Here is a 70,358-nt window from a genome sequence, read left to right as displayed (position 1 = left end):
AAAAAAAAAAAGACTGTATTCCCCTGGACAGGTGTCTTTCCTCTCTCTGTCACCAGGCTTCTATTACTCTGATTACACAACATCACAATGGTGCGTCTGCCTTCCCCGGACTTCAAGGCTCCTGACGGGAGGGAGCTGTTGCTTATTCATTTTGGGAACTAAACATTTTACAAAGTGGTCTATAGAGGTCTTGCATCAGAATCACCCATGAAGCTGGTTAAATACCGATTCCCCAGGCCCCACCCTTGGATTGCTGAACCAGTTTGCCGGGGAGTGAACTCTCCCAGGTAATTCTTACGCATATGAACATCTGAGAATAAAATTACAGTATCCAACAAATATTTGATGAATAAAGACATGAGGAAAAGTACTGAGATCCCTACTTCTGAAAATCTGGTCTACATCCTTCATTTATCTGGGGTTATGTTTTGGCTGGAGAGAGGTCCGGGGAATTTGGCTCAGCCTTGGATCAAAGTGACCTAGTGGGAAACAGCCCTGCATTATTCTCTAATCAGGTCATGCGAAGTACCTATTGTCCTGTCCAAATGCCAAATGAAGTTTAGGGTCATTCAAAGCCCTGAAGATGGTTGGCTGTGATAAGAACTAGCAAATTCTTGCTCAAGTGAGAACTGGTATTACAGGCATGTTCTACATTTTTAACTCACCACAGCCACGTTCTTAAGCTTTAGTGGTTTACAAGTACCTTCTAAGGAGTCTCACTGTCTTATTTGCTGTGCTTCTCACCAGTATCAATAACTCTAGTGTCAATTAGTAGCCCTCTCCTGTTGACATTGGGTGGACGATGAATGAACCCTAAGGGCTTTTAAGACTTTAGGCGAGACTGACTCGTGAAGGTAGGCAAGTCTTCTTTGGGCCACAAGGTCTCTAAAATGTTCCTTTTAAATTTCATCAGTAGATTTTGAGCTCTGGCAACATGATCTTGAGATCTGTCCTAAAGCACCCTATCAGGCCTCATGAGGACTCATATGCATCATCTAAATGACCCCGTGCCTACACAAAGTATCCTCCATAAATCTTTGTTGGATTTGTTATTTACCAAATAGTTAAACATCTCCGAAGGTACATAGAACCAAAGTGTAGAAACACACCGATACCGTTAGGTACTGAAATACAAACAAGCATACCCGAAACATGGAAGTGAAATGAAAAGCATCCAGAGTGACTGGAAATTGGTGGTCCTTTGTGGAGGAACTGAGACCTGGGGGTAGCACCCAAGAAAAAAAGGCAAGATATAGGTTGACAGTTAAGCCATCTCCTGGGTTGTTCATACGATATCACACCTGGGCCGAGCCTTAGAAGCTAATTTGTTTATATTACTTCTTCTTTAATATTTCCATTATCTCTTTATTACACAAGTAACATACACTCATTGCTGAAGGCTGAAAAAATAAGTAATTTAAAAAGGTGACATAACCAATGTTACATTGTAGTATATACTGTTTTAAATGTTTTCTTGTGTATGTGTAGTGTGATATTATAATACATTAATTTCCTCTTGTTGCTGTCACAAATTACCACAGACTTAACGGCTTAAGTGAAAACACATTCATTATCTCATCGTTCTCTAGGTTAGAAGCCCAACACCAGTCTTATTGGGCTAGAGACAGCATGCTTGTAGAGCTGCATTCTTCGGGAGGCTTTATGTGAGAATCTGTTTCCTAACTTTTTACAGCTTCTGGAGGCCTCCCACATGCCTTGGCTCGTGTCCTCTCCCTCCACCTTCAAAGCCAGCAATATTGAATCTCCATGACCACTCTTTTCTAGTCCCATCTCCCTTGACTGCAGCTGGGATGTTTCTTCTCTGATTTGCAGGGTCCGTGGGATTAGATTGGACTCTTATGGATAATGTAGAAGCTCATCTCAAGGTCACTGACAATAACATCTGTAAAATCCCTTTTGCCGTGTAAAGTAACATATTTACAGGCTCCTAGAATTAAGACATGGATGTGTTTGGAGCCATTATTCTACCTACAGTGTATAGAACTAAAACAAGCAAAGTGCATGGAAGTTAAGTGAGTTACCAGGGGTCACAAAGCTGGTAATTATCGGATCTATTAAACTCTTTCAGAGTGCAAGACTCTGATGCAGTTAGAGTCTCAGCTAATGGATATTAGTGATGAAAGGTGGAGGGAAGAACTACAAAGAATTTGAATGAATGTAGGACCAAGCTTCTCAGGGGCTGGCACCTCATTCTCAGTCTATAGGTGCCATGATCTTGTTGATTTCTCTCAAATCAACATGACACCACGCTGACATCAACAAAGCCACTGCCTGTTTCTGCTGCCACTCTTCGCATTTCTTGGATCCTTTCTAGCTCCCTCCAATGGACTTCCTTTACTGCTTTGCTTCCTAGTTTCTACTGACTCATCATGGCTTCTGCCCACTGCCTCCTTTCCATGGGTCTCTTGGTTTCTGTACCCTTCTGTCACTTGTAGCTTTCTGTCTGCGTGTCACCTTCAAGTTCCTTAAAAGAAAGGATCCGAAAGAGCCTGTTGGTCACTACAGGGCACAGGATACCTCTGTCCGAGAGGGGGTTCCCACTGGGTTATCTCGTTGGCCGCCAGCCAGTTTAGGGGTGGCTGTCTTCAGAAATAACAAACACTTCCTGGTTGCATCAGCCAGAGTCAGAAGGTCAATTACCACAATCTGCATGCAAGGAATCACGTAGGTTACCTGCCGCCGAATAGAGCCACAAGCAAGCAGTGCAAAGAGATTCTTCTCCAAATGCTAAAATGTCCTCCCAGTGAACCCCTCCATCCCTCCATCATACACCGCAATTGAACCATATCTTGGAACTGCAACTAGAATAATCTAGCTGAATGAAAGAGTGTAAGCCAGGGAAAAACGAGAGGAGGAGAGTGGTGTCCAGAACTATTATCGAAGACGAACATTTTGAAAAGGTTTAGGTAACTACTTTCAGTCCTTAAAGGCTCTAATTGCCGATCTTGAACAAAGAGGCCACACGGGCTTCTGAAAGTTCTAAAATTATATCATTTTTCTCAGTTACTGGGACCTCAAGTTGCTCCCACAAATCACACGGGGTCTTATGAAATAAGGCTTTGGAAAGGGGACGCTGCTGTTTCTGAATTTTGTACCCATTTGTTTCTCCGGCTACGCTTGCTCTGAAAGGGGAAAAGTGGTCTCAATAACCTGGAAAGAATGAGCCTGAACAAGTTTCAGGAGGAGAAAAGCTCTCTTGGGCATGCCGAACCCTGCCGCCACCACCCACCCCCTTCCTAACGGAAGAATGTTGCTCTAGAAGTTTCATCTGATATTCCCCACAAAAATGTGTGCTGTGGTCACAGCTCAGCGATGCCAACACAAATCTCAAACACAGCCACCTCCTGACTGAGAATACAATCTGGGTTGTTTTGGGTCTGGACCACGGTGACCGGGGACAAAAGTTGATTTCAAATTTCAATTCATTACATGGGAGGAAAAGGCCATCTGGCAGACAGGGTCTTAGCATAAATGCTTTTTCCCTGGTGTCGGAGTATTGAGGTGTTACCATATAACATGGCAACCAGGGTTTTTTCTATGTGGTATGGTATTTTTCTCCTCTTCTTGTGCTTTTAGAGAGAATGCCGATGGCATGTCGTTGTCTTAACTTTCCGCACCCTATAATAATACATTGAATTCATTCATTTTTTTTTTTTTTTACTCTGAAATACAGAACATTCTTTAGGCAGTCAATCAAAACATCGTTTCTGAGCTGCTACCACTCTGTTGGAGCTGGGAAGAAACTAGTGGGTGAAAACGTAGGTAGCATATTGTGTATATTGAATACTTTGGCTACAAATAACACAAACATAGAATTTATAAAGGTTTGGGCAACAAGTTATTCGTTGCCTCACCAAACAAGAAGTCTGGAAGTAGAGGCTAGTTAATTCAGTAGATCGATAAAAGCCTCATGTCAGCTTTGTTCCCAGGTTTTTGGTCCCCTTGTGATTACAAGTGTCTGCAGTAGCTCTAAGCAGTGTATTCTCAACCACGTCCAAATGCAAATAAAAAAATAAATAAAGCCAAAATAAAGACACTCCCACTTTGAGTCTCTGCCTCTTTTTGAGGATGATCCTTTTCCTAGAAGGCCGATCTTCCCTCCCCCCCATTCCCCAGCAGAAATACCTTCAAGTCTTAAGAGGCAGAATCGTGTCTAAGCCAATCAACACCAAGGCAAAAGAAATGGTCAAAATTACCCTAGACCAGCAAAACCTGGTTAGGAAGGGACTCAGTCTTTCCTGAAGCACACAGCAGCCCGCAGCCCCAAATGCAATCTTTGTCAGCAGGAGGAAGGGATTAGTTATGGGAAACCAGCAGGTCTGCCTCCGTGTGGGACTTCAGATGACCCAGAAGGACCGGCAAAACACTCTCCATGTACGCATTTTTCGCATGGAGTCTAAAAGAACCACGTTTCAGTATCTGCGTTGCTACGGAGTAGTTGCAAGATCTCGGGTTAGTTGAAGCTCTCGGAGCCTCAATTTCTGCATATGTAAAATGGGAAACCATCCGTATCTCACTGGGTTGATGTGAGCATCAAATATATTAGCATCAAATATATTAGGATATGCAGAGGATCTAGCACCATGGCTGGCCCATAGGAATCCCTTCCTCAAAGCTCCTAGGCTGCCTGCAGTCTAAATTGCTGGGTGATTGTTGGCTTGTATTCTGATCGATAAGCACTGTGATCTGAGTGTGTACAGAGGCTTTCACGCCTGCTAGGAACCACTGAGGTTCTTGCTACATGCAACGGGCCCTTTCCATTTTGCTCTCTTTCTGCCCCATTGTTCCTCTTGACAGTTCCCTTTGTTTGTGAACTCTTGTTTTTCCTGCATTCTGTGACAACTTTCCCTTTGGTTTTGCCTCTTATCTCTCTAGCTGTTCCTTCCCCTGCTGCCTTACAGGGTCCTCTTTGCTGCCTGCCCCAGAACGGTGTTCTCCTCCTCTGTTGCGATCTCACCTGTCAGAGGCAAGACTTCATCCTTTCCTATATTTTCCATTTCTACTTGTATATTCATGGCACATATTAGATGTTCAGTACATATTTCTTTAATCTGTTATTCAATCATTTGTTCAACAAGTATAGAGTGAATGCATACTATATGCCGGGCACTGTTCTTTTGGCTGGAGATAAAGCAACAAATAAAACAGATCAATCCCTGCCTTTATGAATTTACATTCTAGTAAACAGACAATGAATAAACAAATAAACATCTCCTATGTTAGATGGAGTGAGTGCTGGGGAGAACGTCATGCTGGGTAAGTAGAATGGGGTAGATCTGAAGTCAGGACAACGTCCTTTAGGGTAACTAAGAATGCCTCTCTGATAACACATTTACACAGAGACCTCATAGGAGTGGGTGACCCAACCATGAACCTTGGCAGAAGAAACAAAGAGCACAAATGCCCCGGGGTGGGATTGTGCTTGGAATTTTCAAGAAATCCTCATATAGTCAGAATGAAGTGGTCCCCAGGGAAAGAGAAAGACCCAGGGGGTGGCAGGGGAAGGTCAGGGAGGTCTTTATGGTTGGTGTTAGGTCTTTGGAAGTCAAGGCTGGTTTCTAAGATAGAAGCGTTATAATCCGACTTACGCTCTTAGAGGCTCACTCTGACTGCTGTGTTGAGAAGAGACCTAGGAAGCCAGAGTAAAGGCAGGGAGTTCTGTTAAGAGGCAACTGTTAGGAGGCATCTCAAGACCAGAGATGATGAGGGCTTGGCTGTAGATGACAGCAATGCAGTGGCGAGAAATGGATGAATTTTGGTTCCACTCTGAGGTGAGGCTAATAGGATTTCCTGTTGGATGTGGGGAGAGAAGGAAAGAAATCAAGGTTAGACCCATAGATTTTGGGTCTGGCAAGAAGAAGGAGTTATTATTTTCAGAAATGAGGAAGACGGGGGGATGGAGATGAAGCGTTAGACTGGAAGCTTGTAGTGCAGCTGTTGACAAAGTTCAGATATACAAATATGGAGGTCCAGGGAGAGCTCTGGGCTGGTGACAGAACCTGGGGAGTCATCAGCATGTAGAGGATATTTAAGCACTGGTGCTGGATGAGATCACCATGGAAGAAAAAGGAAGAAAACTGAGGCCTGAGCATTGGACACACCAATGTGAAGTATGGAGAGAGGAGGTCGGGGGGAGGAGGGAAACCAACAAAGGAGACTGAGAAAGGGTGGCCCAAGAAGCGAGGACCACCACCAGTGTGCGGTGTCCTGGAAGGTGAGTGAAGAGTGTCCAGGGGGAGGGGACAAGGGTGTCAGCTGCTGTTAGCAGAAGTGTAATGGGGACTGAGAACTACCCGACGGATTTGGTGATGTGGAAGTCATCAGTGACCTTGACAAAGCAGTTTTGGTTGGGTTGTGAGTGCAAAAGAGAACAGGAAGAGAAGTTGGAGGCAGTTATGTAGACCATTCCTTCAAGGGGCTCTGCTGTAAAGCGAAAGAATGGGGTGAGATTGGAAGGAGGGACCAGAGTCAAGGGAGGCTCCTTTTATTTTTAAGATAGGAGCTTTGATACACTTGAATGATCATCAAAACTCTAATAGGGAAAATTTTATGACACAGGAAAGAAGGGAGTGAACTGTTGGAACGAGGTCTTTGAGAAGGATAAAGGGATGGGAACTAGGGTACAGGAGAAGAAGCTGGCTTCCACCAGGGGGTTAGCTCAGCTGCTCCACAGTATTACCGCCTCGACAATTGTTGTTGTTGTTGTTGTTAAGTAAGTTGTATGCAGAGCTTGAACTCATGACCCTGAGATCAAGAGTCACGTGCCTTACTGACTAAGCCAGCCAGGTGCCCCTTGGCATTAATTTTGATTGGCCAGGCAGCCAGTATGGGCCTTGAACTGACACTAGCCCCTCATGCAAGCACATACCCTAGATAGCAGCCCTCAGAGTCACAAGTGAATGCAAGTTCCTGCTATGACTTCCCCAGTAGCCCTTGTGATCGAGTCTCCCCCACCTCCCAGGGCCCTCCTCTTGTGAGCTCCTTAGATGAGCCCCCCCGGAACTTACAAAACCCTATTCAGTTTGGTCTGAACTGGCCAATCTCTCCTCTGCTTGACAACCCCAAAGCACTCCATCCCAGACCCCAGGTTCTGTCACTCTCTCCGCCTTGACCTCCCTGCCATGTGCTTCCCTCAAGACCAATGAGTCATAAATCTCTCCACTTCATTGTCTCCCGTGGTCTTTTATTGAACCTTGGCTCACCATCCTGCACCCTGTGTTCCACAGTAACTAATGTTAATTTGGCAAAGTCATACAGAACAGCTTCTCATGAAGACTGGAAAACTACTGGTATGGGGTGTGAGTGGATGCGGGACCCCTCTGACTGCTTCTGTTTGTTTGCTCTGTGGAATAGGAAATAAGGTCATCAACAAGACTGAAGTCTAGAAGGGAGGTGTTGGATGTTTAAAGAGAAAGGGTAGGGTGTGGGATAGTCATCTTGAAAAATGAATGACTTGGGGGATGTGGTAGGATCACTGGTCAGTAAACCCTTATGAATCAACATTTTCGGCTATTGTGTGTTGGCTCCTGATATCCCTCCTGAGTTCCAAACTCCTATATCCACCCACTTTTTGGCATGTATCCCCTGTCTTCTCATGGGAAAATTAAACCTTTTAATTTTAATTCCCATTAAACCATGGGAATAATAAAACCTTTGACTAGCTCATAAACTGGTGTAGGACAATATATATTTTTTATTTCCCAAGACTGAAAACACTGGAGGAGAACCGTGGCTTTTGGAGGAATATTATTTGTTGAGTTTAGACTTTGGACATCAGTCAAGATATCTGTGAGAGATCCCAGTGGGAGTGGTGAGTAGTTTAGCTGATGAACATCCGTTTACTGACTACCTGGATTGATATTATTGAGGTATGTGGATAGCCCAGTGTGCACCTGATTCACCTGAGGATCTTATTAAAATGCAGATAGTGATTTAGTTGGTCTAATGCTAGGCTTCAGATTCTGTAGTTCTAAAAAAACCTCCCAGATGATACCAATGATACCAGTCCACAAACCTCGCTTTGAGGTTTAAAGGTGAGGAGACAGAGGGGTGCCCGGGTGGCTCAGTCAGTTAAGCGTCCAACTTTGGCTCAGGTCATGATCTTACAGTTGTGGGTTCAGGCCCAATGTTGGGCTCTGTGCTGACAGCTCAGAGCCTGAAGCCTGCTTCAGATTGTGTCTCCCTCTCTCTCTGCCCCTCCCCCACTCGCACTCTGTCTCTCTCTCTCTCTCTCAAAAATAAAGAAACGTTAAAAACAATTTAAAGGTTAAGAGACAGAAACCCGTGCAGATCATGTCAATCTAATGTGTTAAATGCTATAATAATAAGGGAGCTGTATGAACATAGGTTAGCAAATAGATTAAGGCAAAACCATGGAGATTGTTCACTTGCAAACCAAGGAGAGTGTTCTTCATCCTAAGAAGGATGTAGACCATGGAAAGATTTGAACATCAGGGTGACAACGCTTGAGCATTTGTCATTTGAGTATCGGGGGTGCAAGATGCTTATTGGAAGTCAACCATATGTCAACTACCATCCAGGCAACAGACATAAGGAATGAACAGCGAATGGGGCAGCCAGGGTCTTGTCTTCAGGGAGCTTACATCCCGGAGAGGTTAGACAGGTAGTAGTAAGAAAACAAATGAATAAGGGAATTTTAGATTGTAGAAGTGTTGTAAGTAATAATAATAATAATAAGGGTTAATGTGATGGAGCCTCAGGGGACTGCTCTCGTGGGAAGTAGTTGCTAAGCGGGCAGAACTAACCACGCAGTGGAACCCGTTCTGCAGGCATCTGGGGGAAGAGCATTCTGGGCAGAACGAACAGCACGATGGTGGCCTTGAGGCAGGGGCGAACAGTGAGGCAGGAGAATCTACCAGATCAGCGTGACTAGAGCCTAGTAAGCAGGGGGAAATCGTGGGAGATGGGGTCAGAAAGATGAACAGGGGCATGTGGGGGCTATAAAAGATGTGCCGAAGAGTTCGCGTTTCATTTTAAACATGGGAGTACAAGATAACTCTTGCTACTGTGTGAAGATGGGGTTGTTGAGTATGCCCATGGGTCAGGGGCAGCGTGGATCCCTGGGGCATGCTCAGAACTGTGCTTTAGAAAGAGGACTTACTTAGCAACATGTAAAGTAGCTCAGAGAGGAAAGAGCAGCTCTTCCGAGATGTCTGCAATTGACATAAGGAGAGTGTGAACAGGGGAAGTCAAACTCACGCTTCCAAATGAGGCTACAGGAAGTGAGATAAGAAATTCAAATAATACCCAACTCTCATAAGCCAGGCTCAGAGGCTACAACTTTCTCACTAGTAATATCCTCATTTTTTTTATTATTTCATTTCATTTCATTTATTAGAGAGAGAGAGAAAGTGCACGAGCGGGGGGAGAGGACAGAGGGAGACAGAGAGAGAATGTTTTTTTGAATTAAAAATTACTTTATTCAGTATTTACTCACAAAGTGAGAACTGAGGAAAGCTCCTGTTGTGTTTCTGAAAACCGCGGGGATGAACCCATGATTCAGGAACACTGGCCAATCGCACTACAGTTACCACTGCGGATTTCAGCTTAGCTAGGGAATTTTGTTTTTAGATTTTATTTTTTTCAAGTAATCAACAGACAGAGAATTTTAAGCAGACTCCGTGCTCAGTGAGGAGCCCCATGAGAGGCTCCATCCCAGGACTCTGGGACCATGACCTGAGCCAAAATCAAGAGTCGGATGCTTAACCAACTAAGCTACCCAGGATCCCCCACTTTCGAAAATTTTGAATACCCTCATTTAATCCTCTCCACAACCCCACAATGCTGGCTGCCAAAATCAGGTTCCAGGGTTTCAACCCAGACCTCCTGAAAGGGAGATCCAAGGGCATCCGGTTGTCAATACACAAATGCTTCGGGTGATTTTAAATTCAACGGCAGTTGGAATCACCATGTGAGGCTGCATTTTTCCACTCAAAGGAATGGAAACAGCTCTCCCTAAGCCTTTGTAGCTTTCTTTAAACTCTGCTCATTAGTTGACAGCCCAAGGAGTGACATTTCAGGAATTCCAGGATGAATCCTTCTGGAAAATGCCCACCAGCCAGGGTAGGGAGCCTGCTAAGGGAGCCTCTCTGCTCCCTTCTGGGGTTGGTGTGAAATGTTGCCGGGGATTTTAAAGTAAAGGCAAATCTTGGGGTAGTGTTTAAGCTGCAGTCCACATCTGCATTTTAATGTAAATGGGTTTCAGATCCTTCTTGGGAGAAAATTGGGGCTGGGAAAGGATGGACGGTGGTTCTGGGCCCAGAGTTGCAGGGTAAAAGGCTTGAGGGACTAGAACAGGGAAGGGGAAAGGGGAAGGAGGCAGAATCGGGGCACTGAACTTGACTTCCTTTCCCCCCACCCCGACGGCTGAGAGCCCACCCCCTTCCTGAGCAGAGGGCTCCTAAAATGCTGAGTGAAGAAGAAGCAGGATATGGTTTTATAACTTTGCATTATCTGTGCTTGATTAGATTCTAACGTGATCTGTGCATCTGGTTGGTTGATTTAAAATACGCATTTAAAAAAATGGGGGGAAACTCTGATCTGCATTTTAACTGCTTTCCCTCCTGGCTGCTGGGCTCTGTCGTGCCCATGAGACCAGAAAAGATTTTGTGTGCACAGCGGAGCTACAAGGTAAAACAGGGATGGCTCACTGGCATTCAATTTCAGAGAAACAGGGAGATGACAGAAACAGGAAAGGAAGGAAAGCCATCACTTAGTGAGTGCCAACTGTGTGCCCAGGGCTGTGTGGATGCTTCTCGTGAACGTCATCTCGGGGGCTCTTCATTTTCCTCGGGCTCTCCTTGCATCTCCAGTATTGGAGATCAGCCCCAATGGTGACCACACCTGCTGCTGAGCCATTTGCATGACGATTAGTAATAACGAATATCTATCAAGCACCTAACACATGCCAAGCATTTTACAGGAATCCCCCCTTGAATACTCTCAAGAGATGGGTCTCCCTTGCCGCCTCCTTTTCAGATAAAGTGACTGAACCCTGGAGATGCTAAGGGATTTGTCCGGAATCAACAGGGCACAATCCAAACCCATGTTTGGTCATTCAAACATGGCTGCATGTGTAGCCATTATGTGCTACTGCCTTTTACTTAGAGAGGAAAGGCGCAAAATTACACCTTGCTCTGGGTGTAATTTCCTTCTAAGTTTAGGTTTGAGGTCTTCAGCCTCCTTACTTTTTGCCCCCTTTTTCTCCCTAATGGCTTCCCCTCTTCATTTTAGGTTTCCACAGCCTACATATAATGTTCACACCTCACTATGGCTACCAACTTTTTCCTGAAAAGATTACCCAATATCGTTCACTCATTCATGCAAATACTAGCTGTGCCTTCTAGACATAAATACATTTGGAAACTTTCTTTAACTATAAAGAGTTGTTGTTTTTTTTTTTTTTCCTGAGGAGTTTCAGCTATCATCTCAGAGAAAAAGAGTGTATTGTCTCTTTTTATTAAGTATTCTTTTTTAAGCTTATTTATTTATTTACTTGAGAGAGTACAGGAGGGGCAGAGAGAAAGGGAAAGACGGCCGGAGTACAAGAGGGGCAGAGAGGGTGGGAGAGATAGAATCTCAGGCAGGCTCTGTGCTGACAGCACAGAGCCAGAAGCAGGGCTTGAGCTCATGAAACGGTGAGATCATGACCTGAGCCGAAAGCAAGAGTCAGATGCTTCACCGACTGAGCCCCCCAGGCGCCCCTCTGCTTGTCTCTTAACTGTGGTTTGGAGATGTCTCGGACTGGCGACTGAAAAACCTGGGTGTGAGGACTTATTCTCAAGGCCTTTCTGCTTACCTGGAGAGGGTGAGCCCTGGCTCACCAGATACCAGAAGTGAGTTCTCTGAGCGATGTGAGGTTTTAGGAACAGGTGTCCTGGCCTCGTTAGCTGCGTGGAGCTGTAATTCTGAGACCTTGAGCCTACTGCGACTGAGCACTCACTTCTTCACTGATCAGGTAAGCACGGTCACTTGAATTGGCACCGGAGACACCCTGATAATCAAGGCTGACATCTTTCCTGTGTCCACAGCATTCACAGTGCAGAGTAGGAGACAGACATTGGGAAGAGGCTTCAAGAAAAATGCGCAAATTTCATCTCCTATTGGTCCCTTTCCTTTCTCTTCTTTCCTTATTCCACTGACATTATAATTTCTCTCCCGTCCCCTTGCCTCAAGGTTCCCAGATGCTGTGCATCTAGAACTTCCCTTCTTCTCTTGTGCCAATATCCTGTCTTGGACCTCCCTCTCTCACTTCTGCCTAGTGGGTGATGATCATGTTTGGCCCAGCTCACTGCCAACCAGGAAATCCACGGCTCCTGGCCCATTTTTGTCTGCCATGAGCTTTTTGTTTTTTCCAGACACATAGAATTAAGAACAGCTATAAGAACAGGAACTAGTTGATGGTCAAGTTCATATTACCCATCAATTAATTCATGTGTTCATTCAGTAAACATTACATAGCTTGTATCTTCCAGGGATTGAGATGCAGGAAGGGAAAACACATGGCTTCTGCACAGTAAAAAGACTATAAATTTCCAAAGGTAGGGGGCCCCATCTATCTTCTGCATGCCTCCGTCTCTGGTATTTAACTCCTTCACACCAGCTGGAGACTCAATAAGTCTCTAGACTTGAGCTAGAGACTCAAATATTTGTGAAATAAAAGAATAAATTCACATTTTTATGGAAATGATGGAAATACAAACTATAGTAAAATGGATGACCACCCATTCAATAAATATTGATTGAACATTTTCTAACTGCTAAGTACTATGTCAAGCAAGACAGATGCAGTCCTTCCCTTAGGGACCCTACAGTTAAAAATCCACCCAAATAAGTATTAGAGTTGTTTTAACTGATGTGAAGAAGTTCAGGGTTTAGAGAGCAGAAACCAGGTAGGTTTGCCTGGCTCACGTGAAAGCCCTGCAGCCCAATAAAGCTCAAATTGCTTCTGAAAAACCAAAAGATTGACGTGGTTGAAACACTCTGAGTTGGGGGGAAGGGGGGGGAGTGGGAAGAAATGAGACTAGGAAAGAAAGCAGATATTGGATTCTCAGAGCCCGGAGGGCAAGTTAAGAATTCAGGGTTTATCTCAAGAACATTGAGAAGATTTTCCATGATTTTAAGTGGGAGAAAGGTATGGTGAATTTTAATTTTTAGAAAATTACTGTGCTTTGAGGATAAAGAATGGGGGGGGCATGAAGAGTGGAGAGTAAATAGACTAATTAGAATGCTATTGCAGTAATATAGGTATGAGAGGATATCCACTTGAACTAGGAAGGTGATTTTGGATACAGAAAAGAATGGATGGAGGTGGGGGGTGCCTGGGTGGCCCAGTCAGTTAAGCATCCAACTTTTGATTTCAGTTCAGGTCATGATCTCACAGTTTGTGAGTCGGAGCCCTATGTCAGGCTCCACCAAATGGAGCCTGCTTGGAATTCTCTGCCCCTCCCCTGCTTGTACAATTGCACGTGCTCTCTCTCTCGAAAATAAATAAACTTAAAAACGAAAGTGGATAGATCCAAAATATATCTTGGATGCAGAATCAGTAGGTCATGATTATGAGATTGCAGATGGGGTGGTTATGACAGTAAGGATGATGGTCAAACATACCTTTTATGTTCCCTGCCTGAGCCAACCCATAAATGCTGGTATTATTTTCTGAGATTGAAAATATGGGAGGAGAGCCATGCACGTTAGAGGAACATTATTAGTTAAGTTTTGGATGCTATCACTTTGAGATACCTGTGAGAGATCCAAGTGGAAATGTTGAATAATTTAACTGATACATGTTGTATGACTTCCTGGCCGAACATTATTCCTCTAGTAATTACGAGGTGTCCATGTGACCCAATCATAATGCCTTGACCCCAAGGCCACATAACTGATTTGTGGAAAAGCCATGCCAACTTCACTACACCAGTCAAATTCCTTCTCTTAATCTGAGTGGGCAGAAGAGAGACTTTTACATTCTGGTTTTAGAGCTGTGAGGCTAAGTTCAGGGCTGTTGATGAATATGGCCCCTCTGTGGGAATTATGTTGGCTTAAAAAAATAAAGATAATATGCAAACAGAGAAGAGTAGAGGAGAAAGGATCCTGAGGATACCGGAATCTTCTTGCTTCTGCCCCTGGTTTGGTTACATGAGTTAAAAATCTCATATCTGTCATATCTATTTTTTAACCAATCTCTCTCTTCCTCTGCCTCTCTTTCTCTATGTTTTCCTTTGTCTGTCTGTTTTTGTTTTTTGTTTTAATTTTTTTAACGTTTATTATTGAGAGACAGAGAGACACAGAACATGAGCAGGGGAGGGCCCGAGAGATGGAGAGACACAGAATCCAGAGCAGGCTCCGGGCTCTGAGCTGTCAGCACAGAGCCTGATGCGGGGCTCGAACTCACAAACCGCGAGATCATGACCTGAGCCGAAGTCGGACGCTTAACCGCTTAACTGACTGAGCCACCCAGGCACCCCATGCCTTTTTTTGTTTTATCTTAGCTAGTTTTTGGTGGGATTTTATTGCTTATAAATCATGACAATGCTAGCTATCTAAGTAGGCAGCTGGATTCACAATCTACAACCCAGTGAAAGAAATCACTTGTAGATATATTGTTGAGAGTTGTTGTTGATATAGATACAGCATCTGAAGACAGGAAGTGGACAAGATCACCAAAACAGATAGGAAAGGAAGAGAAGAATACTGATATCTAAGCTCTGAGGAACTCTAACACAAAAGATCCAGGAGAGAAGGGTAAACTCGCAAGGAGATTGAGAGAAATGCCTTAAGTCCTTAGAGGAAAACCAGTAGTGTGGTGTCCCAGAAGCCAAGGGTGTTCCAAGGACATGGTGGTCAACTATGTAGAATGCTCAAGATAGAAAAGTATGACAAAAACTGAAAATCAGCCAGGGGCAGCATAGAAGTCATTGGTGCATTAACCAGAAATAACCTCAGTGAAGCAGAGACAGAGGTCAGGAGCCAGTTGGAGTGACCAAAGACTACATGGAGATGAGGAAGTTAAACCAGACTATGGAAACCATTCATGGAAAACAGTAGTCGTAAAGGAGATAGAGAGGATGGCCCTGGAGAGGGAGATCAGAAAGGGACATGGTTTAGTATTATTTTTTAAGATGAGAGAGACTAAAGCAAAATTATATTTAAAGATCTATTAGAGCACAGATAACTCTACCTGGATGAGTGGAGAAAGGCCTTCCCCAAGGAGATGGCTTTGAGCTGGATCTTGAGTAAAACTTTTCCAAAGGAAGAAGGCATTGCATGCAAAAGGAAGATTGTAAGCAAACAAGCAATGGTGTGTTTGGAGAATGGTCAGTAGCTCAGTGCATGGAAAATGTAGACCCTGGATTCTGTTAGGAAGAAAGGAAAACCCACCCAAGACCTTTCTCTACGTTTTGTCTTTGTTCTCAATTTCATTTTAAAAATAATAGGTTAAGCCATATTATCTTTAAAGTCTGTTCCCATATTAAAATCCGTAGTGAATGGGGATCTGTCTTCAGTGTTTTGTTAGATTGATAATAATGTCCCCCCAAATGAATATTGCACCAGAGATCTTTCCTGTCCTTATATTTTACATTGTGTGGTGAGGGGCTTCCAGAAGGAGGCTCAACTAAAGTGGCCCACTTAGAAAAAAAAATAATCCTAAAATATCTTTGAATTTATTTTTTAACATTTATTCTTTTTTTTTTTTTAATTTTTTTTCAACGTTTATTTATTTTTGGGACAGAGAGAGACAGAACATGAACAGGGGAGGGGCAGAGAGAGAGGGAGACACAGAATCGGAAACAGGCTCCAGGTTCTGAGCCATCAGCCCAGAGCCCGACGCGGGGCTCGAACTCACGGACCACGAGATCGTGACCTGGCTGAAGTCGGACGCTTAACCGACTGCGCCACCCAGGCGCCCCTACATTTATTCATTTTTTGAGAGACAAAGAGAGAGAGACAGGGTGAAAGTGGGGGGGTGGGCAGAGAGAGAGAGGGAGACACAGAATCCAAAGCAGGCTCCAGGTTCCGAGCTGTCAGCACAGAGCCGGAGGCGAGGCTCAAACCCACATACTGTGAGATCATGACCTGAGCCGCAGTCAGATGCTTAACCAACTGAGCCACCCAGGCGCCCCTCCTGAAATATCTTTGAAGTCCACTATGTTTTACCTTAAAAGTTTATGCGCATCCTATTCCTTAATATGGTTGACATGGTTTTATTATTAAAGTGTTTTATTATTATTCATTAATGCTCAAAGAAGATGGGCCAGCTTCACCCTTTAGGTTTAAATATTTGCAGATAGTTACTTCTATAAACTCTGAGCAAAGATGAAAGTCCCTAGCTGCCTCCTATTTCCTGCTCCTTTTTCCCTTGCCCATTCACTGGCACCTTCACAGAGGTGGGGGTGGGAGGGGTGGGAGGGGGCGGCGGGGGGGGGAGGGGAGCTGAGCACCAGCTCTCTACACAAGTGAAATATAGTGGAAACTGAGGCAGAGAAGAAGGGCTCTTTAAGAGTAATTTAGCTGAATTAATTGATCTTTATAAATGCCCTGGTCCAGGGGGACTCAAGTGATTGCTTTATGAGCCTTAGCCTCTTAGCTACTCACATATCATATTATTCACATCCGCTTGGCCATAAGAATTTTCTTTACAAAAGAGTACAAAATATAAAAGCCACATGAAATTGCCTGAAAGGAAACACATTCACACACACACACACACACACACACACACACACATTAATTGGATTCTTGGCAAATGAGTGCAAAAATGTCCCAGAACTGATGATACAAGTTATATTTAGATAACTTTGCCCTAAAATATGTTGGTGCCTCTGTGAATGAGTTCATCACACGTGCTACAGACCCCTTTGGCCTGATCCTTTACAAAATATCTTTATTTTTCCTTTTTATTACGTGCTCAATCGAAAGTTCTTTGTTTTCTGCTTCTATCTTCATGCATGCCATCCTTCCTATGGGCCTTTTATGCATATGCCCCACTTGCGTAGCCTGAATGTGTGAATGGAAATTTAAGTTCTGTCCACCATTCATGTAGTATTTTAGTTGATCGCTTGATCTCGGTTTTAGCCCATGAGCTCACCCTTAGGACTCATCAGATTTCCTATATACTGCAAACCTTTGCTCATTCTCCAAAGACCAAGTTGAAGACAAGCACTTTATATGGCATTGCAAAGGAAAGCTAAAGCCACTGATGGTTACAGAGATCTGACTTTGTGATAAGAGACCTGCCAATGATTAGAAGACCTCACCTAGTTGGCCTTAAAATGGAATTAGCCCAGATGGTGACAAGAGGAATTAAGGCACAGCATGGTCCCAGAGCAAACACAATACCTGTCCTTTGGATGCTCTTAATCTCAGAGGCAAATGAGGGAAGTAAGGCTTTCTGAGGCCTGCCATACATTCCTCAGTGATTATAGTACCAAATACTCATGATTCAAAGTGACTGGTTATCAGATACTAGAAACATCTTCTATTTCGCTAAAGGATTTAAAAGCGTGCTTGAGGGCCCCATGTTATTGAAATGAATGAGTTTTAAAGTCATTTATACACATTTTTGAGGCTGCATCTACAGAGTTTTCAATAATGCTGGCCATATATATCATTGGAAGGAAAAGCAAATTTATTTCTAGAAAGCACAGCCTGGATACAGGTATATTTCCTTAGTGTATGCTGTTTACTTTGCTCACAGAATCTCTACCACATATATATATCCTGGACCCATTTTCGGAACTCTATGCAAACAGGCAGACTTACAATGCTCACTTCTTTGTTTCTAGTAGCCTAGGATTTGGCGTAAGAGTTAAAGTAGATTCTTGGTGTATGTACTGCTGTTAGGGGCTGGGATAATCCAGAGCCCGTCTGTACTCGCGAGATGAGATCTTGTCCCATAAATTATTTCCTATAAAACTCTCTGATGACAGAAATGATCAATTTCTGGGCTTCGGGTATAAGCTTGAATCTCTGGTAACACGCACAAACTCTGATTGAAACTTTCTTTATACTGTTATCATTTGTTTAGGCCTTAATGGCAATGAAGATTCTGAAAGATTGTGATGCAGAGTGGAGAAGAGAGCTCAGGTTACCCGGACGCTCTCAGTGATAATGAAGAAAGATTCTCTGAAGGAAAAAATGAATAAATCCTGACTTTTGCTTAATTCCGTAGTCGTGCGTGGGATGGCCTTGCCCTCAGGATGACACTAGGGTAGCTTCTTCAAAGAGGATGAGTTTTCAAACTTTGAGTATTTTTTAAAAAAATTTAATGTCGGGGCGCCTGGGTGGCGCAGTCGGTTAAGCGTCCGACTTCAGCCAGGTCATGATCTCGCGGTCCGTGAGTTCGAGCCCCGCGTCGGGCTCTGGGCTGATGGCTCGGAGCCTGGAGCCTGTTTCCGATTCTGTGTCTCCCTCTCTCTCTCTGCCCCTCCCCCGTTCATGCTCTGTCTCTCTCTGTCCCAAAAATAAATAAACGTTGAAAAAAAAAAATTAAAAAAAAATTTTTTTAATGTCTATATGTTTATTTTGAGAAAGAGAGAGAGACCGAGAGAAAGAGAGAGAGAGAGAGAGAGAGAGAGCAAGTGGGGGAGGGACAGAGAGGGAGAACCTTTGAGTATTTTTTTTGCGTAAATAGGAATGGAATCCATGGTGTCACAGAATCCAAGAGCAGCTCCCATTTCTGGAGGCCCCTTCTTGCGGGCATGCGCCCATGGATGTCAATGTGGGCAAATCAACATGACTTCCATTCATCTGTGTCTCTCACACATCCTCCGTGGCTGACTTTCCTGCTGCTGCTTACAGATTGGACTCTTGAGGCGAGTGATACAAACGCTTGCAGCCAGAGTTTTCTTTCCTTCTGATGTCCTTGTCTGGTCTTGCTCTCAGGTTAATAACGGCTTTATACAAGGAGTTGGAAAGTGGGCTCTCGTCTTATGAAGAAAGTTTATGAAGGATGGGTATTTCTTCTTTGAACATTTAGGATGCACCACTGAAGCCATCGGACTTGGGCTTTTTCTTGGGAAGTTTCTTTGACTATGTGTGTAGAGAAGAAAGTAGTTTGTGGGTTGTCTGATGACCGTTGTCTGATTGGGACCGTTGTCTGAAAGTAGTTTGTGGGTTGTCTGATTGCCTAGAGGCTGTGAGGGAACAAAAGTCTTCTTTGCAGGACGATGAAAATATTCTAAAATTAGATTGTGGTGACGGTTGCACAAATGTGTGAATATACTAACGACACTGAGTTGTCCACTGTGAGTGAGCTATTCGGTATGTAAATTTTGGTGACGTTGTTTAAAACATATGATTCTGTTCATCTCCCAACAGTTTGTCTTTTCTGTATACTACTGATTTCTGCTTTCTGTCCTTACTTTTAATTTCTTTGGGTCAGCTCTTCTTTTACTAGCGTATTAAGTTGCCTCCCTCTGGCCCCTTGGGGCTGGCTGACCAAACGAGTCTTATGCTGCAGGTTTGGAGCTCACATGCCTTAAAGATCATGGCCTCGAGGATTAAGGTTGTTGGCCAGTCTGGTCCTACAACCAGCAGATAGCGTCTTTCGGATCCTGGAGATGAGGCTGTTTCTACATGCTACCATTCAAGGAGGCAAAATTCCCAGGAGACAATTAGCAGAGATTTTTTTTTTTTTCTCAGCTTTTTTTCTTTTATCAGGGGGTTTTCCACCCACTCTCCAGCTCGATTCCTATTGCCACATTGTATAGAATAATTTTAGTTACCACAACCTCAGATGAGCTAAACTGCCAGATATTGGCACCAACTTGCTGCCCCAGAAGCAAGCCCAGATCTTTGTGCTGTGTGCACGAAATTGTCTTGCTTTTCTGGCCCATGTGCCTGTCCATGTAGATGCTTATCGTGTTTTGATATATTGTTTTACTTATTTATTTATGCTGTGCCTATCACTGTTCTTGTTTGAAGAGGGGGATGGCCATACAAAGCATGTACTTACTGAACTAATCTTGACGCCTCCTTAGGGTGATTCTTGCTTAAATACAATCTCCCAATTGCTTTAAAAATAACTGAAGGCCAACTGAAGTAAACCCTTTCTTTGTGTTTTCTTAAACTTCAGAGCAGCGTTGTCCAATAGAAATAAAACACAAGCCACATATACACTTTTAAATTTTCTAGTAGTTACACTAAAAATATAAAAAGAAACAGGCTGGGTGCCTTGGTGGCTCTGTGGGTTAGGTGACCGACTCTCGATCTTGGCTCAGGTTATGATTTCGGCTCAGGTCATGATCTCATGGTTTGTGAAATTGAGCCTCACATCCAGCTCTGTGCTGACAGTTGAAGTCTGCTTGAGACTCTCTCTCTCTGCCCCTCTTTCTTTGCTCCTCCCCATTTGCACTCTTGTTCACTGTCTCTCTCTCAAAATAAATAAATAAACTTAAAATTTTTAAAGGAAATAGGTCACGTTAATTCTCATAATATATTTTATTTAACCCAATACAGATCTTTCTCAACTTATGATGGGGTTATATCCTGATAAACGCATGTAAGTTGAAAATGTCACAAGTTGAAAATTCATTCAATACAACTAACCTATGGAACATGATAACTCAGCTTAGCCTACCTCAAACGTGCTCAGAACACTTACATAGCCTACAGTTGGACAAAGCCATCTAACACAAAGTCTCATTTATAATAAAGTGGCTATCTCATGTAACTTATTGAATACTATCCTGAAAGTGAAAAACTGAATGGCTGAACGGGTGCAGACTGGTTGTCAGTGTATTAGTCGTTTAGTCTCCTGATGGGGTGATCAGGGTATCGGTTGTTTACACACCTGGGAGGGGTGGCAGATGCCCATGACACATTATCATACCGAGTATCACTAGCCCGGGAAAAGGTCACAATTGAAAATGCAAAGTAGAGTTTCTATCAGATGTGCATCACGTTTGCACAATCATAAGTCAAAAACCATACAATTGAACCATCGGGGATCATCTGTATGGCCAGCACGCTATCATTTCCACGTAAGATCAATACAAAAACCATTAATAAGATATTTTTAGTCTTCTTTCATACTAAGCCTTTGATACCTAGTGTGTATTTTATACTTACAGCACATCTCAATTCAGAGTAGCCACTTGTCAAGTGCTCGATAGCCATATGCGGATGGTGGCTCCATATTGGATGGTAAAGACTCACAGCGAGTATGAAATGATAGTAAATTGAATCAGTACCACTACTGCTTTGGACTTTTTGGGGCCTTTTTGTTCTAAGAATTTCATTGAGCAATTAAAACGCACAAAGCCAAATGTAGATGGCCTCAAAGGCTGTACGTTCCTCTATTATACCTGTCCTTTGTGCTAGCATATTTGTATTTTTTTTCAACGTTTTTTAATTTATTTTTGGGACAGAGAGAGACAGAGCATGAACGGGGGAGGGGCAGAGAGAGAGGGAGACACAGAATCGGAAGCAGGCTCCAGGCTCTGAGCCATCAGCCCAGAGCCCGACGCGGGGCTCGAACTCACGGACCGCGAGATCGCGACCTGGCTGAAGTCGGACGCTTAACCGACTGCGCCACCCAGGCGCCCCATGTGCTAGCATATTTGGAGGACTTTCCTTATTTTCTCTTTTTGAATTGAGGGAAGAGAGCAAAAAGCCTTATGGGTACAGATTTCCAGTAGAAACAAGACTCTTTATGTATCAATCTTGGAAAAGTGTTTTCTGAAAAATCAAAGTTTTGGTGTTTTCGAGTTTACATGAAATGAGAATATATAAGGCTTGAAATACTTGTTGCACTAATTACCTATAAATTAGTTAAGGAGTTAAACTCCATTTACTGCCAAAAGACATTCGAAGGTGCTGGAAAGATTAGGAAGACATCAGAAGTGTCAAATATGATGGAGTTTTATGGGTTATACGAATTTTTTTTGGTTGAGATTAATTTTCAATTCCCCCGTGACAAAGGGTATTTGGTTTTACTGAATGTTGTAGTAATGGTTTTGATAGGCTATTTACAGCCTGACACCCCAAGCATCTAAGGCAGATAGGTAGATCTGTTTATTTTTTTTTCTTTTTTTTTTTATTTATATATGAAATTTATTGTCAAATTGGTTTCCATACAACACCCAGTGCTCATCCCAAAAGGTGCCCTCCTCAATACCCATCACCCACCCTCTCCTCCCTCCCACCCCCCATCAACCCTTAGTTTGTTCTCAGTTCTCAACAGTCTCTTATGCTTTGGCTCTCTCCCACTAGGTAGATCTGTTTAAATGCAAGAACTCCTTGTCCTCCATGTGGGTCTTAGCAACCCTTGCTACTTCCGGGGAAAATAATCCTCTCAAAGTATATTGTTACGTTATTAAATCACTTGTCTCCTAAAGCATGAGACCACCTTCTCTCAAGATCTCTAAATAAATCACATTACTTTATCAAACTGCTTATTTACACAGCTTAGAAACACTGATAGTTCATCAACCTCCTGATTTTATGGCCAATCTTCAGACATGCTAATCTGTCACATCTTTTGAAACCCCTTCCTTCATGGGTAATAGTTTTCCCCAGGAATTCCCAATCATGTCATATTTAATGAAAACAATACCAGTAATCACATTGGTACGTAGCCCTTTCCTCTTGGGAATCTCCAAATGGTTTCCAGATTGGTGGGGGTCAGTTTTCAAAAGCCCCTTGTAAAAAAAAAAAAGAGGGGGAGGGGATTAGTTCTCTATCAAGGTGGAGGGGGGAGTAAGGCTCCCAACGAGATTGAATCATTACCCGTGTCATTCAGTCCATCTGTGCTGTATCGTTTCCTTTCGGACCCCATGTTCCAATAAGCTGAAGTGCACCTATTTGGCAGGGACCCCTCTTATGCTGGCCGGGGAACCATCATGCTGTCATCGCAGCTGGATATGACAGGTTCCAGGAGTTTAGAAATTGTTCTTGACATGGTGGGAAGTATGTTCATGTCCTCGCATCAGGAATGCGTCATTTCCTACATAGGTGGAGCTGCCCTATTCCCAGCCCTTTCTACCCGGTTACCACGGTTTATTTTCCCCTATGGCGCTTCCCACCACATAACATGTTAGGTATTTGTCAACCTTTGCCTTTCCCTACCAGCATGTAACCTCCATGAGATCCCCAGCTTTGTCACTTTCGTTCACAAGTGTGTTTACTGCCCAGGCACTTAGTAGGAGCTCAGTCGACGGTCAGTGAATAAAAGAACAAATGTACGTGCAAGAACTTCAAAATGGCACGTGCACTTCCTTTCAAATGGCTAAATGGAGTCAGAGATGCCTAGAATAACATCACGGCGTTGCAGTCTATTGGCTGTGAGATCTTGAGAGAGCTGCTTGAGCCCTCTGGTTTCTTGGGGCCGAAATAGAGTAGTAAGGACCTTGCAGGTTGGTTGAAGACTAGATGTAAAATGCTCAGCTGAGCATAGGGCCTGGCTGGCAGTGAGAATTCAGCCAAGAGTGGCTATTTGAATTTTGAAAAAAAGGCATTATTGTTCCAGTGGTTTTTTTACCCGGAGGGTTGTTAGATCTCAGAACCCTAACTTTAACCATGGAGGTTACGCCTCAGGGCTAGGTTCTATTCCTTCAAGGGTCCAGGACAAAGACTTGGGCATAGTTACGGGTCCCGGGGGGCTCTAGGGCAGCAGGAACATGCTTTGCAGGGTTTTCCAGCAAATCTAAATACAGTCTTCAAGGATACCCTGTTCTACACACAGGGGCTGCAAGCCAGCTTCATATTCCAGCCCAGCAGGGACCGTTTCTGAGAAGGGGAGGGGGCTCAGGATGCCCCACAGCAGGTGGCTTTCAACTAACTGAAGGGGAAATTTGGTTTAGGCCCCTCTGGCTGGGGGTTATCAAGTTGTCTTTGCTGAATAGTGTCTTGCCCTTATTTGGGCAAGGAGGGAAGTGGGGGGCGGCTAGTGGGGGGGGCGCTCATTCCTACACCCTGATTACCAGTTCCTTCCCAGCCCTAGTGTGGCAAGAGCAGTTAGAGTGACAACAGCTGACTCACCCAGCGCAACCCGTCACCTTCTGGGGAAAAAGAGATACCGGCATTCTTCTCTGGAGGCCCTCCTGAAGGACACATACCTCTGAAAGCAAGTGAGTGTTAAGTGCACAATCTTATCTGCTCCTCCAAGCACAGAAAGAATATCTTACCAGCCATTTAAAATAAGTGGCCCTGCAGAAATGCAACATTACTCGGATAAGCATTCCCGGCACCTCCAGGGGTGGGGGAGGAGAGCCCTTCCAAAGAGTTAATAATATAATGTAACAAAAGATAGGAAAAGCCATTTTCAAGTTGTTTGCACTTTTACGCATTGTTATCGTCACTCAGACAACATTTTTCACGTTAAGAAAAGGCAGGGAAAAGGATTTCAGAGACAGAGCTTGCAAATAGAGATTTCTATTAAAGTATGTATGTGCGTGCGTGGGTCTGCTTGCACACACGTGCACACACACTGACTTCTCGCGGGACTCCTGCACAGTGGTCACGTGGGAGCACTGACCCTACAGACTTCCCCAGGACCCTACAGCTCCTGCCACAGCTGACCCCCACCCAGGAATGCTAGGAATGTCCTCCCTCACCTTCCCTGCCCCCCACTCGCCCGGCTAGCCCACCTCCCCAAATCCTGTTCAGTCATCTGGGCTCCAGCCCCAGCGCCTGGAGAATACTCCCCTACAGATTTCACTGCGGTCCACATTCTGCTTTCTCTAAACATCTGTGACATGTTGTGCTAGCCCGTTCTTATACTCGGAAGTTTGTTCTTGTAGCTGGACGAGTGGAATAAACAATCGTGTGGTTCTTGCACAGAAGGGTCATAAATCCTCATACCCCCTCTTCTCCTAATGGAAAGTCTCTGAGATGCCTCCCCAGGACAGGGATGGGACCTAACACACTGCAGCAGCATTTCAAAGCTTCTGCAGTGCTTCCTATAGCGCCTCCGTGATTAGATGGTCCTGACTGAGCCTGGGTGTCTTAAGCAGGGACCAGGGGCCCAGAGGGCAGAGGGGAGAGAGTGGGGCACTGGGGTGGGAGGGGCGGATAACACTGGACACCATTCAGTACATTGATGTAAGGCTCCAACTGCTTAACATAAAATTATACCGTGTTAGCATGGAATGGATTGTGCCGTATTCAGAAAACATACGGACTCCTGAGTATTGAAATAGATCACACGATTTTAAAAAGTAATGGTTATTTTTGGAAGAATGTGTGTGTGTGTGTGTGTGTGTGTGTGTGTGTGTGTCTGCACGTGCACATTTGCAATGGATTCCAGAGTTATCTGTGGGATAATCAGCAAAGCCCTCCTTCTGCAGCTTACGCTGCTTCAAAGCCCCTGCTGGATCCCATTCAGTCAAAACACTCATTGAGCACCTACTCTGTGCCAAGGAGTGTTCTACGTAAGTCAATCAGTTCCCGCCATCCGGGAGGTGACAGCCTTCCAGGAAGTGAGAGAAGATGAGGCTAGGGAGCACGGGGTGTGGGGCGGGGGGTGGGGCTGATACCTCCAGCTTAGATGAATAAGATGATTGCAACATTGCTGTGGAAGCTAATTATAGAAAAATTCATCTCTCCTGGGTTAGAAACAATTTCCTATAACTATTTTGTTGAGAAATCTAATCTCATGAGGATTTTTTTGTGCGTCCCTTTCCTGACTTGTTTTTGTGGGGGGTGTGTGTGTGTGTGTGTTCAACTGTCACTGGGATTATCATACACAGAGCCTGCTCAGGAGAAACTTGGTATCCCCCGAGTCCCATGTCACCGAGTCCCATGTCACTTTTGCTCTTTCTCAAACCCTTTTAGTGCCCAGACGCCCCTGCACAGCCCTCCTACCCACAACACACGCACACACACACACAGGCTCATACACTCACACCCTTTGTGGTAGGAGGTCCCCAAAATGCCATGACCTGCTGACCAGGCACCTTCCATCACATTACATGACTGTGGGGAGAATGGACACCGAGAGGCGGTTTCTCTGTCCTAAGACATTTTATGGCAAAGAGCAGCCTCCTGGGGGGTTCTGGGATCTGTTCTCATTCCCATTCCTGCCTTTCCATCAAAATCACCTATGAACGTAATAATCCTTAGGACTCACTTGAAAAAGTACATGGGAAGTCAAGGTTTTTTTAAATTTCCTTTTTCTAAAGGTTAAAATGAAAACAGGGAAGAACAGAGCATTACTCTCCTGGGCCCAGGAGGGATGGGGCCTGGGTGTCCCAGGCCCGGTCAGGTTGTCTGTATGTGGTTCCCTCGCCACAGCGCTCCACGATTTATCCGGTGTATCCGTGCCCACCTTTCTCAACCACATGGTCAAGTCAATCCGGAAGTGATGCCAGGTGCCCTCCTCACTCGGCAGGCTTCTCTCCCCACCCCACCCCCCACCAGCTTCTGGTACTCCAGCCATTCCCTCTTCTGAAAATGCTCTGTGTCTCCCCATCTCCTGGTGTCACTCACCTTTGTCCCCTTACCTGCGAGGGGGAGCCTTTCCCGTCAACCCTCCACCAGCTGCATGGGTCCCACCCCTTCTCGAAAGCATTGCTAAAATTCCATCTCCTGTAGCCCGCCCTAAGCACCTAAGCCAGGAATGCTCGCTTCTCAGCCAGGAAAGGAATCACTGTCCTCCTGTGGTACTGCTCTCAATTCATGTATTTGACAAATAACTGTTGAACACCCAGCATGCCCCCACACAAACACTGCTCGGTATGAGAGAGACAGCGATGACCGAACCCAGAGAACAAGCTTTCGGTCCTGTGGTTGGTTGGTTCCCAGACTAGTTGTGGGGTCTTTCTTTCCTTCGTTTTTAATTTTTTTTTTTTAATGTTTATTTATTCTTGAGACAGAGCATGAGCAGGGGAGGGGCAGAGAGGGAGACACAGAATCCAAAGCAGGCTCCAGGCACTGAGCTATCAGCACAGAGCCCAACTCAGGGCTCGAACTCACAAGCCATGAGATCATGCCCTGAGCTGAAGTCTGATGCTTAACAGACTGAGCCTCCAAGGCGCCCGGTTGTGGGTTCTTTCTAGGGCAAAACTGGGTTTAATGGTTCCTTCTATCCTCGTGGGTTCTTTCTAGGCAGGACTGGGTCTAACGGTTCCTTCTATCTTCCAGAATCCAGTCAGAATTCAATTGAATGTACTGAACTGATTAATGAATTCATTCATTCTTTTGGACCGTGCCGTACAGAGTTGGGATCGACACTGTAAATAACCCCCCTAAATATCTGAGGCCGAATGTGGAAAGAAGAGGCATACATTCCATTCTTATTAAAAACATCGAGTATGGGGCGCATGGGTGGCGCAGTCGGTTGAGCGTCCGACTTCAGCCAGGTCACGATCTCGCGGTCCGTGAGTTCGAGCCCCGCGTCGGGCTCTGGGCTGACGGCTCAGAGCCTGGAGCCTGTTTCCGATTCTGTGTCTCCCTCTCTCTCTGCCCCTCCCCCGTTCATGCTCTGTCTCTCTCTGTCCCAAAAATAAATAAACGTTGAAAAAAAATTAAAAAAAAAACAAAAAACAAAAAACATCGAGCGGTTGTTTTCTGTATCGAACGTGGAATTCTGGTTTTATCAAACACGTCTCGGAGAAACACCCCAGCCCCCAAAGCAGACAGCAGTTGTAAACATCTCCTCTTCCCGCTGAAGCTTCCGTGGAACGGAAGCTAAGCCCCGAGGGTCTTTGTGTGTTTAGACCCGCTGCGTGATGCCTGGTGCCCGACCGGGAGTTAGCTCAACCCACAAACCACCAGCAAAGGGGCTGAAAAAAGACAGGACCCAGGGGTTGGGAACACAGTTGCTCAATGGCCCAGAATCTGGATCTTGGAAGCCAAATTACGGTCAGCCGCATTGTTTAATTATTGACCTTGTTCTCTGGCACACAGGGTCTTATGTGTAGACTCTATCTTTTGCTTTTTGTAACCAGTCTCCTCCATCCCAGCAACACAGTTTATTCCAGAGCATGGCAAATGGCACGTATACTGGCTTTTTTTTTTTTTTTTTTTGGCTTAAAACATGGTCAAGACTCTTGATGATGTAAGAGAACAACAAATGAAATCAGCTATTTCCTTCCTGATTACTACACTGCTTTAAAGGAATGCTGAGGTTTTGTTTGCAAAAAGATACATTGATGATTATGCAACCAGTGAGATCTCCATTTCTACCTTATTTTGTTTAGCGCAGACTCGGTTAAACTTCTCAGCCCTCATATAACCTTCTCTAATCTTGGTGGCTTACTTGACAATCTGGTGAACTTTTATCACATCCTGAGGCTGGATGTGCATTTTAAGGTATTGGGGAATGATGAGTTTTGTTCTGAGGTGAAGGAGGCAACATGGCAGAGGTCTTCCGTCTTAAATTAGCACAGATCATAGGCTTCTGGGAGGACCATGACGTCAGGTGACCGCAGTGATGGGGCAATAGCAGCCCAGGAATCACAGGACAGCTGGGGAGGACATGGCACACTTCTCCTCAATCCAGCTGAGACTGTTAATGCCCACACTGGGGAAGAGTTGCATCCCCCTTCTGTAGCACTGAGCTGGGCAGGCCAATGGGTTTCTGGAGTAGCTTCTGTTTGCATGGCTGTGTAATAAGAGGCGGTCTTAGCTAGGTCTGCTCTTACACTGTGTGACGGACCATTATCTGGGCCCTGCTAACTGATCACACACTGGATTGACTAAAGCACAGTCTTGTGGTTTATTTTGATCAAGTCCATGGGCTTTGGGGTGGCGGGGGTGGGGGTCGGGGAGGCGCAAAAGACCTTATCGGTCGGTTCTTTTGCGTTGTGCATTCATTTCTCCTGTTAACATTAGCAGAAGGTGTATCATAGACTGAATGTTTGTGCCCCATCCCAAATTCATATATAGAATACCAATGTGATGGTATTCAGAGGTGGAGCCTTTAGGAGGTAATTTGATTTAGATGGGGTCATAAGGGTGGGGCTCGCAAGATGATATTAGTGCCCTCGTAAGAGGAAGAGCCCAGAGCTTTGCTCTCTGTCTACTGTGTGAGGACACAGTGAGAAGGCAGCCACCTACAAGCTAAAAAGAGAGGTCTCAACCAGATCCTGGATCTTCTAGAAGGGTGATCTTGGACTTCCCAGCCTCCAGAGCTGTGAGAAACAAATGTGAATTGTGTAAGCTGTCCAGTCCAGGGCATTTTGTTATAGCAGCCTGAACTGCCTAAGACAAACTCTACTTGCTGAATAGAACACTGCTCTCATCTCTGAATATACCACCCTTCTTCTCCATATTCACTGAATATTTCCAGTACGTAATTACAATATTTTACTGTACACTTGACCTTTGACCAACATGGGCTTGAATGGCACTTGTGGGTCTACTCACATGTGGGTTTTTAAAAAAAAAAGGTTTTTTTAACGTTTATTTATTTTTGATAGACACAGAGAGACAGAGCACAAGCAGGGGAGGGGCAGAGAGAGAAGGAGACACAGAGTCCAAAGCAGGCTGCAGGCTTTGAGCCATCAGCACAGAGCCCGACATGGCTCAAACACAAACAGTGAGATCATGACCTGAGCCAAAGTCGGACGCTTAACCGATTGAGCCACCCAGGCGCCCCTAGTGTTAAGGTTTGTTTGTTTGTTTGTTTGTTTTTATAAATACAGTACAGTATTGTAAATGTATTTTCCTTATGATTTTCTTAATAACATTTTCTTTTCTCTACCTTGCTTTATTGTAAGAATACAGAACATAATACATATAACAATATGTATATTTAATACATATATTTAATATTTTAAATATCTGTAATATATTTATATAACATATAAACTATGTTTTAATTGACTGTTTATGTTATTGTTAAAGCTTCCGGTCAGCAGTAGGCTCTTAGGAGTTAAACTTTGGGGGAATCAAAAGTTATACTTTTCAACTGGTCAGCGCCCCTAACCCTTACATTGTTCGGAGGTCAGCTGTATTCTTTTAACTGTTCCAATATCCTTTTTCAATCCCACTAGGGTGGAAACTAGGAGAACAGAGTGGAACAGATTCTCCCTCCCAGCCCCGGGAAGGAGCTAACACGGCCAACACGTGGTCTCAGCCTTCTAACCTCGAGGACTGTGCGAGAATAAATTTCTATTGTTTAAGCTACCCAGCTTTGTGGTGCTTTGTTAATGACAGTCCTGGGGAGTTAGTACTCACCGCTCCACTTAAACTCTAAATTATCTGCAGACAGGGACGCGGGGTCCTTTATCCCCAAATCTCTAGCAGCTGGCGTACCCACTAGATGGTTATAGAAACCTTGAGCTGCCTTCTCAAGCCAAGTTCTCCTCGGACTTTAAGTTGGGGGGATAGGGGTTAAAAAAAAAAGGAAAAATGAGAGGTTGGAATTGGTACATACCAGAATTTTGCCCAAGTTTTTACTATCCCCCCCCCAACCCCAACTCCTAAATCATGATGTCTCCTTCTCCACACGCATAGAGGAAAGACTCCAAGATCCAAGGCCGTTCGTCTTTAAAACCATCTGCTAACAGGGATAAGTAAGAACATAATGTCTTCACCCTGTGTCCTACCCCCTCCCTACCCTGGGGTTTAGCTACCCCACAATTTCCTAGGGAACTCTTGTTTCTTATTATTTAAAGGTTAATTTGAAATTCATTTTGGATGAGAAAAGTAAGAAAACTCTGGAAAGCTGTGCACAGCTAAGTGTTTTACCTTAGGTTAGCTTCTAATTCCAGAATCTTTGAAAACTATCAAACTCAGTGATGGATTCATGTGGTTCCCTGACCAATACAGATATTTGTAACAATAATAATACCAGAGAAAAAGATAGCGCAACCTTGGAATGTTTTCCCTTTACTCAGCTGAAAATTAAACCAGACAGGCAATTACCAAGGTTTTGCTATAATATATAATATGTGTCCACTGCATTTATGGCACATTACATATTACATGGTTATTTTTCTGCATTTTCGTCCAATCATCTTATTAGCTCCGGTATTTTTATGTGGTGAATGACTATAAGCTGAAAGTCAAGTGAGGAAGGCACTGGTGGAGAAATAAAAACACAGACTCAGTAAAGTCAAGCCCGTTAAATGTGACCACCACATACAGCAGACCACAGCTGGGGGTGTTGACAATGAACTCTCGATGACTGGAAAGATATTAGGGTACTACGGAGTGCTTTTGTAATGTTCTCTGCACTTAACTAAAAAAAAAAAAAAATCAAAAGTGAAGTGTACCGTGTTAAAATAGAATTCACAGTTGTCTTTAAATATATTTTTCAGACCCTAGAGAACGCCATTGTATATTCTGACGTATTGTTCAAAGAAAATGAAAACCGCTCTATGAAATTCTAAAAATAAACTTGGACCCATTTTTTACAGCTCATTCAACTGGTTTTCTAAATTATGAGTCATTTGTTGCTTTTGGTGTTTGATGCCATTTGCCTAGAGCTACATCGAATCCTATTTTGGGGATATGAGTGAAGATATGATGAATTACAATAAATCAGGCTGCCGTTCAGATTTTTTTTTTCTAATAGCGTTCTGTCTTTTCTTTCCTATTTCTAAATTCCCTTACCCACCTCTGTCTTTTCTTCTGGAGCTAAAGTTTTGTTTTCTTTTATTTCTTTCTCACTTGCTCCTATATTCCCTCCTTCTCCCTAAAGTTAATGTAAACCATCACCACTGGGAATTCCAGAATTTTCCATCCCAAAGATAGAGTAACGTGGCTTAGTCAAGCAGCTCTGAGGGTAAAATTCAACTTCTTACATCATATTCTAAAAAGTAGGATTTGCTGAAAGGCCTGGGTGGCTCAGTCGGTTGAGTGCCCAACTCTTGATTTTGGCTCAGATCAAGCCCCGAGTCAGGCTCTGTGCTGACAGCTCGGAGCATGCTTGAGATTCTCTCTCTCTCTCTCTCTCTCTCTGTCTTTCTCTCTCTGCTCATGAGTGTGTGCACTCTCCTTCTCCCTCTTTCAAAATAAATAAATAAACATTAAAAAAAGTAGGATTTATAGAGAAAGGTTTTTAATTTTTTTCCACAACATTCAGAGAAAGTGACCATATGAGATGTATTAAAACGGAAGGGCCTGAATACCACTGATTAACACAGTAACTGATGTGTAAGTTGTCGTCAATTTTAATTATATACTTGACCATATATTCTGACTCTGAGAACTAAAAATCACAATGCATATGTTATGAGAAATTATATTTTGGCCCAACAAAGGGTCGTAAATGACAAAGCAATCTGCTGAAATATGTAACTTCTTTTCTATAATCACTAGGTATGGGGAGCTAGCTAAACTCAGGATATAGGACCATTTATTTCTGCTCTGTAGTTTAATGTCTAGGTCACAATGGGACTTCAAAGGTTGAGCTGAATCAAACCGGAGTAAACCCTTGATCAAAATAAAATATGTAACTGCCTGTTGGAATAGACTGCTCCCTTCCACATGCTTCCCTTGAATTTCAGGAATGTTCTTAGGCAAGACTGGGCCACCCCAGAGAAGGATTATGAAAAAGTCGACACAGAGCCTATGGACTGTGAGGGTGAGAGTGGGGAGTTCTAAGGGGTCCTGTCACCTGCAATGTCCGGTCTCCCTTTCAAGCTTTGTATCTTTCATTCCACCGTTTCCCTAATCCCCTACCAATGCAATCAATGTCTCAAGTGAAAACAACAGCAACAACAAAACCCTGGGGCATGTGTTAGCTGATTCCTTATCCTTTGTCCAACATTTTGTAACATTCTGAAGGTACAGATCACATTCCCTGCATCTTGGTGTCCTCGATAGGGGTCAGTGGCCAAGCAGATGCTCAGGAAATGTTTGCTGAATAGGAAAAATAAAGCAAACAATTAAAAGAAATTGCTGGAAGGTCACTCCTCGTTTTACGGTTCTGGAATGTGGCTGACAGTCAGAGACCACTGGCCACGTTCTCAGCAGCCCGAGCCCATGTTTCAAGGTAGCAACAGGACACTTTTGAGAATTCCTTGTGATCTTTAAGTGACTTGATCCAGCACCAAGGCACTTTGTTGTGGTCCTTTGTTTTCTTATCGCTTATTGTAAACGTTGAAGAAATCACTGACTGTGTCACCCTAGCAAATGGAGCTGGTGTATACACTGTATAACGGGGAGTCTAGAAAACCAACTCAGTTCACAGTGGCTGCTATGATCAGAATAGCTAATGTGGTTGACCAGAATGGATCGTGGAAGGTCACTTGTCTTTTGCCAGAAACAGAAATGCATTCTTGGGTATGAAGCAATGTGTGGCTGGAAGCCATCAGCTAGATTTCTCAACCATCTCCTCTATGGTGCAATGCTCTGTGTTGGAATCTCACAGCCTGAATTCTTTGCAGGTGCAGCCAAGACTCTGTACTCCAGATCAGCCAGGAGTTCCGAGCTGTGTTTAGACACCCAGGTAGTTGTGTAAGCAGGAGTGGAATTCAAGCAGGTGGTGTAACATGGGGTCCAAATCCGCACAAAGTCAGAACCGACGCGACCCCATGTCGTGATCCTTCTTGAACATTCTCCCTGTGGGCTATTTGGATACCTGGGATACTTTTATAGAACCCCCTTGTAGACCAGTTGAATGGAAAGAGCGTGGAGTTTAAGAGACAGCCAGATCTGGCTGCAAATTCTGGTTTCTGCATTGACTATGCAATCTTGAGTAAGTTACTTAAACAATTTGAACAGCAGTTTTCTTGCCTGCAAATTAGAAATTAGACCTATTTTGTGAATTGCTGCTTCAAATGAAATGGCATTACGCAAAGAGGCTTGCATTTTGTTTCATGGCACATAACAAACATGAAATAAAAGCCCTTATTCCCCTTTTCTTCCCCCTTCTCTTTCTATTCTCCTTATTCTATTTATTTTTATTTTATCTCTATGACTGGGCTAAGTGTGGAAGGCTACACCCATTCTACATACAACCAGAGGTGATTCAGGATGCTAGGCTTCCTCCTGGCTCTGTGTGTGTGTGTGTGTGTGTGTGTGTGTGTGTGAGAGAGAGAGAGAGAGAGAGAGAGAGAGAGAGAGAGAGCATGTGTAAGGGAAGAGAAAGGGTTTGGGTGGAGAGAAAAGATGACAGACTTTTTAAGGCGTGGATATTATCTCATACAGCAGAGTGCCCGAATTCCTTACCCCTCACCTTCGACCTCCTGCCCCCCACCAGCTAACACTCCTGGAGCACAGAGTTGATGATGTTCTTGGTGGGCTTGCTCTCTCTCTGTAATCTCTTCCATCCCCACGCCCTGGGAGGGTCAGAAGAAAGAGAGGAGCAGTATGTGGCAAATGAACATCTCTGCACCCTCATGGAGACCACTGTCAAGTTCACAGACCTCAGAGGGTTACTGGCTTCTTGTAATTCCTCACTTCACCCCCTCTGGGGAGAGGAGGGCCACTTGGGGGCTGTACCAGGCAGGCCTCCTGAGACCCACCTGGTCCAAGGCCTTTCTCTGGGCCACTTCATCATTCCAAACACTAATCAAGGAACGGTCAAGAGGAACACTGTGGGAATTAATGATATAGAACGTCACAGATAAGAAAAAAGCAGGATCTTGGGCAAACGGCTATAACTAGATCACCAAACTTCAGGTGTGAGCAAGACGTGGGTAAGCCCAAAGCTAGAGGAAGATGGCGTGCATCCTTCCATTCATTCACGTATTTCGTTAAGATTACTTATCCAGCCCTTTATTATGTGCCAGGCATTGAGCTAAAAGCCGAGGCTACAATGGTAAACAAATCAGATATAGTCCTCGTCCTCATGCTTGTAGAGTCTGGTGTGGGATCTTGCAGCCTACGTAAGTGAACCTCCGTTTCATAATTGTCGTTTCATTACTAGGGCAGTGTAGCAAATTATCCCCAGGTCTAGCAGCTTAAACTACTTTCTTATGCCCACAGCCCTGCAGCTTAGGAATTTAAACAAGGTACGAGAGCCCATGATGTCTGGGCCTTAGCTGAGAAGATGCAGTGTTGAGCATGACTTAATGGCCAGGGGATGAAATTAGCCGGAGATGTCGTCACTAACTTGGCTGGCAGTTGTTGCTTAACTGTTAGCTGAGAACACATGTGAGTGTCCTCTCCAGTGTAACAGTCTTAGGGCGATGGGCTTCTCACATGGTAACTGGCTTCCCCCAGAGCGTCGTGACAGTAACACAAAAACGCTTCAGGGCCTTTTCTGATCCAGCTTTGGAAAACATAGACCATCATTTCTACCATATTCTATTGGCCTCTAAGGCCAGCCTGGATTCTGGGGAAGGAGAATTAGGCTCCTCCAACTTCTGCCCTCCACCTCTTGATGAAGGACAGCAGGGTAAAAGCACGTGGGCTCAGAGATACAGGTGTGGCCATCTTTTGAAAATACAGTGGCTCCAAAACACTGTAAAATAAGTGTTATGGTAGGTGAGGATATGTTAACATACAAGGAGTCCTAATCTTGACGGGAGGATCAACCAATAGCATTTCAAAGGAAGTGCCCAGTAACCTGAAATTGAGGTTCAGTGGAAGTTAGCCAAACAAAGACAGTGTTAGTTGAGGCTGCTAAAACAAACTACTCAATGTTTGGGAGCCTTAACTCACAAACGTTTGTTTCTCACAGCACTGAGGACTGGAAGTCTAAGATCAGGGTACCACCATGGTCAGGTTATGGTGAGAACCCACTTCTTGGTTTACCTTCTTATATTCTCACATGGCAGAAAAAAGGTCTAGCTCTCCTCCTTATCTTACAAGGACACTAATTCCATCTTGGAGGTTCCACCCTCATAACCAAATCATCTCCCAAAGGCCTTATCTCCGAATACTGCCCTTTGGGGGGGTTAGAATTTCAGTATATGAATTTTGGGGGCAGGGGGAAGGACACAAACATGCAGTCCATAACAAAGAGTATATGAGGAACAATATTTTAAGCCGATAGACCAACATGGGCAAAGGCCCAACATCTGGTGGAAACCTAGGCCATTATGGAACTGAAATGACTTCCATATGACCACCTTATTGGGTGTGAATGTGGTGCCTCATCAGGTAGTGTGGGATGGAGACAGCAGAGAGAGGGAGGCTAGCATGCACATATGTGTGTGTTCCTGCAGGATTAAAAAAAATGAAGTTGGAGAGGTAAGCAAGGACCAGAAGGTCCTCGTGAAGGTCCTGGTGAAACATCCTAGGGAGTTTGAACAACAGTCGGTGAGAGGCAGAAAGAAATGTTATCTGTATGTAGAAAGGCCACTATAGGCAACATAAAAATGAGAACAGAATTCAAATGTAGGAAGCCTTTAATTGTCCAGTATCCAAGTTCTCGAAAAGATAAGGATGCTTACCTTGCCCATTTGGAAGAAAGTATATGGTGCTTTTTTTTTTTGGTCACATTTATTATTATTTTTAAAATTCAGATGGAAAGTGCTGTTCCCTATCCCAAACAAGCATACATCAGACCCATGGATCAGACACTCCCCCTCATCAACCTACAGCATTTTCACGACACACGAAAGACTTTCTCGATTCCTATTAAAAGCAGCAGTGCACCTAAAAGATCACCGTAATACCTAATGTTAAGCATCATTAATTGCCAGTATAATTTTTCATAAACATGGAGAAAATCTCTTCAAGAGGCAATGTAAATCCCCAGTCACCATTTTCTCCTCTAGAAAGGATCAAACTTTCTTCAGGAAGGGAAGATGCTGAGTAGGAAATGCATCATTGTAAGACACTTTATGATACTTTGGACTGTGTGGCAAATGGCTATTTACATGAAACCATTCATTTCCTGCAGTGTGGTTCCCAAGTGTTTGCCTTCTTGGAACAATGACGGGAAAATTCCTAACACAAGAAGGACTATGACGACAGCCCTACTTACGTGTTGCTCTTACTAGTCTTGGAAAATGTCCCATTGTCCTTCATGCATTAGATGAATCTAAAATAAGCAAGAAGTCTAGACAGTGGAAACCATATATCAGATCTATGTTTTACTTAGTATTGTAAAGTGGAAGGCACTCAGGAACCTCTAGTCTGATGAAAGACAAATTAGGAAAATACACAAGGGTAAAAAATATATATGTTGGGTAACAAGTCTTTGGCTACTTTCCTAGTTAATTACCAGCTACTTCAAGTCTTTTCAAGAAGTGAGTGGGGTAAAAATAATACATAAATGAATAAAATTGTGTTAATCAAGTTTGAAAGCAGCTAATTTCTAATGTGTCCTCAACCTTCAAGACTGCTATCTGACCAATTTTGATTATATCCAGCAAGTGTTTATTGGGCCCAGTCTATGTGATCCTTTGCCAATCTATGTGATGCCACACCAATCTATTTTGTTAATTACTACATCTCAACACAACAGATGTTTCACATCTTTTTATTTGGACAAACTTTGGGCACGCTTACTATTGAGTGTTCATTTTCCTTTTGCCATTCGAATGCCCTGATAACTCAAAATTAATTAGTGGCCTTCAATTTTGTTCTTTCCCACATTTGCTTTGGATATTCTGGGTCATTTGGATTTCCAAATGAATTTTTGAATCAGCTTTCGTTTTTTACCAAAAAAAAAAAAAAGAAAAAAAAAGGCTTCTGGGATTTTTATTGGGATTGCACTGATTGTAGGTAGCAATTTGGAGAAAATTGATTATCTTCATAATGTTGAATCCTCTGACTTACAAAATACATATCTCCATTCATTTTATCCCTCTTTAATTTCTCTCAGCATGGTTTCATAGTTTCCAGGACACTTCTTTTGTCAGATGTATCCCTTTTTTTAATGTTTATTTATTTATTTTTGAGAGAGAGAGAGAGAGAGAGCACAAGCAGGGGAGGGGCATAGAGAGAGAGGGAGACATAGAATCCAAAGCAGGCTCCAGGCTCTGAGCTGCCAGTGCAGAGCCCAATACTATAAGGGGCTCAAACCCATGAACTGCAAGATCATAACCCAGGCCAAAGTCAGATGCTTAACCAACCAAGCCACCCAGGAGCCCCCAGATTTATCCTTAAATATCACTAGTATCATGCTATTGTAAATGTCATTGCTTTTCGATGTTTCAATTATTCATTGCTAGTTTACAGAAATATAATTCACTTTTGTATATTGATCTTGTATACCAAAACTTTGTTCAACTAACTGATTGATTCTAGTATCTTTCCTGTAGACTACACTGAGTTTTCTACGTAGACATTCATGTTGCCTTAAAAAAAACCAAAAAGCTTTTATTCCTTTTTAAAATGATGCCTTGTCTTTCTTCCTCTTGCCTTATTACACTGGTTAGAGCCTCCAATATGGTGTTGAATACAAGGGGTGAGAGCAAGCATTCTCATCTTTATCTTCATATCGAGAAGAGCATTCAGTCTTTTGCCATTGAGTTTTATGGTAGTTGTAGGTCAGTAGATGTCTTCTATTGAGTTGAGGAAGTTCCCTTCTATTCCTAGTTTCTAAAGAGGTTTTAATAGAAACAGATGTTGGGTTTGTCAGACCTTCCTACATCTGCAGGGATGATTATGTGGGTTTTCTTTTTTGGTTTGGTGAATTACATTGATAGTATTTAAAATGTTAAACCAACCTTGCATTCCTGATATAAATCTCACTTGCTCATAATATGCTTTTTATTTTTTGTTACATTTGATTGTTGTATTTTTAAAAAGAATTCTTACACCTAAGTTAAGGAGAAGTATTGATCCAAAGTTTTCCTGTCTTGTAATATTTTTACCACAGTAATTTTAGCTTTATAGAATGAGTTTAGAAGTATTCTCTTTAATTTCTAGAAAAGTTTGTGTAAAAATCGTATTATTTGCAAATGTTTGGTAGAATTCATGAGCCCTACTTATATGTTACTCTTACTAGTCTTGGAAAATGTCCCATTGTCTTTCATGCATTAGATGAATCTAAAATAAGCAAGAAGTCTAGACAGTGAAAACCGTATATCAGATCTATGTTTTGCCCCCATAAGCCATCTGGGCCTATAATATTCTTTATTAACTACAAATTGAAGTCCTTTTTATAGATGTAGAGGTATTCAGGTCTATTCTTTTTTTATTGAGATGTAAATGACATACAATATTGTATTAGCTTTGGGTGTAAGCATAAGGATTATATATATAATATGTAATAATAATTGTATAGTATGTCATATATACAATATCATATATATTATACCTGAATTCTATATTGCTGAATGATCACCACAATAAATTCAGTTAACATCCACCACTAGACAGTTATAATTTTTTTCTTGGGATGAGAACTTTTAAGATTTACTCTCAGCCGTTTTTGAACATACAATAGCGTTAACTACAGTCACCATGCCGCACATTATATCCCAATAATTATTTATCTTATAACTCTAAGTTTGTATCTCTTGAACTCCTTCACCCACCTCTCCATGTACTCTACCCCACGCCTCACAAATCAGAGGGTTTAAAAAAAATTTTTTTTTGATGTTTTATTTATTTTTAAGAGAGAGAGAGACAGAGTGCAAGCAGGGAAAAGGCAGAGAGAGAGGGAGACACAGAATCCCAAGCAGGCTCCAGGCACCGAGCCATCAGCACAGAGCCCCACACGGGGCTTGAACTTGCAAACTACGAGATCATGACCTGAGCTGAAGTTGGACGCCCAACCGACTGAGCCACCCAGCTGCCCCATGAATCATATGGTTTTTTTTTTTAATACAACTTCTGGGAATGGGCACTATTCCTCGGCCTGTGTGAGCTCAGGAGCTATTTCCTCTGACCATTTCGGGTTGTTCGTTTTCTAGCTTCAGATGGTTTCCTCACACACATGCGATTATTTCTCAGCTGACTACTGCAGGAGAACCTTCTGTGGAGTTCTGCGTTTCCGTCTGTGCACAGCTCTCCTCCCCTCAGTGTTCTGTCCTGCGACCTCTATCTGTCTTGGTCTCCTGAGATCCTCAGTCTCAAATCAGACTCCAGTAGGCTGTACTTGAGCTCTCTCTCTTGGTGACACAGCCCAAGATGAGACCTCGCTCACGGCAACAAGCTGGAGTGATCATAGGACTTACTTTACTTGTTCCTTTTCATTCAGGATCATTATCTTCTATTACCTGATGTCCAGAGTCTTGAAAACTATTGCTTCTTTTTTTAAATTTTTATTTATTTATTTTTGAGAGAGAGAGGTCGGGGGAGGGGCAGAGAGAGAGGGAGACAGAGAATCCCAAGCAAGCTCCACACTGTCAGTGCAGAGCCCCATGTGGGGCTCAAACTCATGAACCGTGAGATCATAACCTGAGCTAAAACCAAGAGTCGGGCGCTTAACCGACTGAGCCTCCCAGGAGCCCCGAAAACTGTTGTTCCTTATAGGTGTTGTCTGTGTTTCTTTCCTCCCCAGACGGGAGAACAAATCCAGTCCCCTGTTACTCCATCTTACTGAAAGCTGAATTGCTTCTTTTTTAAAGCCATGGCAAAAACGGGTTTTTCTACTACTTTACCTGAACTTAATCCTAACCATCACAGATCAGGGTTAGCAATTAAATACAGAATTAGTAAACTAGAAAAATATGAAGAAAGTATTCAGAATGTAGCACAGAGGAAACAAGAAATAGAAAATTAAAAAAAAATTATAAGAGACAATGGAGGTAGAATGAAAAACTGTAAAATATTTCTTGCATTCCCCTTTTTCCTCCTGGGATTAGTTTCTTTCCTACTAATGTACATCCTTTTTTCATTCTCTCAGTGATGGAAAGTCCATGATTTGTAAAATGTCAGGCTCCATCTGTTTGAAATTGTCTTTATTTCGCCTTGTTCTTGAATAATAATTGAGCTAGATGGAACTTTCCCGGTTGACAACCACTTTCTCCCATTACTGGAAGGCATTATTCTGTTGCTTTCTGGTCTCTTGTAATGCTAATGAGAATTCTGCCTTTAGTCTAATAAAAGGTAATCTACCTTTTATTCTGATTGCTTTTATTTTTTTTAATTTTTGATGTTTTTATTTATTTTTGAGAGAGAGGAAGTGACAGAACATGAATGGGGGAGGAGCAGAGAGAGAGGGAGACACAGAATCTGAAGCAGGTTCCAGGCTCTGAGCTGTCAGCCCAGAGCCCGACGTGGGGCTCGAACTCGTGAACCGCGAGATCAGGACCTGAGCCAAAGTCAGATGCTTAACCAACTGAGCCACTTAGACACCCCTATTCTGACTGCTTTAAAATTTTTCTTTTGTTTTTAGTATCATGCTGCTTGTTCCTGACCATTCGTCAGAATTTCCTTCCTTTCTAAGACTGAACGATATTTCATTGTAGGTATGTGCCACATTTTGTTGAAATTCTTAATTTTTTTTTAAACAAGGATTCCTGCATTTTCATTTTGCCCTGGCCCTGCAAATAATGTAGCTGGTCCTGCCTTTATTCTATCACATGAGAGTTTTATTGGAAAAGCTGTAAAAGAATACAACATCGGAGGCATTCATAGCGTATGCTTTACAAGATGATTTTACTGGTCCAAGAGAAAATCACTCAGAGGGTTAAGCCCTTCACAGATAGGCCCAGTGTGCCCTGCCCTGTCCCCCAATTCTCAGGTCTATGTCCCCCTGAGGGGGGCTTTCGTTTGCAAACCACCAGAACGTGAACCTTCATCTCCCTTTGGAGAAATGCACCCCATACTCACTGGCATCAGGAATGTCCTAGAATCCCCTTGCACCCATTTGCACACCTGAACCAATACGATCCTTAGGGCAATCGCTTGCAACAAGACGTTTCCCCAATTAAGCCAGAGTATCACTGGCAGACAGGGTTTTTGTTTAGGGACAGTTCGGGATAAATGTTGGCATTCCAGGTTCAGTGCTCTTTGAGATTTCCCTGGTAGTGTAATGCACAAACTTGCTTTATTCTTATTCTTTCTGGGTCATCTCATAGGTAACTATTCTCTCGGGAGAGACATGAAGTCTTCCAAACATCATGACCAAGATCCATGCTAGGGATGAGAAACATTTCTCTAATTACAACATAGTATAGTGTGCTCTCACTGCTCCCTTGAGGGGATGGAGATATATATGATTATGCACTGAAGTGACAGGCCGCCCTTTGTCTCCTTCCTAATTCCAGAATTTGACCAGAGACCCAGAGCACATAAAAAAAACGAGCCCTAGTACATGTAACTTTTTCTAACAACAGCCATTTGCTTTTTAGTGCCTCTCCTCGGGCCACACAAAGACCTAGTGAAGCTTTGACATAAGGGTTTTTTGGTACCTTACACCGATGGCATTTGTAAGCAGAGCATTCCATGCTAAAAAGCGAATCAGAATTAAAGTATTTTTCTAATTTAAAGCAATTCCCGGGGTAAGAGGGTAGGATAATTCAGGTTATGTGTGTGTGTTGGGGGGCGGGGGACAGAGGTACTGCTCATAACATGTGTTTAGAATGAATGAAAGCATGTGAAATTGAATTGGATGACAAAACAATCCTTAGAGAAAAGTCTGTGAGGTAGCTGGAATTCTAAGTATAAATGAAAGAGGTCAGACCTCCCTATAATAAAAATGAAGCTTTGGCTACACGATTACAGCTAGTGTTTTTGATCTGGCTGTTAAGGATCCCGCAAATAGTTGAAAGGCAATTTAATTTATTAATAGGTTGTCTAGAACTGAGCTGACCAGCATGATGGCGAGTGGTCACAGGTGGCGCTGAGCCCTTGAAATGTGCTACAAAGTGGACATTTCACACTTGAGTTTGAAGACTTGGTATGAAAAAAAGGAGAACGCTACGTATTTCATGAATATTAACAATGACAGCATTTTATACATATTGGGTTAAATAAGATAGTAGTTAGATACACTTTATATCTGCTTCTTTTTGCTTTTTCAATGGGGCTACTAGAATGTTTAGAATCGTTTAGAATAGTGTACGTGGTTTACATTACATCTCTGTTGGAGAGCACTGGTCTAGAACCCATCTAGTTTCTGATACAAACCCACTTAGTTTCAGACCTCTGGTTTTCTCGGATTTACTCTCATCCTGAAGATTTCATCCCATTCTGTACTGGCAGCTTGGGTCTCAGATGCATCATTTGTTGGTACGTGACCCCCGCCCACCTCTACGTCTCTACAACTCATCTTCTGCACACGCTTCGGGGACAGGGAGAATCTATTTCTTTGAGGAAAATACCCAAATTGTTATTCTAAGGTGGCTTTTTTTGTTTAACTGAAATTCAGAATAGAATGAGGAATGAATTGTGAAATTTGGCAGAACTTTTCTTTTCAATATCAGTGAGTCTGTCAACCGTGCTATATAAAGACAGACATGACTGGGGCGCCTGGGGCGCTCAGTCGGTTGAGTGTCCGACTTCAGCCCAGGTCATGATCTCATGGCTCATGAGTTCGAGCCCCGTGTTGGGCTCTCTGTTGACAGCTCAGATTCTGTGTCTCCCTCTCTCTCTTTCTCTCGCTCCCTCAAAAATAATAAAACATTGTTTAGAAATTAAAAAAAAAAGATATGCATGATCGAAAGCCTCTGATGTCTTCCTCACTGTCCTTGCCAGAGAAGAAACAACTCATGAAACCAGAGACAGCACTTGTGCAAAAGCAGGATTTCACTAGGTTTTATTCTCTAGCAGGCAGCTAACTTTTAATGTGAGGAAGTGCACGGAAAATGCTATGCTCAGGGTACCCAGGGAAGACTTATTTCAGAGACTTATTTCATCACGTCAATGGCTGGAATTACAGGGCAGACAGAGGAGAGAGAAACAAAGAGAAAGGGTCATAAGAAGAACATATTTTGTAGGGTTTCATTACTTAATGTAAGTTAAGAATATACCATATGCGTTAATGTTTCATTTTTTGAGCAAAAGTTTTCCATTTTGAGAGTTGGCTGATAAGCGAGGAATGAATGTAATTTTACAATATTTTGAACATTTTAAAATTCATTCTGTGTTGTGTTGAACAAAAGATGTAGCAAAGGAAACGTAGCTAACTCATTTGTATTTTGTAGTTTATGTAATGACGCTGAAGTATCGAGCATATACTTTGAGCTTAGAATAAATATATATTGTTGTGTCCCCAAATTTTGGATTCATACTTTTCTATGGTCCCAGTACTTAAACATACAAACTTATTTAGGGGTGCCTGCGTGACTCAGTTGGTTGAGCGTTCAACTCTTGGTTTCAGTTTAGGTCATAATCCCAGGGTCATGGGATTGAGCCCTGCACTGGGCTCCATGTTGAGCATGGAGATTTTCTCTCTCTCTCTCTCTCTCTCTCTCTCTCTCTCTCTCTCTCTCTCTTTCTCTCTCTCCCTCTGCCCCTCTCCCCCACTTGCACGCACACTCTCTCTCTCTCTTTCTCTCAACATTTAAAAAATATATTTAGGATTATTTTTCAAGTTTGGAGGCCTATTTCCTGACCCCACTCATGGCCTGCGCCTGAAATAACTCCTGATAAAATACAATGTCACATTTATTTTAATGCCTCTAAAGTAAATGGTGATGCTGGTGTTTCCCAGCTAGGTGAATGAACAGCTTTATGTAGCCTAGATGAAATGCTGCTTACCTGACTCTACTAAATGTGTCTTTAATGTTGAACCAGCACAACAGCTGTGGTGGTGATTATTATGAAATTCAATCTAAACTTTATATCTAAGAAACCTTTCATTGTCTGAGGACTTTCTTTCTGGCCACTGGAGCACTGACGTTCTGCCTTGTGCAAAGGCTGAGCCGTAAATGCCTGAGAATTCAGACCCCAAGAAGTCGCTCACAACCCATGTCAGGTGAGGATAAATCTCACAGTTTTCTTGCCCCTTAGTTACTGTAATGTTGAGGCATATTCTGCCCTAGCACTCCATAGATTATCACTTGGGGATATTGTTAAAAATTCCCGTTCTGATTCGGCGGATTTGGGGCTGGAGCTTGAGCTGATGGTAGTGATCCACTTAGGGTAGGAAGTTTTGTTGTTGTTTTTTTTAATGTTTATTTATTTTTGAGAGACAGAGCATGAGCAGGGGAGGAGCAGAGAGAGGGAGACACAGAATCCGAAGGAGGTTCCAGGCTCTGAGCTGTCAGCACAGAGCCTGATGTGGGGCTCGAACTCACAAGCCACAAGATCATGACCTGAGCTGAAGTCAGACCCTTAACCGACTGAGCCATAGGGTAGGAAGTTTTACACAATCCCCTGGCATTCCCCCACAGAATTAAGCTCCATTTGCCCTCAGTGGGAAGTTGCTTGATTATTCTTTCATTTACTTCCCTTCTCTGTTTCTTATCCCTTCCCTTACTAGTGTTTGCTATTTGCATTGGATCCTTATTTTAAGGGCTGCTTCTGGGGGAACCCAAACTAATGATACACATACATACATGTCTTGATATCGTAACACCTACTTCTATCTTGATATCTAAATCTCTCTAGATTTATTCTATCTATCTATCTATCATCTATCTTGAACACAGCAACACAGTGCAGCCTCTTACATCCAGCAATGGAAGCATTAGAAGAGAAAAGAGAAAGGCATCCAGGAGAAGCTGGAAAGAGAAAGTAGATCGTCACCAGCTAAAGTGACTCTTTTCTGCCTCCTTATGTCATTGTGAAAAAGATTTGATATTGTGGAGCTCTGGTTAAAGAAGACACCATGCAGTTAGCTAAGGCTGCATAGACAGTGCCCCTCTAAAAGCCCACGGAGTGATAGCCGTTCTACTCAGAAACGTGGGTAAAGACTTTTTGTCCTATTCTATTATTCAGGACACAGTGTCGAGGGCGTTGGTCATGGCGGGGTGGGGGGGAGGTCATGGAAAGAAGGTAGGTAAAATGTTAATCTTGGAAAGGACATGAAAGCAGCGAAGCAGAGAGACTCCGGGTCAGGTGGCAGGAAGGCAGGGCCACACCTCCAGGCTCATGGGTCAGCTCCGGAAAGAAGAGGAAAATTAGCAGATGGGCTTGGCAGATGTTCACCCAGGATTCTTTAGTGACCTTGTGCAACTGATACAATGTGTGCCACTCATCTTGTAGAAATGTGACTGAAAGCAAAGCTCTGGACTTTCTGGGCTCAAATCCCAACTCCTCCACTTAGTTTTGCCACCTTAACATTTTATTCAAGCCCTTTAAGCATCAATTTCCCCATCTCTGTAGCGAGGACCATAATGCCTATTTCATAGCATTGCGATGAAAATTAAATGAGATGTTTAATAAACATTAATTAAACGTGTGTTTACGGGGCGCCTGGGTGGCGCAGTCGGTTAAGCGTCCGACTTCAGCCAGGTCACGATCTCGCGGTCCAGGAGTTCGAGCCCCGCGTCGGGCTCTGGGCTGATGGCTCAGAGCCTGGAGCCTGTTTCCGATTCTGTGTCTCCCTCTCTCTCTGCCCCTCCCCCGTTCATGCTCTGTCTCTCTCTGTCCCAAAAATAAATAAACGTTGAAAAAAAAATAAATAAACGTGTGTTTAAATAAATAAAACACACGTGTGTTTATTATCACATTCAGGGAAAGCCACTGGAGTGATATCACACTGGTGATGTGAACCAATCCCAGGTATGACAGCTGAGCATTCCCACCGCGGCTCTTAGCTGTGCATGACATCCCCTGCCCCGGGGAAGTCTTCCCTTGAGCAAAGCAAACACCTGTTCTCGGTGAAATGCAAAAGGGAAACTTGGTTTAAAGCTCTTGCTTCCTCTTCTCGTAAAACTTTGCGACCCCTGCTAAAATAGTTCCTGGCAAGGCCACTTCCAGTTTCTCAAGTTCAGAAGAGAACCAGTGATCCGAGATCTCTTAGGGCAATGGCTCCGTCTTGACCGGTGCTGCCCTATCTGCGATTCTGGAGGCTTAAAGACAGGCAGAATCACTTTGATTTTGCTGTTAAGATCCAGTCTTCCCACCCAGTGGCCTCATCATTTGCTGTGGCTTCTCCCCAGTGCCCTGACGGCTTAATATTCTGGAAGCAACCTTTCGGAAGGCCAAGGACAGGTCAGCTCTGAGGATTGTTCGAAAGAGAATCGGTCATTGTACTAAGCTGTTTGATTCTGGTACTTCTTTAATCTCAGTGTTTTGAAAGCCACTTCCCCTCCTTAACTAAGGCCTGCCCCAGCCTCTTGAAGGGCCAGAGAAGGCGGATGCTGATGGAAATCACAGACGTGGCCAAACCTCCCTGGCAGCAGTCCGGTCAGAGGTCATTTGGCCCTTTTCCAGTTAACAGGTGGCACTCAGTTTTCAGAGAGGCTTCTACTTTTCAAGATGGTTTGAATCAAGAGACATTCAGAGTCAAACACCAGTCACTTTGCATTTCATTTTCTGTAAAGCCAACTAGAGACTTCTTGACAGCTGCCCTTTTGAAATAAGCTTGTAGTGGTGGGGGTGATAGGTATCAGAAACAAAGTTTCTTTTCATGTGTCTGTTAGCCATCTGGATGCTGCTCTGGAAAACAGAGTGGAGGTTCCTCAAAAAATTAAAAATAGAACAACCCTACCACCCAGCAATAGCACTACTAGGAATTTAGCCAAAGGATACAGGAGTGCTGATTCATAGGTTTCTAGCAGCTTTTTCAACAGTAGCCAAATTATGGAAAGAGCCTAAATGTCCATCAGCTGACAAATGGATAAAGAAGATGTGGCTTACATATACAATGGAATACTACTTGGCAATGAGAAAGAATGAAATCTGGCCATTTGCAGCAACGTGGATGGAACTGGAAGGTATTAAGCTGAGTGAAATAAGTCATACAGAGAAAGACAGATACCATATGCTTTCACCCATGTGTGGATCTTGAGAAACTTAACAGAAGACCATGGGGGAAGGGGAGGGGGAAAATGGTTACAAACAGAGAGGGAAAAATGGCATTGAGAGGGTGATGGGCATCTAGGAGGGCACTTGTTGGGATGAGCACTGGGTGTTGTATGTAAATGATGAACCACGGGAATCTACCCTGAAAACCCAGAGCACACTTTACACACTGTATGTTAGCCAATTTGACAATAAATTATATTTAAAAAAAAACAACGAAGTTTCTTTCTGAAGATTCTTTCTGAATTCTTTCTGAATTGCTGTTGTTTCAAATTACACTTCAGTATGCCACATGATAGATGCCCCCGCCCCGTGCGCGCGCACACACACACACACACACACACACACACACACACTGTCTCTCTCTCTCTCTCTCTCTCTCTCTCTCACACACACACACACACACACACACACACACACACACACACTGGAGTATGTAGGCAGTCAGGAAGCATAAAGAATTGATGCTAATGTCTGAATGAAGGAATTGTTGTTACTAAAATAGATTCCTTTTTACACTATTCCACTATTATGAAGAATAATCATTTGTTAATTAATATGCTGGCCCTGAAGGTCGCTCTCATTTGTATTGAAACACAAAATGTTTATCCTCCCTTCTCCTTCCTCCCAACTGGGAGAACTAAAAGATACGTAATTCACACGTACTTGTGAAATTCAAACACATTTTTAAAAAATCCATAGGCAGTAAGTCTAAGCTAAAGGATTCCTATTGAAGCCGCTGACCACAGAAATCTAAATAGGTCCTAATTAATTAAGAGACTCGGCCATTCTTTTCTTGGGTTAATTACCCAAGTTCCAAAACACAAACCTCACATTCATACACCATGCAAAAACATGGGTGCAGATGCAGAGACCCTGGGGTGGTGCCTAGACTTCCAACGATGCCATCAGAAATAGAAACAGCGCGTCTGACAATTATATGATCTAACACCACTGCCCTATAAGGAAGATTTTCCTACTCCTGCCTTTTCTTCCACAGGTGAAGGGATTCAACAGGGTGGCCACCTAGGAACACACACTTGCGTTTTCTCCACAGGTACCCTTGAATACGAGAGTCATATTTGTAGCTCCCCTAGGAAAGAATCAAAGGTCAAGGGGTGGGTGGCCCAGGCTCTTGCTTGGAGTGTGGAGTGTAGACAACAGCTGCAGTGTGTCAGTGAGATTGGCTGCTGATGAGAAAACGCATTGACGATTTCAGTTAACCTCATAGATCAGTAACAGAACACTGTCCCACTAAATCAGGGGCCACCGCGGCAGCTATAGTTGGTTTCACTGAAATCAGTATTGGTTTTTTTTTTTTTTTCATTGTGGTAAGATACACGTGACATGAAATTTATGATCTTAACCATCTTTAAGTTACAGTTCAGTAGTGTTAAGTACATTCATATGGTTATGCAACCCATCCCCAGAGATCCCTCTCTCTGGTAAAAACAAAGATCTGTACCCATTAAGCAATAACTCCTCATTTCCAATCTCCCCCAGCCCCTGGAAACTGCCATTCTACTTTCTGTCTCTGTCCATTTGATTAATTTAGCTATCTCATATAACTGGAATCACACGGTATTTGTCCTTTTGTGACCGGCTCATTTCACTTAGCATAACATCCTTAAAGCTCATCCATGTTATTGCCTGTGTCAGAATTCCTTCCTTTTTTAAAAAAAATTTTTTTTAATGTTTATTTATTTCTGAGACAGAGAGAGACAGAGCATGAGTGGGGGAGGGGCGGAGAGAGAGAGGGAGACACAGAATCTGAAGCAGGCTCCAGGCTCCGAGCTGTCAGCACAGAGCCCGACGTGGGGCTCGAACTCGTCAACCGTGAGATCATGACCTGAGCCGAAGCCAGACGCTCAACCGACTGAGCCACCCAGGCGCCCCAGAATTCCTTCCTTTTTAAGGCTGAATAATATCCCATCATATGGCTAGACCACATTTTCTTTATTCATCTGTTTTTTTTAAGTTTATTTATTTATTTTGAGAGAGAGAGAGTGGGGGAGGGACAGGGAGAGGGAGAGGGAGAGAGAGAGAGAGACAGAGACAGAGACAGAGACAGAGAGAGAATCCCAAGCAGGCTCAATGCTGTTAGACTCAGAGCCCGCATCGGGCTCCATGCACAAACCATGACATCATGATCTGAGCTGAAATCAAGAGTTGGAGGCTTAACAGACTGAGCCACCCAGGGACTCCTCACTCATCTATCGATGAACACTTGAATTGTTTCCGTCTTTTGGCTATTGTGAATGATGCTGCTGTAAACACAGGTGCCTGAAGTCAGTATTTTAAATTACCACAGTAGAGGGCTCATCTTCCATTTCATGACTAACCTACTCTCTGATCCTCAAGTCATGTATTTTGTTGGGAGTGTAAAATTGTTCTGATTCAGGGAGCCCTTTTGATCCATGATACTCACTGACATAGCTGAGTGGGGTGAGGGAACCTATGGGCATGGAGCAGAAAGGAAGCTAACAGGTTTATGCGTCTGTCTCAATTTTAATCTCTGCCTCCGTAGCACTAAATTTTAATCGTCCAGACTACTCTAGCCAAAATATACCGAATGAGAAATATTATCCAAGAGTTCTGCCCTTACTGATATCAGTCGTGGCTAATACTGGCACAGCACTTAAAATATTTCAGAAACCATTCTTAGTGATTATGCTATCAGCATAGCTGTTTTACTAACGGGGAAATGACTCCAAAGGTGCCTAAGCATCTTGCTGAGTGGCACACAGGTGGTCAGCGTTATGTGAACCCAGGTAGTTTTTGCCCCAGAGTTCATGCACTTCACCGCTATGCTACCCTGTAACTCATATATGGACATTTATGGAGAGATGTATGTGTGTGGGGGGGGGGGGGGGTCGCATTGTATCTAATTGTTACTTTTTGACAAAAGGCAATGAGAGAAGACAGAACTTCAACCGATATTGCTAGAAAAGGGTGCAAGAATGTATGATAGGAGGTACTCTGGTTTTGTAATTGAACAAGGCTTGTTACCCCAGCTCTCCCACCAGTTGTCTGGTAACATTGACCGCTGGTTTTATCCTCGTGGCTTCAGTTTTCTCATCTGGAAATGGGATGGGGAAATGGAAATAATCATATCTACTTGACTTAGCTGCGAACACTTAAGGGATTGTCTATAGTATACTTGGCTCGTGGAAGGTACTCAATATAGGTTAGTTCTCTTAAGTCTTATGAAGCAGGAGAAGAAGGTGATCTCAAAATATGTGTTTTCATAAGGACATGCTCTGCATAAACACATTCGTCATAAACACACTCTATTTTCCTGTGTACGAGGGCACTTAGGAATTACATTACCTCCTCTCCCTTTTGCATTCTACTAGAGTCGAATCAGAAATACAAGAGACATGCTAAGTTGGAACTCTAATGGTAGGTCCTGAAAAAAATCAACCCCATCACTTTAACTGGGGAAAGAACTCCAAATACCACTATGTTGGACATTTGTCATAAATCAGCCTTCCATGCCAGCACAGATGTACTGCCTCCCAATCTTGACTCAAGGCCATTATTGTGCAATCGTATCTTGACAGCTGCATAATCATTTTTGACTCTTCTCTTGATTTAATGTTTTAAATGGTGTAGCAATTTGAATAATAGAAAGTACCATAAATCCGTTATTTTACTGATAAAAAATACTCACATGGAACCTTATGTATTATTTGTCTAGTAAGTTGGATTAATTCAAGAACAAGCCTTCTGAGCTCAGTTGATTCGAGAACGATCACCCATTGGAGAGTTGCGCTGCGCAAGAAAGACTTCTTCACATTGCCCCAGTACTCTGCTTTGAAGATATGCACAGTAAGGCACCGAGGGGACCAGTGGGACATGCGTGCAAATCCAAGTCTACCAACTCTCAAAAGAAAACTTTCGCGACAGCAGAGGAGTGTCTCTGTAGAGATTAAAAGATAGCGTACATCCCTAGGTGGATATACTTGCATCTTTACACGTGTATGTAAAACAAATATAAGTTTCACATTGCTTCCCACCTACCCACTGTCTTTTCCTTGTAATGCTTTCCTTTGAGCAAAAAGTTAAACTTCAAGGGCACCTGAAGTTAAGCTTCTGACTCTTGATTTCGGCTCAGGTCATGATCTCACGGTTTGTGCGTTCCAGCCTCGCATCCGTCTTGACTCAGTGCCATTGTTGTGAAATCATATCCTAACGGCCACACAATCAATGCTTGGGGTTCCCTCTCTCCCTCTCTCTCTGCCACTCCTCCACTCAAGCTCTCTGTCTCTCTCAAAAGAAATAAATAAACTTAAGAAAAGTTTAACTTCTCAGTGTGTTTTCATTCTATGATTATTAACGATTGACTGCTGTCAGGTCAATTTATGTATTTGCCAAATCAATGGCAAGTTTAAACAAGCTTAAGAAGTTTGGGAACTGTCTGTAAGGTAGGTTCCATTTTCCCACCGGCCCACTAAATATCTCGTCATTGACATTATCGGAGGTTCCAGCCTAGTGATAGAGAAAAACATTTGATTGGATTCAAAAAGCAGGAATGGAAGTGTGTGTGTGTGTGTGTGTGTGTGTGTGTGCGTTTAACAGTGTTATTTTAGAGCAGTTTAAGGTTCACTGCAAAACTGAGAGGAGGAGACAGAGGTGTGTGGGGACAGGCACAGCCTCCCCCGTTATCACCACGGTGGTACATTATTATAGTTGGTGAACCCGTATTGATACATCATTACCCAAAGTCCATAGTTAACTCTTGGTGGCGCACATTCTACGGGTTTGAACAGGTGACACGTGAATGTATAACGTGTGGTGACGATGGCAGTGTGGGTTGTTTCTCCTTGGTGCCCTCTTTTTGTTTATTGCCTGAGGTGACAAAACACAGGTCTAGCATCCAGTTACGCTGCATGGAGGGCTAGCGATTTCTGAGATGCAAGAGTTAGCTGGGAAAACTACCGTCTTGTAGAGTTGGGTCAATTCTTCCTACTTCTAAGATGTGGCTGTCAGCTCTGCTATGTGAGTGTGTGTGAGTGTGTGTGTGTGTGTGTGTGTGTGTGTTGTGGTAGTTTATGCTTTCTGATATCTTTTCTTGAACAAGTAGTTTCCTTCTTGGGGGTGGATGGAATGTCTTCCACCAACACTTAGGGCGGATTACATTTCCCCCTTAGTCCGACTCTGCTTACAACTGCCCTTGAACTATTCGGTTACCACACTAGTGGCATCAGAGCAAATGCTCCTTGCTGAGATGAAACCAGGCATGAAATAGGGTGGTGACTGGTTAAGAAGCTGAAATGAGTTTTGGTTCAAGGTGAGAATTCACAGGCCTTGGTCCAGTGAGCCATGTTTCCCATGCTTACATATCTGTGAAACAGCTGTTATAAATTGAAACTCTGAGAAGTTTTCTCAGCAAAATTGAAGATTAAAAAAAAAGTCCAACTCTCCCTCCCCCCTCTTCTGTTGACATAGCATCTACCACATTCCTCACAGCTACCTTTCCTCCTTGACTTGAGTACTCTGTGACACTCCCGTGTCCCTAAGAGCCAACTTCGTGGTCCTTGAAATTCGGCCGCCATTTTGAACACGGACTTTTAGAAATAATTTCTAAAAGAGGAAATGTTGTATACCTTTGTAGCTTGATCATTGAACTTGAAGTTCATGAGCCTTACTCCTATCAATTTTTTTAACGTTTATTTTTGAGACAGAGAGAGACAGAGCATGAACGGGGGAGGGGCAGAGAGAGGGAGACACAGAATCTGAAGCAGGCTCCAGGCTCTGAGCTGTCAGCACAGAGCCCGACGAGGGGCTCGAACTCACGGACTGCGAGATCATGTGCTGAGCCGAAGTCGGATGCCTAACCGACTGAACCACCCAGGCGCCCTGATATAGTTTATAAATCATTTCAGTGCTTCATTTGTATCACCCTTTTGCCTTTTCCTTCTGCCATTTTGTTCTATTTTCTACTTGATTGCCTTCCTGCTCTTTATGTCGTTTCTATTTTTTTTCCTCAGCATCTCGTGTTTATATTTCTCCCTGGGGTATTTTTTCAATTTTCTTCTTTTCACCTTTTTTTTTTTTTTTTACTTTTTAATTTTATTTTTATCTTTTCCCTTAATTTTAGTGACTATCTGTTATGCAACTAGTTCAGACTGAGGAGTGAGCTAGGTAACCTGAGGAATATAATGAAAGCCTCTGCCCTTCAAGAAAATTGGCTCCTTCATAAAATCTGGCACGTCTCCCTTAAATAACTATAGTAGAAAACCAAGTTATTTTTCCCGGCTTTGTCTTACTGTTCCTCCTCATTAACTGAAAAAGAGCCAATTGAATATATTTTTTTATTATAAGGAACAGAAAATATAACTTAAATGTTTTCTTTTTCTTTTTTTTACCTTTATATGGTACCCAATTGGTTTTCTGCCTTTTACATCAATGAGCCTTGGCTGGAAAGAAACAGTTTCTCCATCTCTGCATAACTCCCTTTGTTTTGGCACAAGAAAGATGTTAAGAATAAAGGCCAGGTGTTGCAGAGACCCTCTCGATTTATACATCTTCTCATTAAGCCATGCCATACGGTCGGCTTATATTCAGACACCCGATGGTCTTTCTAATCGTGAAGTGTATAAACCAGGGGTCCTCAAACTTGAGCCTACTCAGAATCACCTGGAGGGGTTGCTGAAGCACGCATTCCTGGCTCACCCCCCCCTGAGTGTCTGATTCAGCAAATCTGGGGTGGAACCTGAGAATTTGCTTTTCCATCAAGTTCAAGTGGTGCTGCCACTGCTGGCTTGGGGACCACACCTTGAGGATCACTGCACTGAGTTGAATTTCAGAAGGTTACGAGACAGGTGAGTCAGTAGGGGGTGGGTGGAGGGTCTATTCACCTATTCTCAGTGTTTGGGTTCTGAGCGGTGAACCTTATTATTTTCTTGGTCAGGTTTATTCCTAGATATTTTATTCTTTTTGGTAATTTGGCAATTGTACATGGGATTGTTTTCTTAATTTCTCTCTCTGTGACTTTGTTATTAGTGTGTAGAGATGCAATCGATTTCTGCAGGTTAATTTTTTATCCTGTAACTTCACTGAGTTTATTTATCAGTTTCCTCGGGTTTTTGGATGGAGTCTTCAGGGTTTTCTCTATGTGGCATCATGGCATCTGCACATAGTGAAAGCTTTTGTCCTTCTTTACTGATTTGGATTCCTCTGCTTTCTTTTTCTTGTCTGATATCTATGGCGAGGATTCTAGTACTGTGTTGACTAGCAGCGGTGAGAAGAGCCTTGTCTTGTTCCTGATCTTAGAGGAAAAACTCTCAGATTTTCACCGTGGAGCATGATGTTAGCTGTGGATTTTTCATTATGTGGTCTTTATTACGTGGAGGTATGTTCCCTCTAAGCCTCCTTTGTGGAGAGTTTTTGTCACGAATGGATGTTAAAGTAAACCTTTAAATCAATGTATTATGTAATACATTGTTCTTATTTCAATGTTATTCCGCTACGAGTGAAGAATATGATTATTCTCAACTGTCAGAACTTCCATCCCTGGTATGGATCCCAAGGGCAGCAGGACCCCCGCTTAGATGCTGCTTAGCGTTTGCACACTTCTCTCCAACCGGGTCACGTGCCGCTACACAGATTTGAGGTCAACTCTGACAATATTGTTTTTCTAAGCAAAGGAGCAAAAACACGAGCGTGACTCGGATTATAAAATGTTGATTTTGAAGACCTCCGGCTCTTACTGTTTTTGTAATTTAAAGAAATCTAATCCTCTCAAACTGCCCTGCTGTGCTGTCCCCTGACGTCATGTTTGTCTGGGCTTTGGATTCAACGTTAAGATCATGGTTTCAAACAAAAAGAGAACGGCCCTTTTAAAAGTCAGTTTCTTTTAGACCCAGGCTGGGGACCGGCCAGCCACTGGGGGTGTGGACGTACATCCCTGTGCACGCGTGGATGGCGTGCACACGTCTGCCAAGGCACGTGTGCAAGCAGGACTGGAGACCTCTGGTGCGACCCAACTCACAAAGCATCCCAATACATTACTGTTCAAGATTCCTGAGGGTTAGGGCACCTGGGTGGCTCAGTTGGTTAAGCCTCCGACTTGGGCTCAGGCCATAATCTCTCGTTGAGTTGGAGCCCCTGAGTTGGAGCCCCGCATTGAGCTCTGTTCTGACAGCCCAGAGCCTGGAGCCTGCTTTGGATTCTGTGTCTCCCTTCCTCTCTGCCTCTCTCTCTCTCTCTCTCTCTCCCCAATAAACATTTTTAAAAGATTTTAAAAATATATTCCTGAGGATCAGCTTGGCAGATGGGCTAGAGACACAGGAAAGAATTTTAGAATTTAAGAATTCCTGCCAATTATGTTCAAATGTTATTTAATAAACTCAAACTCCAAGACAACGGTTTCATTCACTTGTTGATTTCCAATGCACCCCAGTAATAGCAGGCTTATTGCAGTGGTTTCTAAATAAGAACCTCTTTGGTTTTCTGAGACAAACTGGAAGCTATTACAATACTTTGCATTTGAACCATTAAAAAAAAACAGTATGAGTACTGGGACTATTTCACTTACGAATACTATACTATTTTATTTACTCAACAGACTTACCTTCAGATCCCAATTTAGTAGTGCAGAGAACACTTCATTTCAATGTATTTAGTCTGTCTCTGTGTAAGTTGGTAGTTTATAGAACTGAAAAGATCCTGACACATACACCTGCCTGGGAGAGAACAGATTTTTAACGTTACAACTAAAGGACAACTATTTGACAGAAGAAAGAAAAAGAGAAAGAAAGAAAGAAAGAAAGAAAGAAAGAAAGAAAGAAAGAAAGAGAAAGAAAGAAAGAAAGAAAGAAAGAAAGAAAGAAAGAAAGAAAAAAAAGGAAGGTGGGCAGGAGGGAAGAAGGAAAGAAAGAAAAGAAAGGAAGAAAGGAAGAAAGAGAGGAAGGAAGGAAGGAAAGAAGGAAGGAAGGGAAGGAGGGAGGAAGGAAGGAAGGACAGAAAGAAAAGGAAAGAAGAGAAAAGAAGCAAAAAGAGAAATTGAATATGTTATATTTCTTATTAAAAGGAACAAAAGGAAAATCTAAGTGGGCTTTTAAAAAAACTTTATGTGATACTCAGCTGATTTTCCACCTTTTCCATCAATGGCTCTTAGCTGAGAAAAAAAAAAAAATCTTTGTCCCTGCTTTAGTCCCTTTTCCATAGCATGAGGAAAATCTCAGGAATCAGGTGCAGGTGCTCCAGAGACCTTGTTGGTTCATCTGTCCTGTCAGTCAACAATGCCATCTGGTGAGGAAGGAAGTCCCAACTCTATTCCAAAGTATCTTTGTGAATTTTCTCAAGACGCAAACACCGCAGGTCACACCGTGCACCGTCTTCGTTGGTTATTTGAAAACCTCGACATTTTGGGGACACAGACCAGAACGGAATTCCTTGTCCCAGAACTAGGTTAACCCAGAATAAGGTGAGTCTTGCTTTCCCTGTGGACCGTTTGTGACCTGTTTCGATAAATGGCATGTAATCTACCTGGCCGCACACAGTTTATTTGCGATCATTAAGTGAAGCAATAAAGGAAGGGGGGCTAAGGATACGTGCTCAGAGATAAAAGCCAATTTCTTTCACTGAGATGCCCCACTAGTCCACGTGTTCAAGAACAACCCACTTCCCATTTCTGTACAATTGTGGTTTCATTAAACCCCAGTTCTGCCTTCCCAGTCATTAGAAGCTAAAGATACAGGGAACATTTTTCATTTTATTCCTCTCCTATATATGATTTTTCATATACAAGTCTTTGCAACTTTACTTGCTTTCCTTTGCTAATATTGAGAGTAAACGCTGTGAGAGTGGGGCGGAGACAAAAGAGCAAACAGAAAAGGGGACAGAGACAGGGTGGAGGGTGACAGACTTCTTTGACAAATTGCCGTCAGAGAAAGAGCCCAGCAGAATGATTTCAGACGTAGAGGAAGATGAGAACAGGGCACCCTAAGTGAACAGATCAGAGGCCAGGGACTGACGGACTACCTCCAGAAAAGCCAGAGTGAGGCATGGCTCCCAAAGTCAGAGCCAAAGAAAGACTAGTCAGTGGCTCACAGAGGTGACCCAGGGAGACATCTGGAATAGAGGCTACGTACAAAGTGCTCTGAGAGCTAGCTGCTCTCCCCTGGCTGTGGACGAGAATCACCCAGAGCTTTGGACAAACGCCAGTGCCCGGAGAGCTATCTGTCTTTTATAAAACAAACAAACAAACAAAACTTAGTAATATATATGGTTGGTACCTGTTATATATATATATATATATATACACACACACACACACACACACACACACTGTATATATGTTTATAGATATATATAGATATAGATAATAGGTACCATGAGTATATATATTATTATATATATATTATATATATATTATATATTATAGATATATATAGATGTAGATAATAGGTACCATGAGTATATATATTATACACTATAATTTATATATAAATATATAATATAATTATATTGTATTATGCAATTATATATTATATATAACATATATATTATATATAACATTATAACATGCATATAACATGCAATTGTATATTATATAATTATATATATATAATTATATATATTATATATTATATATAACATTAAATGTTGTATATACATATATAACATTTTTAAAGTTTACTTATTTTGAGAAGAGAGAGAGAGGACATGTGTGCAAGCAGAGGAGGGACAGAGGGAGAGGGAGAGAGAGAATCCCAAGCAGACTCCACACTGCCCAAGGCAGGGCTCGATCTCACAAACCCTGAGATCATGAACTGAGCCGAAATCAAGACTTGGACGCTTAACTGACTGAGACACCCAGGCACCCCACATATATAACATTTTTTAAGCAAAAGCATAAAATTTCAGGGTAGTGGTTGCCTCAGGTGCAGGCAAATAGATGAGAAGCTTCTAGATAATAACCTCCTTAAAGGTTACAAACCTGCTTCTTCAGTCAGGTGGTAGGTTCACAGGTATTTGTTACATTATTAAAATTGAGTTGAAAGAGAGACATGCGTGGACAGTGTTGATAGGAGTGTGCCATGAATCATGAATCAAGATTTGAAGTTATCAAATTCTAAGCACCTGGGACCTGAATGTCAAAATGCATGACTAATGCAAAGAGCTGACCCTCAAATATTCTGGTACAAATGGTATGAGGTGAGACCCAGGCATCAGGATCTTCTAAAAACTTCCCAGTTAATTCTAGTGCACAGCCAGGTTTGGGAGCCACGCTGGTGTAAGAACACAGAGGAGAGGGGGGCGCCTGAGTGGCTCAGTCGGTTGAGCATCCGACTTCAGCATCCGATCTCACACTCACAAGTTTGAGCCCCGTGTTGGGCTCTGTGCTGACAGCTCAGAGCCTGGAGCCTGCTTCGGATTCTGTCTGTCTGTCTCTCTCTCTCTCTCTGCCCTCCCCCACTTGTGTTCTCACTCTCTCTCTCTCTCTCTCAAAATAAATAAACATAATAAAAAAATTAAAAAAAAAAAACACAGGACAGGGAGCCACTGATTTCCCAGGGGACAAGAGAAAACCAGGTCTGGGAGGACTTCACGCACAAGGTGATGTTGAAACTGGGCTTAAAAGCATGAATACAATTTTGACAATGCACAAGGTATTTCTAGGCAGAGGGAAAACCACACTTGGTCCTGTGAGGTACAAGAATTCAAGGCATGCTTGGAACAACAGAACAGCATGTCGTCAACGACATGGAAGGGTGGGTGGGGGAAGGGGTAGGAAAGAAATGAGCGTGGAAAAAAATAGATTGGGAGCAAATTACATACTGCCTTGAGTGCCGTGTAAGAAATCTGAATTTTGGTGCAGGCAGTGGAAAATCGTGAACATTTTTTTTTTTAATTTTTTTTTCAACGTTTATTTATTTTTGGGACAGAGAGAGACAGAGCATGAACGGGGGAGGGTCAGAGAGAGAGGGGGACACAGAATCGGAAACAGGCTCCAGGCTCCGAGCCATCAGCCCAGAGCCCGACGCGGGGCTCGAACTCCCAGACCGCGAGATTGTGACCTGGCTGAAGTCGGACGCTTAACCGACTGCGCCGCCCAGGCGCCCCTCGTGAACATTTTTTTAATTGAAGAAGCGATTTTGTTTTAAAAAAAGATATCTGTATTCCAGAAATGTAATTTGTGACAAAAGCATGGACGAGGGGAAGCACTGTAAAAAGAAATAGAAAGCGGTAGCTTTACTGGCAGACTATCTAGTAGACCAGATAAAAACTAGAGTCTGAGTTTTAAAAGTGGCCGTGATAACAAGCTGTGGATTTGAGATACATTTTGCAGAAGGAATTTGCTTGACTGAGAAAGAAAGAGGAAATGAAGATGATGCCCATTTTTCTTGCATGGGAGGCTAGGTGGGTGGTAAAACTTTTGAGGAAGCTAGGCAAGAAAGAGAGGAATCCAGTTTGCAAATGTTGAGTCGGCGGTGTCTAGGGTAAAGGTGACCAGTAGTAAGCGGGGCTGAGGTTCAGGCAAAAAGCCCAGGTAGAGATACAGATCTGGAAGTACTGAGTCTCTAGGAGGGGCCCAAGGAGAGTTTTGAGTGAGTGAAGGCAGTTAGAGAGACCCTGTGAACCACCAGTCTGTAAAGGGTGGGCAGAGAGGGGAGGGACTAATGTCAGAAAAAGATGGAGAAAAGCGTTATCAGAGTGTAGGGAAACAAACCAAATTAATTTCAGAAATAGATGGCCAAGACAGTCAAGGGAGAAAAGTTAGAGACAGAAGAAAAGGATCAAAAAGGAAAGTGAGGGGCGCTGGGTGGCTCAGCTGGTTAAGCATCTGACTTTAGCTAGGGTCATGGTCTCGCAGCTCATGAGTTCAGGCCCCGCATCATCGGGCTCTACGCTGACAGCTCAGAGCCTGGAGCCTGCTTCAGATTCTGTGTCTCTCTCTCTCTGCCCCTTCCCCAGCTCACACTCTTGCCCCTTTTCCAGCTTACACTCTGTCTCTCTCTCTCTCTCTCAAAAGTAAATAAACATTAAAAAAAAAGGAAAGTGAGTTGGCCTCCTTAGTGCGTCATTGAAGAATCTTTAAGAACAGTCTAGTTTGGTTAAGGAAATGGTTTGACTTCCTGTGTTGTAGGGTGGGTGAGATTTAAATGAGTAAGGAAGTGAATGGGACTTTCCAGTGGGAAAGATGATCAAGATGTAGGATTGGAAAGAGTCAGGTCCCAGGGGTGGGGGGACTAGAGGTTGGACGTGAACACAAAGGGTTGTGGTTATAACTTTTGAAACATACAAAGGAGAAGAAAAGAGATTAAAATACACACACACCAATGATGGTGGCGATGTTAAGTTGGCTGGGTTATGGGAGGTATTTTTTCTTTCTTCATATTTCCAAGTTGTTGTTTTACAATATTTTTGTAATTCTTTTACCTCACTTACGTACTGGAGGATGAAGTTTGTGTTTAAGAGCCACGTGAAGGATGAACCTTAGAAATGAGTAGATACCTCTTCTAAGATAGGGAGCAAGATGGTAAGAATTATCTACAGCTATTGATAATTTTGAAAGCAGAGGCAAAGGAATTTAGGAAGCCCACCTGAGATAGTTGTATTGGAGCTTTTCTTGCCTTTCCAAGTGGAAATAATGACCCCTCTTCTACATTCCCTTTGCCCTACCCATCCATCCATCCATCCATCCATCCGTTTGCCTACATGGTTGGACTACACTCATCTCATATCTATTCTCCTATAGTCAGCTCAAAGCCCATCCAGAGCCAAGATCATGCCTCATCCATCTTTGTTTTCCAAAAATTCTGCACAAGTCCTACATCACGGCAGGTGCTCAATGAATTCTTACTGAGAATACAGACTTTTCTTGGGGGAAGAAGAAATTGGGCCATCTCCAGGGAGCGAGGGGGTAAGAATGGGTGAGACCTTGAGACAGCGGACGCCGTTCTGAAACAACTGTGCTGGAGAAGAGGAGGATGTCTGGCGAAGGATCCACATGAGGGTTGCTGGGTAAAAATATGCATAGAGGAGCCAGGGATGTTTTATCACATTAGTTTCAAAGCAGCATTAGTAGCAATAAGGTAATTGACGCAGGCACACCCTTGTAAGAAAAACAATCCAAGAAGAGATTGAGATGTGATGCTTTTGAGGAGATGTGAGAGGTACCCAGCAAGTTTCCTAAGACCGCCTCTCAGGCGCTGGTGAGTTCTGAGCCTGAAACCCGGGCACATATAATCCTGCCTCCGCCTGGTTGGTGCTCCTCAGCGTGTCAAAGACCCAGATGCATGAGCCCGTGACCGCCTCCTGGCCACCTGGCACAGGAACAATCAAAACGCCCCCTCTGCTGGCAGAAGGTCACAGTCCAAGATTACAGGTAAAGCAAAGGTCACAGGCACATGGCTCTCAAGGATGCCAACTGGCTTCACCGTGTTGGGTGATTTCTCATACTCCCTTCGCCAAGTCGCCTGTTTTGTAACAGTTCAGTCGAGGGTTTTACTGGAGTAGACAAGCATGAAATGAATTTTCCAGAGAAGTTTCCGAAGTGGGGGAAAGTTCATGGCTCAAAAGCACGGGTGGGTAATGAAACAGGACTGTGAGCTTCTGTTTTTCTTTATAAAGAGAGTTCTCCGGGCTTTCAAATCTGACTCTAAACCTCGAGCTGTATCCTCGACTCGAAGCCCATGTTATTCTCTGACTCTGCTGTTGGAAATTTGTTTTAGGCTGCCTCTAAATTGCTCGAGTCGCTTAACGCTGGTTCTGTGCAGCACCAGGATATTGTTTGGAACATGCCTGGGCTGGCCTCCCTTGCTCTGGAGACCTCTGGTTTGTGATTCCTCTCCAGCCCAGGTCACGACGACCCAAAGGAACTCACCGAGAGCCAACTTACTGAACCTGCCTTAACCCACCTCGTAACCACGCATTATCAGTCTTTTTTTTTTTTTTTCATGTTTATTTATTTTTGAGACAGAGAGAGACAGAGCATGAACAGGGGAGGGTCAGCGAGAGAGGGAGACATGAACTCGGAAGCAGGCTGCAGGCTCCGAGCTCAGCACAGGGCGCGACGCGGGGCTCGAACTCACAGACCGTGAGATCATGACCTGAGCCGAAGTCGGAAGCTCAACCAACTGAGCCACCCAGGCGCCCCTATCAGTCTTTATGAGGCTGTTGTTTGTCATCAGGACCTCATCTTTCACTTATCTGAAACCAATACTCAACTTTTAAGCATGAAGGAAGAGAACTCCAACAGAACAGGCCATCACTTTCTGCTTTGGCCGTTACCTACTCAGCCCTGGTCTTTGAAATAGGAACACACACAAACCAACGTTAGGTTTCCAGATGAGGAGGAAAAAAATCAAATAAAAGTAGAAACACAGTTCTCTAAAACAAACACATGCTGGCTCCGCCATCTGACCTTGAGTAAGTTATTTAATAGAGATAAACTCTATTAACATCAGCCCCGTCAGAGTACAAACCCTTGATTGATTACATCTTACATCCTTACTACAGAAACAGAATCGTAGTTTGACTCCAAGCTTACCTCCTTGCAACTAACCCATCTTGCCTGATAAACATCAAGTGTTCTCTTCTTAAAACACACTTCCTTCATGACACCCTTGCTGGAAGTTTCCAAGAGCTTCTGCCAGCCCACTCGTTATGCACCTGGAGTTCAAAGCCCTGAAGCTTCGTTTCTTTTCTTTTTTTTTTTTTTTTTTAATGTACTTATTTATTTTGAGAGGTGGGGGCAACGGGCAGGTGAGGGGCAGAGAGAGAGAGAGAGAGAGGGAAAGAGAGAGAATCCCAAGCGGGCTCTATGCTGTCAGCGCGGAACCTGACCCAGGGCTCAATCTCACGAACCCAGCCGTGAGGTCATGGCCTGAGCCGACATCGACAATCAGATTCTCAACTGACCGAGGCACACAGGTGCCCCGTCATTCTATTCATTTCTTACAACTACGTAAAATGTTCCTTGGTTCCAATCAAGGTACCCTTTTAGGCTTTTCCCTGGAAGTAGGGAAGTCTCACATCTTTTTCCAAACTTTTTTGTGCGTTTGCTTCTTGGTATGTCTCCCTTCATACTTCCTCCTCTGTGCTCTTTTTTCTGCATCGAAATCCTATGATTTAGCAGAATATCTTGCAGAAGTCCAAACCCTTCCGTAGCATGATTCCCAGCTTCTCCAGTTCACACTCACCGTTAGCCTTTCCGAGCTCGGATTGCACCTGTAATCCTAACCGTGGTTTCACACTTCTCAGAGCTGAAGACACACTGCAAAGTGTGGAAAACCGGAGTAAATGGTAAATAAATATTGACTATTATTTTCTCGCTTGCACACAGCCCAAGACACTGAGTTCAACTGCTTAAGCTAGCTCAGACGCACCAGCTCTTCATCAGACACTGCCTTTCTGTCTCTCGCCCTCCCTCTTGTTTCTCTTTCCTCCTAATAAAAATATTTTACACGGGACCTTTTATCTTGACCCGCAAAGTTTTATATTCAGTTTATCATTTTCCCCCTAAAACATTGGAGAGGTACTTCTTTTCTATTTTCTGGTGTGTTGAGTGTAATGTCTTAACCCGGCCTTCGGTTTTTGTGGGCATTTCATCAAGTCTGGATTTAGGGCTGCTGAGCCGTATGTTTGAAACAACACACCTGCTAGTTGCAACTTTGTTTCACTCTTTACTTGGAATTACACACACACAAAAGTAATGTGCCACAAAACACAGATGGGTTTGTATCCATTTATATTATGAGTTTTATAGCATTACATCAGTGTTTTATAGATACAAGCTCATATCTCAAGGTATTATTGCGATGAATTCCAAGTCAGCATCTTTATTTTGTAATTCTTGGAATAGGAAGAGTCAGCAACGCATAGTCTTGGGACCCATGTATTTGAAAATAAACAAATTCTAGGAGTTCTAGGATTTCAATAGCTGAAAATTGCATCCAAGCAATAGCTTCCATAGCTATGGCCACAGTCTGAATTCAGGCCAAATTAAATTCACAAAAGGGAGAGAAAACAGAAAAGATTAGATTTTGCTTAGTGAAAGTCTGATCGCTCTCATAACTCAAGCTTCGGTTATTCACTCTCATTAAGGGATATACTTCTTAAAAGCTAAAACACAAAAGCTATCAGCTCCCTCTAATCTGCTAAATTTCTACATCCTCTTTGAACACAACTTGAAAACGAAACATGTTCCTTAGTCTAACAGCCAGGTATTTTGTCAAGGAGTAGACTGGCAGGCAATCAAGGAAAAACAAATGGTTTGAATAAACTAAAAACTCATTCATTCATTCATTCATTCATTCATTCAACAAATATTGAACACAATTGAAGGCAGGCATTGCTCTAGGCAACAGTGATGCAGCTATTAATAAGACAGAGAAAGTCCCTGCTCTCAGGGCACTCACGTTCTTGTGGGAGATGAATAAGACAAATAAGAACAGGCACAAGCCTGTAATTACAACAACTTGTAACCAGGGCTTTGCTGGGCAAGAACTGGGTGTGGTGATGAGAGGTAGGACTCCCTTTGAACAAAGTCATCAGGGGGGTTTGATCTAAGGGAAACAGTAACCTATCAATTAAGAGCTGACAAATAAGAAGGAACGAGCTATGCAAAGGGATAAAAGAGAAAGTATATACGAGGATCCTGAGGTGGAAAGCATAGTGGCATATTGGCAAAAAGGCAGCCAACGTGACTCGGATAGAAGTGAGGGAGAAATGATGTAAGGTGACAAGGAGCCAGGTAGGGGCCAAGTCAACTGGAGTCTTGTAAATTGGGGGAAAGAGGTACATTTTATTCTCAGTGCTTTTGGAAAGGCGATACCTGGATGGTTTTAAGCATGGCGATGACAAGATCTGATTTATACTTTAAAAACATCTCTCCGGTTGCTGGGTGGTGATGGATTGTAGCGGGGAGAGTGGAGGTAGGGAGACATTCAGAGGCAATTGCAATCACCCAAGTAAGTGATGATGGTGGCTTGGGTTAGCATGCTAGCAATGAAGGTGGAATGTGGTAGACAGATTTGAGATAAATGTGGAAGATAAAGCCCCCAGACTCACAGATAGAGTAGAAAAGAAAAATCAAGGCTTGAGCCCTTGCCTGGGGAGAGACGTCGTTATCTAAGACTGAGAGGCCTGGGGGAGGAAACAGTCTGGAGGGTAGGAGAAAATTAACGTTATCTCTGAGACGCGTTTTTGGAGAGCCAAATGGAGATAATGAATACAAAGTCGATATCTGGTGTGATGGAGAACCTGGGATGGCATATCTAGCAATCCCAAGCCATAGGACAAGGTTATTTCCTTAGAGAGGTGATGTAGGTAGAGAAGAGGACCTAGAACTATCCTCTGAGGGCCCTCCCTTAGGTCCGAGATCAAACTGAAAGGAGAATGCACCAGAGAAGACGTAAAGAACGCCAGAGACATATGAGGGAAACCAGGTGACTAGAGAGACTCAGAGAAGTAAGAGCTTCCAATAAAATGGAACAGCTTCGTTAAAAGATACTGAGTGAGGAGCGCCCAGGGGGCTCAGTCAGTTTAAGTGTCCGACTCTTGATTTTGGCTCAGGTTGTGAGATCGAGTCTCCATCGGGCTCTGCGCTGACAGCCTGGAGCCTGCTTGGGGTGTATATATGTATATATGTATAAATAAATATATATATTTATATAATAAATAAATATATATTTATATCATAAATAAGTATATATTAAATAAATATATATAATAAATATAAATAAATATATATAAAATAAATAAATAAATATATACATATATACATATATATATATATATATAATCTGAATAAAAGGGCTACAATTTGATTTTTAGAATTCCTAGAATCACAGAGCAGGGATATAAAGGGTCTTTAACACGCGTATCCACGAATGTGTGGCTTCAGTTTCTGCCTCTCTCCTACTTATTACTTGGAGCAGCTCTTAATCAGACAGGAATCTAAAACTCGTTAAAGCATTTTCAAAGCTTAACCCAGCTTAAAGGTGAAAGCACATTCCCCAGACCCCAGACCCTCTTCCGCCTTGGGAAATGTCTAAAACAGCTTTATCTGCACAAATGAAACAGGTCTAAGTGCAGAGAATGATTCAAGATGAACTTACATCGTTGAGGAAACACCTAGAAAGACAGCCTAGAAAGAAAACGTCAATAAAATGAAAGGAAGAAGGGATATGTTTTTAGAACGATTATTCAATTATTGAAAACTCCTGACACATTAAAGATGTAGCATAAAAATCATGATTCCGGGGCACCCGGGTGGCTCAGTTGGTTAAGCATCTGACTCTTGATTTAGGCTCAGGTCATGATCTCACAGTTTGTGGGATCGAGCCCCAGGTCAGGCTCTGCACTGACAGTGTGGAGCCTGTTTGGGATTCTCTCTGTCTCTCTCTGCCCCTCCCCTGCTCGCGCATGCTATTTTTCCCTTTCTCTCTCTCAAAATAAATAAATAAACTGTAAAAAAATATCGTGATTCCACCACACAAGTAAGAGGAAGGCTTAGATCAAGGAAGGTCCCATTGAGCCATCAGGACCGTATATAAAAGGAAACGTGTTGCATGGGGACCCATGGCTACACAGAGAATTGTACATTTTGCTGCACTTGAGATATAGGGAATACGAAACTTGGCACTTGCTTTAAACATAAGTAGGTTGAAATGGATTTAAAAATAAGATGCTGCCCTGAAAAAAATGGGTTTCCTACATTGTACACCTGTAGCTAATATTACACTGCATGTTAACTAAGGCATTTAAATAAAAACTTAAATAGGTGAAAAACGGATCAATAGGGACCCTCGTGTTTCCACGTCCGTCTCTGGTCTCTCTCCAACCTGCCACCACCACAAGAATATCCCTGTTCTCAATCTTATGATCCGAACTGCATTTTCTAACCCAAGGCGTTTGTCTTCAGCAAGTTGCCAAAGACCAGTGCGTGGGGTGAGAGTGGTGGGTTACATGTGGATTTTAAAGATAGCTTCAAATTTCTAATCATGGGCAAGTAACTTCTCCACTCTGGTTAAGTAAATAACCTCTCCCATTTTTAAAGATTTATCACTCTCTGGTTGTTCAGCAGTGACCTTGTTGTAGCTGTCACGATCATTGATTGAACGTGAACAATTGAATAGGTGAAGTAGGTGTTGGGGATTAAGGAGTGCACTCACTGTGATGAACTCTGGGCGATGTCTGGAAGGGTTGAATCACTATCTTGTTTACCCGAAGCTAATATTACACAGTTAGTATGCTAACTAACTGGAATTTAAATAACAACTTTAAAACAGAAAATAAGGGGCGCCTGGGTGGGTCAGTTGGTTAAGCATCCGACTTCGGTTGAGGTCATGATCTCATGGTCCGTGAGTTCGAGCCCTGCGTTGGGCTCTGTGCTGATGGCTCAGAGCCTGGAGCCTGCTTCAGATTCTGTGTCTCCCTCTCTCTCCACCCACCCCCGCGCGCTCTCTCTCTCTCAAAGATAAATAAACATTAAAAAAATAAAAATAAAATAAAATAAACAGTTGGATCCCATTTTAATGCATCATTGTCTTTAATTAGGAGGTTTTATACATTTAAAAAATTTTTTAATGTTTATTTATTTCTGAGAGAGAGAGAGAGCACACACACAAGCAGGGGAGAGGCAGAGAGAGAGAGAGAGGGAGACACAGAATTCAAAGTAGGTTCTAGGCTCAGAGCTGTCAGCACAGAGTCCAAAGCGGGGCTCAAACTCCTGAATGGTGAGATCATGACCTGAGCCAAAGTTGGACGCTTAACCGACTGAGCCACCCAGGTGCCCCTTTATACATTTTAAATAGGAGCTTTAGATGAATTTGTTGTTTCAATTGAGAAGTTCACTGAGAATGCCCAAGTAGGAAAGAAGACAAATTCTAAGAGTCACATATAATTGATTTTTAACCTAGATAACGTGCTAATAGTACCTTGAATTTTAAAAATGAGTTTATTTCTTCACCCTCAGCCTTTTGTTTGTTTCTGCCATTCATACATTCATTCACAGACATCCCTGAAAAAGAAATAAAGGAAGTAAGGAAGGACGGAGGGAAGGAGGAAGGTTTTTCTTATCAGTTATATAAGAATATAGTAGTTATCCCAACAAAATAGCTGCTCTTTATAAAATTTATCAGTCAATATTCAGCAGGAGTTTACCTGAGATACAACTAATATTGATTGTCACCTTACTTCAAGGACACTAAACGTTTGCTTGGTCAACCACAGAGTCACAAGCAGTAGCCAAGCTATGCGCCCCTGAAATGAGAGACGTCTGTCTTCAATGCTTTACCTATTGGCAGCCTTGAACTCTTTAGATTCTGAGAACCTTTCAGCCTTAGTATATCTTTCTCTTTGCTTCTAAAAGATTGCCTCTCTCAGAGGGCCAGGGTAAAGTTCCAGCAACATCAACAAATATGTCACTTAAGAATCTAGCTTTACAACTTGTCATTTTGCTGGATATATGGCATTCCAGTAACCATGGCTATGCAGAAAATGTAGAGGCATGAAGCCACCATTTATTATGCTCGTGAATTCCGTTTGGGCAAGAATGTGTCCAGAGAACAGTGGGGAGAGCTTGCCTCTGCTCCATGATGTCTGGGCCTCAGCTCACATAATCTGAAGACTTGTTCCTGCAGCTTGTCTAGAGGTTGATGCTGGCTGATGGCCATGAGTGTAGCTGGAGTTGCCGACTCAAACACCCACGTGTGGCCTCTCCTTTTGGCCTGGGCTCCAAAACGTGGTCTACAACACGGCAGCTGGGTTCCACAGGTGAGGGTCCTGGGAGAAAGTGAGGGGGGGTGGGAAGGGAGAGGGAGAAAGAGAAAGAGAGAAAGAGAGACAGACAGAGACAGACAGGGACAGAAAGAGAAATGGAGGGAAAGACAGAGAGGCAGAAAGGCAGGAAGGGAGCACGAGATGGGAAGGACAGAGAAAGCCAAGCAGAGGCTGTATGTCTTTTATGATCTTATCTTGGAAATCACTCAACTCTGCTTCCCGGGTGTTGCGTTCATTAGCAGCCAGTCCCTAAACCCTGTCCATATTCTCCACTTCCCAGTGGAACAGTGTCAATGTCGCATTACAAGTAGAGCAGATGGGAGGGGATATGTTTTTGTGGCCATCTTGAAAAGGTACAATCTGTGAGGTTGGGCGATCCGGGTTCAAACTAGTTAATGGGCTTGTTCTCACCGCATCTAGAGAGCTTTGCTCCTCTCGGCCTAGCGTAGTGAGAGATGTTTTATTGTTCCCGTTTCTCAGGGACAAAGGGACAGATTCTTGCAATCGAAAGAGCCCGAGTCTGGAGTTAGTGCTTCACCTCTTACCTTGGAACTTTCTATGGAAAAATCTGCCCTGAAATTATGGAAACCTTCGACAGATTGCTTGAACATGAGGCTACACCAGCTAGGAAAACCAAGAAAGAATGATGAAAATCAATGCTTTTGTCAAATGTTTAAGAATATTTTTAGGACTTTATTCAGAGATCTCAATGTTTTATGTTGATGTATAAATATATACCTACTGATTTAACGTTCCAAATAATTATGGCTTGTTTTCTTTTCATTGTTCTTAGGAAATCTGAGGAGATTTTTGCTCACGTAAAATTATATTTCGGAAGGCGGCAAAGAATACCATCATGATTCAAGTAATAGGATCATGTTAATGGGTTGAATAGTGTCCCCCCACCAAAAGCTATGTTGAAGTCTTTCCCCCTAGGACCTCAGAATGTAACCTTATTTAGAAAGAGGGGCGTTGCC

General features: G+C 43.1%; 1 long non-coding RNA gene across 1 annotated transcript; it reads left to right on the top strand.

Moving 5' to 3' along the window:
- Positions 1-29,542: 29,542 nt before the first annotated feature.
- LOC121020507 (uncharacterized) lies at positions 29,543-52,080 on the top strand. The gene is made up of 3 exons (XR_005786171.1): positions 29,543-29,591; positions 41,120-41,192; positions 51,341-52,080. It is a non-coding gene; the product is annotated as an uncharacterized LOC121020507 (long non-coding RNA).
- Positions 52,081-70,358: the final 18,278 nt, after the last annotated feature.

The sequence above is a fragment of the Herpailurus yagouaroundi genome, unplaced genomic scaffold (genome assembly GCF_014898765.1).
Source record: "Herpailurus yagouaroundi ecotype Mexico unplaced genomic scaffold, PumYag 250, whole genome shotgun sequence".
Taxonomy (NCBI): Eukaryota; Metazoa; Chordata; class Mammalia; order Carnivora; family Felidae; genus Herpailurus; species Herpailurus yagouaroundi.
The sequence above is the reverse complement of the archived record's forward strand: the minus strand, read 5'-3'. Positions and strand labels throughout refer to the sequence as shown.